The sequence below is a fragment of the Myotis myotis genome, unplaced genomic scaffold (assembly GCF_014108235.1).
Source record: "Myotis myotis isolate mMyoMyo1 unplaced genomic scaffold, mMyoMyo1.p scaffold_m19_p_2, whole genome shotgun sequence".
NCBI lineage: Eukaryota > Metazoa > Chordata > Mammalia > Chiroptera > Vespertilionidae > Myotis > Myotis myotis.
In genome coordinates this window covers 206130266-206202354 of record NW_023416324.1, presented here as the reverse complement: position 1 = coordinate 206202354, position 72089 = coordinate 206130266, and the positions used below count along the sequence as shown (strand labels likewise).

The 72089-nt window shown below is 41.2% G+C and overlaps 1 protein-coding gene across 4 annotated transcripts; it reads left to right on the top strand.

The window, feature by feature from the left end:
* Positions 1-16074: 16074 nt before the first annotated feature.
* Positions 16075-66187, top strand: ADAMTS5 (ADAM metallopeptidase with thrombospondin type 1 motif 5). 4 transcript variants are annotated; one of them, XM_036348348.1, is made up of 8 exons: positions 16075-17902; positions 28599-28731; positions 39461-39628; positions 48063-48346; positions 50736-50919; positions 51304-51479; positions 53747-53922; positions 56901-58990. In XM_036348348.1, the coding sequence occupies exons 1-8, from the start codon at positions 16793-16795 to the stop codon at positions 56911-56913; spliced, it is 2244 nt and encodes a 747-aa protein (XP_036204241.1). In that variant the 5' UTR covers positions 16075-16792; the 3' UTR covers positions 56914-58990. The 4 variants fall into 4 exon arrangements, with proteins under 4 accessions (XP_036204241.1, XP_036204242.1, XP_036204240.1 ...); XM_036348349.1 differs by lacking the exon at positions 56901-58990 and adding an exon at positions 54399-54475; XM_036348346.1 differs by lacking the exon at positions 56901-58990 and adding an exon at positions 59432-66187 and having other exon boundaries at positions 16078-17902.
* The last annotated feature ends 5902 nt before the right edge of the window (positions 66188-72089 follow it).

The window sequence follows — 72089 nt, the reverse complement described above, 5'->3', positions numbered from 1 at the left end:
CTAAGTCCTTTAAAAATATTAATCCAATATTTTCTGTTAAAATTTTTGTGTTTTTTTTTTTTTTTTTTTTTTTTTTTGCTGACAAAGTTTACTAAATCTGGGTTTGCCCCACTCTGGTGATCATTAAGATAAACTAATATCCTTCATGTTAGAAAGGTTCAGCCTGATTAGTCTAAATAGAAATTATTTAGAGTAAACTTTTGATCTGATGAAGTCTGAAAACATATCAAATATTTTCTATTCGTTGATTTCTTTACCATTTTTTCTATTCCCTATTTTGTTAGACCTTCCCTGACTAAAGCCCACAACTCTTACCATCTCTTTTATTTTTCTCTCTGTGATGCTTCTATGGTCTGCATGAATGTGTCCTCCCCAAATTCATATGTTGAAGTCCTACTGCCACATGATGATATTAGGAGATGGGGGTCTTTGGCAAGTGATTAGGTCATGAGGATGGAGCCCTAATAAATGGGATGTGCCCTAGTAGAGGATACCCCACAGAGCTCCCTAGCCCCTTCTAGCTTATGAGGACACAATAAAAAGTCAGTGACTCAGAAGAGGGTCTTATTCACCTATGCTGGCATGCTGATCTTGGGTCAGCAGATCTGTGAGAAATAAGTGTTTGGTGTTTATAAGCCACCCAGTTCATGGTATCCTATCTAATAAAAGAGAAACATGGTAATTCGCGTACAACCGCTACCCTTCCCATTGGCTAATCAGGGAGATATGCAAATTAACTGCCAGCCAAGATGGCGGCCGGCAGCCAGGCAGCTTGAAACTAACATGAGGCTTGCTTGCTTCAGTGACGGAGGACTCCAACATTCCCCGCCTGCCGCTGCAGGCCTCTGAGCTGCAACCCTAAGCAACTATGTAACAAATATAGAAGCTAAACAAAACCCCAGAAACCTGCTTTAGTCCCCGGCTTCAGCCAGCAGGATCCCAACATTGTAAGCAAAGGCCAGAAACCTACTTTCAGCAGCGGAGGCCTAAGAGCTAGAGCCAAGCCTGAAAGCTAAAGCTGGCCCAGAATAAAAAAAGAAAAAAGAAAAAAAGGAGCGGTTGGGAGCTTCAGTCACTCCCAGCCTGAAAACAGCCCTCAGCCCCTCATTCAGACTGGCCGGGAACCCCAGTGGGGACCCCCACCCTGAAGGGTGTGTGACCAGCTACAAACAGCCATCATCCCCTCACCCAGGCTGGCCAGGCACCACAGTGGGGACCCCCACCCTGATCCAGGACACCCTTCAGGGCAAACCAGCTGGCCCCCACCCGTGCACCAGGCCTCTACCCTATATAGTAAAAGGGTAATATGCCTCCCAGCACCGGGATCAGCGTGACAGGGGGTAGCGCCCAAACCCCCTGATCGCCCTGCGGCTCTGTGTGTGACAGGGGGTGGGGCCACAACCTCCCTATCGGCCCTGCTCTGTTCGTGACAGGGGAAGGCGCCCCAACCCCCTGATCAGCCCTGCTCTGTGCCTGATAGGGGGGAGCTCCCCAACCCCCTGATCGCCCTGCGGCTCTGTATGTGACAGGGTGCGGCTCCCCTACCCCCTGATCGGCCCTGCTTTGTGGGTGATAGAGGGTGGCACCCCAACCCCCCTGAGGGGCCCTGCTCTGTGAGTGACAGGGGGCAGTGCCCCAACCCTCTGATTGGCCCTGCTCTGTGCGTGACATGGGGTGGCACCGCAACCTCCCCATCGACCCTGCCTTGAGTGTGACAGGGGGCAGCGCCCCAACTCCCCAATTGGCCCTGCTCTGAGCCCGACCAGAGGCTGCACCTAGGGATTGGGCCTGCCCTCTGCCACCCGGGAGCAAGCCTAAGCCAGCAGGTCGTTATCTCCCGAGGGGTCCCAGACTGCGAGAGGGCACAGGCTGGGCTGAGGGACCCCTCTCCCCCCTGAGTGCACAAATTTTTGTGCACCGGGCCTCTAGTCTATAATAATAAAAGGGTAATATGCTAATTAGACTGGACGTCTTCCGGACATCATTCTGGACATCCTTCCTGACGAAGCCCGGGCTGGAGGGAAGCCAGCCCAGGTCCCGGGTGCCTGCAGGTGGCCCAAGGGAAGCCAGCCTGAGTCCCGGCTGCCTGCAGGAAACCTGAGGGAAGCAGCCCGGGTCCTGGGTGCCAGAGGGAAGTCGGTGCCAGCAGCTAGGGGAAGGAAGGCCTATTCTTGCACAAATTTTCATGCATCAGGCCTCTAGTTCTGTTATAATAGCCCAAATGAACTAAGACAGATGCTCTCTATATAAATTCTTCAATACTTTCTTCCAAGTTACAATCTCCAACTGTACGCAGTTTATTGGATGTATTGCCTATATTTTTCATTTACTGTATATTATGATGTTTTGACACCTTTAAAAACCTTTCCGGTTGGGGAAAAACTGCTCCTTCCAGGGCTAGCCAATTCTTAGAGGTATAAAGAGATTCAGTTGGGGAACATGCCTTTGACATGCAAACATGCAACCCAAAGCCATACCGCCTCTGTCCGGCCTGTGCACCACAGATGACAATATGCCTCTCCCTTACTCATTCCAGGGCTGGGTGCGAGGCAACTAGGAACCACATCTACATCCCTAAGTCCACCACAATTATTCCAACTAGACAATCCTAGACTATTTACCCCACACTGCCTCGCCTCTTTCCTGTAAACAGCCCAATAAAAGCCAGGGCCTACGCACTCCCCAGCTTGTGCTCTGCCTTCCTGACTGGAACCTATGTCCCTCTGTGGTCCGACGATGCTAGCTGTGTCTGGCATTTCTAGGGGACTTGTGAGTGAATCAAACATTTTTGTTCAATGGCAGTGACCTTTCTGTGACATCACTTAGTCCCCTTCATTAATTAAGACCTCAGCCTAGAACAATGGAATTAATTAAAATAGTTTATATTTTAAAAATAGTTTTATTTTCATGATTTCTAATTTCTCAGTAACATATTGCCTACATTAGCATGTAAAAGGTTATTATTACTAAATAAATAAATATTTATTTTTTGAGTTCTATTTTCTATTAGGGTAGCTATCAATATATATGGTCACGGATTGAGGACCGCACATAAACCAGAGTTTTTTGGCATCCTCAATAATTTTTAAAGGCATAAACGAACCGCAACATATTTGAGATCCACTTCTGTCTAGAGGACGCAAGTTTATTTTTCCTGTTTCAGCAGAAACATGAAGAAAAAGTATAAAGTGTTCTACCCTCTATAGATGTCAAGAAAACATTGACAACCCACACATTTTAAAATATCATCTTAGCACAAAGTATTTGTGAACATTTTCTAAAGAAAAAATAAAAGAATTGGCCATGCCTCATATTCTTTTTAATGGAATGTCAATAAACATTAAAGGAGTTCTCATTCAAGTTCCTTAATGTTCGGAAATGACAGAACAGAAAAACAAGTGAGTCTTAATCCCAAAATGTGCTACCCTGCCACAAAAGTGGATGAGTCAGTTTATCCTTGGCCTCCTTGAATCCTCATGTTTGCTTACCCATCTCATGGATGAATGAATATTTTGGAAGGCATTTTCATTTATTGAACATGTTATTTCCCCTCTATATAAACTTCATTTCTTCAAGAGAACGCTTCTGGAGCAATGATCCAAAGAACGCATTTGTTGACTTCCCTTGTGTCAAAAAATAAAATGCTTCTGGATGTTCCAAACCAGCATTTGCTCCAGGCACGCTCAGTCCAACTGCCTCTTCTTGCCTTCAGTGCCTATAGCTTGGTAGGAATGTTTGCACTCTTGACTTTCTCTTCAACCTAATTTCCATGGAAATTCACAGTTGGTGCTTTTTGTGTGTTAACGGCACATTTCATTATCTTGCAACTTTTCCAAATGTTTATCTCTTTGGTGAGCAAGCTCTGCATTGCATGAACAACTTGGAGTCGCCATCCCTTTTACCTCCTTTTCTTATACAGTGGGACCTTGACTTACGAGTTTAATTCGTTCAGAGACCGAGCTCGTTAAAGAGCTCGTTACGGAGCTCATTAACTCAAATTACTCTATCAACTCAATGCAAAAAATCAGCGGAGAGATAGCTGGTATCTCAAAAAACTCGTTAGTCGGGACACTCGTGAGTCAAGGCCCCACTGTACCTCTGGGCAGCATAAGTAAAATGGTTCGCATGGTAGATCTGAGCCATACTGAGTTCCCTTTTGAAATATATTCAATTTCTGTTCTGCCTTAAAATACAAGTGTCATACACTTGCACTTCTACACCAACAAAATACTTACCTCCTCTGAAGAAATGTCCCTTTTAAAGAAGAAGAAGAAAAAAACTTTAGCTTCATGGGGTTTTATTTTATGGCTCAAAACCACAGAAATTTATTCTCTCATATCTTGGAGGCCAAAAGCAACGTGTCACTAAGGTTGCACTCCCTCTGAGGACCCCAGGGAAGAAGTCTTTCTTGTCTCTTCTAGCTTCTGGTGGCTGTCAGCAATCCTTGGCCTTCCTTGGTTTACAGCTGCTGTATCGTTCAGAACTCCATCTTCACATGTCCATCTTCTGTGTGTGTGTGTGTGTGTGTGTGTGTGTGTGTGTGTGTGTGTGTCTGTCTGTCTGTCTGTCTTATAAGGACACCAGTCATTGAATTTAGGGCCCACCCTAATCCTGGATGACCTCATCTTAACTAATCACATCTGCAACAACTCTATTTTCAAATAAGGTCATATTCTGTGGTTTGGGTTGGTCCCTTTTAAAGAAACAAAGAATTCTGATTTTAGGTTTTGCTTAATTCTTTACCTTAGCTGTTTGTTATGTGACAATGGGTATTCAAAACAAAACAAAGCAAAGCAAAGCAAATAAAACCCAGAACCAGAAATGCCAGGCAACTGCACAGGCAGACACATTTTAAATTACACATTGCTATATATCTACTAGTAAGTTTTTCAGGAGCCACCCAGCGACTAGAAATGGGAATTGGACCATATCCACTAATCCTAAGGGTTGAATATCTTACATCATGTGGATAGAAAGATAAGAGTTACTGAGTCTACAAGTGCCAAAAGCCAGTATCTTATCACCACCTGAATTCTCTTCTTGACATGGGCCTCTAGAATGCACAAGTTTCTATCCAACAGTTACAGATAGTTATGATTACTGTCATAAGCCAGAATTCTTTCTCTTTTTCTTCAATTCAGACCAAGATCATAAAAAATAAACAGAAATTGAATAGTTTTTGTTTTGTCTCTCCTCACCCAAAACTTCTGAGATTAGAGGAAATTGATTTAATTAGAATTAAGCAAAGTTTTGTTGCGAGGCAGTGCCCTTTGTGGTCCCGGATCTGTCTCCTGCTTTAACAGTGTTTGGATGGAACAGACCCAGGGACGCCCCTTCTCCCAGCCTCCGGCCTCCCTCCTGCATCTCATCCAGTCACCACCTTCAGAACCACCTCCAGGACCAGCCAACACACCGGTTTCTTTTCTACCTTAACTCCTTATTGCCAAACAACCACCAACCACGAGCTCCCAAATTCGTCAGAATAATTCCACCGAATCGGAAGCTGCTGCCCACCACCCTCCCCCCTGCCTCTGCGGGCCTCCCACACCTACCTCTCTCGGGGCTTCTATTGCGACCATGAAGATGTGGCTGTGGAGGGCATGGGCCACTTCTTCCGTGAGCTGGCGGAGAAGAAGCCGAGGGTGCTGAGCTTCTCTTAAAGTTGCAAAACCAGCATGATGGCTGCATTCCCTTCCAGGACGTGCTGAAGCCTCCCAAGGTGAGTGGGCAAAACTCAGGGCCCATGGAAGCCACCCTGGCCTTGGAGAGGAACCTGACCCAGGCCCTTTGGAGCTGCAGGCCCTGGGTTCTATCCCAGACCCTCAGCTCTATGACTTCCTGGAGAACTACTTCCGGGGTGAGGAGGTGAAACTCATCAAAAAGATGGGCGACACCTGACTCACCTCCGCAGGCTGCGGCCCCCCCAGGCTGGGCTGGGCGAGTCTCCCTTTGAAAGGCTCAGCCTCAAGCACAACTAGGAGCCTTTGGAGCCCAGAGGCCTTTGAGGGGCCCCTCTGCACCCCCTGGTGTCTGGCTTTTACCTGAGCCTCTCCCCCAAACTACTAGCCATTCTTTTAACCACCCTGAAGCCCTCTCCCATGCATTGGACTAAATGAAACAATAAAGCTTTTTGCAGAAAAAAATTTTTTGTTGTTGCAAGACCATAAGATCTGATGTGCTAGATGCTGGAGGCCTGTGTAGAAGCGGGTAGCAGTTCTCACACTCTGCAATGGCAGGAGGGAGAGAAAGACAAGCACATAAATGACTTTACTTCTACCCAAAGTTTAAGCACCAGAGGACATGACTGGGACAAATAAAATGGTTTTGAACACTCCTCTTTACCGTTCACATAGACATCAGAGATGATGAGCATTAGAAGGTGCATCTCTCTAAAACCTTTTGAATATCTACTTTGCATCAAGCTTTTCTCCAACTTTCGCACCAGGAATGTCTCAAATATCTTTATTCTTCACAGCCGGAGTGATTCTCTTTCTAAACCTCCTATCAGAACGAAGTCTGAGATACATTCTTTCAGCCAAGATATAAACGGACATGAAAGAGTTAAAACGAAGTCCTCAGCTGCTAACATGGAATCATCATCATCATCATCACCATCATCATCGTAATAACACATTCGTTATTTCTTTGCTATGAACCAAGTACTTCATACATATTTAAACTCTTAATCTTAATAAAAACCCTACTGGGTATGAGAGGCCAACCCTACTAACCTGACCAGTAAGGTAGGTGTTAACAATTGTCACACTTTGCAGATGAGGAATCAGGTGCACAAAGGGTCTACATAACTTCCCCAGGATCACAGACAGTACTAGGTGGTATATAAACTTGGGCATTTTGACTTGTTGCCATGGGTGTTCTTGGATGGGTGTGCCCAACCACATAGGAAATTAGCACAATGTACATCTTTTGCTACTTCCATGCCTTACTGTTTGGTGGTGGTGCGGGGGGGGGGGGGGGGGGTTGTTATAATGTTCTGCTCTGGCTTTCTGCTTTAGCTACTAAGAGCTATGTGATCAGTGCCTTTGTGCCCCCACTGGGTTAGGCACAGAGAAGAGGCAGGTGAGCTACTTTCCTCTTCTGCACCCTGGAAAGTTGTTATGTTCCAGAATTTCACATATTTGCAGTATTTAATAAGATTAAACAAACTCAGAATAACAGAAATACAATGAAAATCTCCATTTTAACTAATCATAATTATAAAAATTCTGTAATTAGTATATCAACCCAGATAAAATGTGTTGGCAATTTTGATATAAACCAACATGAGACATGCACAGCTGAGGAGCACAGAACAAAATAACAGGATATGCAATAATATAATATTTGGTGTGCATTTATTAATTACTTGAGACGACAACTTTTAGGAACAATGTATGAGATAAGCTTGATAGCTAACATATTAACAATGAGTATTTATTTTTATAATCTTTGATTCAAAAAAATTATTTAGCCTGGCCAGCGTGGCTTAGTTGGTTGAGCATTGTCCCATGCATCAGGAGGTTGCTGGTTCAATTCTGGGTCAGGACACATGCCCAAGTTATGGACTCTATCCCCAGTGGGGACCATGCAGGTGGCAGCTCATTGATGTTTCTCTCTCAAAGATGTTTCTCTCTCTGACCCTTCCTCTCTCTGAAATCAACATTTAAAAAAAATTGTTTAGACTGTCTACCATATGCAAAGCATTGGGCTTGAGACTAGACAATATGGCAAGCATAACAGGAAGGTGCTCATCCAAATCCTATCCGTTTTTGCTGACAAAACTAATTAAACCAGCATAAACAAAAATGAGTATTTTATTGACATTGCTGACTCAAGGGTTTTAATGGTGTTCTCTCTCTTTATTTGTTCTTTTTTTTTTCTTTCTCCCTCTTCCTTACTTTCTCCCTCTTGTTCTCTTTCTCACCACTGCTTGGCTTTACTCTTAGTCTTGTTTCTATTTGGTGACATCCCTAAGGTAAATAAATGGTAATCAGCAGAGACTAATGAGGTGGGTTTTTTTTTTAATCCCCCTTTCTTCTTGTGCTAACGTCTGTTCTATATTCCCCAGGTGCCTTCCTACACCTTGCATCTTGGTGGGGCCATTTGGCTAGTTTAGCCAATGGACTGCAAACAGAAATGAAGTATGCCACTTGTAGAATGAGGCAAGTAAGAGAAGGTGACTTGTCGACTTTCCCTTTCTAAGTCTGCCTTCGAGGAAACAGGTAGGGGATGGAGTAGGATCACAGAATGAAACAAGCTTGAATTCCTAAATGATTGCATAGACTGCTATCACCCCACAAAGAACTGTACTATGAGAAAAGAATAAAATTTGATTATGTAAAACCACTGAGAATTTCATGGTGTTTATTACAGCAATTAACAAAACTTCGGTTGTGTGAGATCATTGAGGATTTATGGGTGTTTATTATAGCAGTCAGATTTCTGTTGTAATGCATGGTCTTATATCTGCCGATCATGGAGAAAGAGTACATTTGGCTACTGACTTGGGGAAATGTCCCAAGTGGGACTCCAGTGGGCAGAGCTTTTCCTGGAAACAACAGCCATGGCCAAATCTATGGGACACTCAGAGTTGCCAGATTTGGTATCAAGTGCCCAGACCTATGGGAAGGGGGCAGGAATGGGATCAGCTTTATTCAAATATGTGGATTGGATTTCCCTGAAGAGGTATGACTGTATTATTAGAGAAAGAGTGGTTAAGAGTGATAGACAAATATCAACAAACCTTTAAAAAATAATTAACCTAAATGTTTTACCTTCTATTTGCCAATTACTGAGCTGGAAACTGGAGCTACAATGGTGACAAAGGCAAGCATTGTTGCTGTTCTCCTGGGGCATGCATTCTGGTGGGAAGAACAGATACAAAAGGAAGGGAGAGGGAGGAGAATAAAAAAAGAGTGTGGAAAGAAGGAAGAGAGGAAGGCCAAGAATAATTCTGAAACATTATTTTGAGCATGCAAAACGTTTACCTGTGTGGGAGGAACCCAACCATTGGACTAGTCAATTACCAAAACAAAAACAAGGTCTATGATGAAGAGAGAAGAGGGAACACAAAAACACCTCATCATCCCAAGACATTGTTTTGCATTTGGGGGATGGTAAATTGTTTGACTGGAAGCTAGTAAAGAGGCCAATTGGGATAGTCTTCCCTTTCATCCTCTGACTATCAATATTCTTTAAAAAGTTCTGTAGAGTTAGCTGTGTGATACACGTGAGAGTATCCCTGACAGTTTCCCTCTGTTAATGCCCCCACCTTCTTTAGTGTCAATCTGCACCTCATTTGATTTTTCTAAAAGAAAGGCATCTCTTCAGCAAACAGATGAATAAAATAATGACCTGTTTGATTAACGCTATGGCAGAAATGAGTTGGGATCTGAGATGCTTAAAAACAGGCTAAAGATGATCTAGTTCATTATGTTTAGTAATTCACAACTAGCTATAGGCAATTAACTCTAAAGTCACGAGTTAAAAGAATTCTTCCAGATCTCATTCAACATTTACCTAAAACATCTGGGCCCTAACTGACATGGGCCGGCAAGGGCCTGATCACCTTTGTGGGCAGATGCAGTGAGGGAGGGCTCCTTCTGCGATAGAACCACATCCTCATGCTTTCCTACCCCCCTCTGTTCTTGAAAGAATTTGTAGCCCCCTATCGCATGCCTGAAGGACCAGGGGAAATCTTGTTTCATTGCTAACATAGACTGGAAAGGGTGTTGCTGAGTTGGAAGAGTTTCCCAAAATGAGAAAGAGAGGTGCAAAATCGAGAGTCTGGCTTCTGAGCAGAATAGAGGAAACTGGACCAAGGTTAGTACCTTGAACTGTACAAGTCCCACATCCTACTGGCTTCCTGCTGCCTGACGCTCATCTTCCCCTATCTTCAAGGGTCAGAGGTGGCAACCTCGTTGGGACTTGGAGGCACTTCAGCTGGTGGTGAAAGGGGAGTTCATGATGATTGCCCCACAAGGGGTTCCTTTCTGGGATTTAGAATCAAATCTTCCTTCATTCCACCTGCAATGGTGGCCTTGTCCCTTCCTGTTTCCAATATGATTCAGGGGTTGGGAGGAGGATGATAGGAGGAGTGACACCACCTAAATAAAAGAAAAAAAAACAAAAACTGCAATGCCTTTCCCTGAACCCCCATCCTCATGTAGGAACATAACCTGGATGACTGGTTTTCCACCTGCTAGTACCTGATCAGGGAGGTGTGTATTCGAGAGATATAATAGTCTACGGGCAGTCATGGGAAAAGAATACTGTGTATCTTTTTCTTGAACCATGTAAGCAACTTGCAGTGACCCCAGCGTCATGGGTGGGAGGCAGCCTTATTGATTAGGCCGATACTGTTTTCATTTTCTTACCTGCAGGGGTAAATGAGGTAGTCGCCAATGAGGTTACTTTACTATCAGAATAAGGGAAATGCAGTTCATAGGGAAAGATTGGATAGTTTCGAGGAAGACTGTGACACTCCTGAGTTAAGCACCTAATTGCAGGGCTGCGAACCAAGAGTTCTTACCTGCTACAATTATAACTACGACTACTACTCATTCAGCAATCTGAAATCTTTGCTTGAATTTGCCATCATGTAGGAAAAAATAAAAACCTCAAACGTTTCGAATGACTCTAGGCTGGAAATTCCTGATTTTCCATGTGTTTCCAGTAAGGTTTGATTTTGAGATGATTTCCGGAAAATAAATGGAAAAAGCAGAACTGGGGGAACTCATAAAAGCAAGTAATATGCACATAATTGCGTGAGAAAAGCTAAAACAACATTTCACAGCTGGTCAGCATAAAACTGACTTGTCGGTTTGGCTTTACCAAGAGCACCTGTATGTCTTAAATAATACACATGTACATTATTCATTCGAAGACTTTTAGACAGTATAAAATTCCTGTGTATAAGAAAAATGAAAATGTAGCTTTTCCAAAATTTTCTTTTCTTTTATTAGGTAAAACTGATTCCGAAGCATATGTTATCCATCACCACAGAGGGCCTGCTTCTAAGCAGATAGCAGGTAAAATGTTGTGAGTTTTATCAGGAATGCAGGAACGGTCCCTGGAAAAATAAAATGTCCACACTGCAGGTCCCAAGGAAGTTTTGTTTGCAAGGGGCAAGGTAGAGTTGGTAGAACCCCCTTTCCTTTTATCTCAGCTTTGATCAGGACTTTCTACTCACCGTCCGTGCAGCCTAGAGGGGAAACTGAGTTTAGATGAGTGTGTGTGAGCACACCCATACTGACATGCCTGGTGTGTCTAATGTGTGGGAGATTGTGGGCGTGTACCAGTGTGTCAAGATCAAGATGCACGTTAGGCCCAGCCAGTGTGGCTTAGTGGTTGAGCATTGATCTATGAACCAGGGGGCAATGGTCTGATTCCCAGTCAGGGCACATGCCCCGTTTGTGGGCTCAGTCCCCAGTGTGGGGCATGCAGGAGGCAGCCAATTAATGATTCTCTCTCATCATTGATGTTTCTATCTCGCTCTCCCTCTCCCTTCCTCTCTGAAATCAATATATATTAAAGATGCATGTTGGACCACTGAGGAACATTAGAGGAGATACAGATGGAGGTAAAAGGCTGGAAAAGAAGAGAAGGACTGTTCAGATATAGTTTCACCTTTTACAACATCAGGATTCCTATCAAAGCTAGCATAGTTCATCCATTTCCTTTTCTTATTCCCAAAGTGTTATGTTCCGTTTGGTTTGGTTTTGTAGTAAGAACCAAACACAAAATCTACTCTTAGGAGTGTTTGAAGTGTACAATATAGTGCTGTTAACTGCAGGCGCGATGTTGTACAGATCTTGACAACTTATTCTTCTGGCAAGACTCAAACTTTATACTCATTGAGTAACAACTCCCCACTTCCCCTGCCCTGGCCCCTGGCAACCATCATTCTACTCTCTGCCTCTGTGAGTTTGACTATTTTGTGTGTGATGACATGGTGGCCCTGCAAGATATTATAAGTGAAAAATAAGCCAGTCACAGAACAAACACTGCTTGATTGCATTTATATGAGGTTCCTAAAATAACCTGTGGTTTTGAGGAAAGTCTTATGAAAACTAGAATTGGCAAAGCTAAGTGACACTGGAGGAAAAGGCTGGCCCAAGGTCTCTCGGGCGGCTTGCATGGCCTCAAGTCCTGGTGGAGTGCTCGGCTCCCAGCTTCTACCATCCTCCCACTGAGGAAGATGATGGTCACGGAGCTGAAAATACTGCAAGGTCTAGGGAAGAGAAAAAAAAAAACGGGTAGGGATCTTGAGAGACTGCAACTCTCCTACATGGGAGGTAAGGAGCAGGTGTTGTTTGGAGGGGAATGTTTTATTGTCTGTTACTTCCTCACTCTTCCCGTTAAAATTATAGATGCAAGAGAGGAAGGAAATGATACTTTGGCAAATGGAAATTTGAGAAAATACAACCTACAAGGATGCACAAATCCTGTGGAGTGAAGCTGTACTGGAGACACAAATCTTGGAGGACCTGCAGGAGCCATTCTCTTGCTTTCTTCCCTCTATACTTGTAGCTTCCGGCTCATATACCAAGTCTCTCTTGGGAAGTTGGCTCCATTTCTGAACCATGAGCTGCTCTGAACATTAATCATGGCTTATTCATCTTTATACGCCTTCAGAGACCCTCACGGAGCACTTTGCAACGGTCCCTCGAAGGATATTTGTTGAACCGGATAAGTTTTAAGAGGTGTTGTAGACTGAGCACCAATCAAGGGGGGAAGAGATTTAGGTTCGGAGGAGCTGGCCACTTGTGGGCTCTTTAAGCACTTCGGTCTCTACTCTTAGTTTCTCACTGGTAAGTGGAGGCAGTTGCCTTAAATAACCTCCAAGATAACTTGCCACTGTAACAGTCGGCAGCAAAAGTCTCTCTTCCTTTTGGAAAATGTAAACTTATGTCTCAGGTTTGATCAGACACTCTGTAAACCCAGTGGGAATTCCTCATTAAATATGCACAAGTAAAACTGCTACCCGGAATAATGAAATAATAACCTAGCCATTAGTCCACTTGAACGTGATTGCTAATAGATTTTGTCGTTCTACTGTCAAATAAATAAATAAATAAATAAATAAATAAATAAATAAATGCAAGCTACTTTCATTCAGTGCAAATTACTTCCTTGGACTGAAAGGCATGAATTCTTTTTGGAACATAGCAGTTCATCCTAACCCACTAGGGTTATATTTTAAAAGTATCGCCAAATGTACTTCATAAAGTATCCAAATTACTTTTACAAAAAATAAAGTTAAATCCAAGTAGAAATTATCTGAATATGTAAGAATTTCTCATTATATTTATAAACTGGAAGAATTCCTTACCTTGTGGATATATGGTTCTATAAATATTTAGTTCTTGATGTTCACATTTGGAGCTCTATCTGCTTCTATCATTTTCTTTGATGTATTTCTAAACATTTAAATAATCTGTATGAGTACAAATGCATTATTAAATTAAATTTAGAGTTAGGCATAAAATTCAGAGACATGATTCATGTGAGAAATGTAGTGTTTTAGAAAGAACAGAAAAACGTTCACTAAGAAGACAATTCAGTTAGAATTTCTTCACATGCTAACTAATCTCTTATATAATAAAAGCCTAATATGCTAAGTGTCCCATCATCTGGGCCTCTGTTCAACCAATCAAAGCGTAAAATGCTAATGATATGCTAAGGCCGCTCAACCACTCGCTATGACATGCACTGACCACCAGGGGGCAGATGCTCCGACTGGTAGGTTAGCTTGCTGCTGGGGTCTGGCCAATCGGGACTGAGCGGGATGGGCTGGACATGCCCTGGAGCCCTCCTGCAGTCCCTACCTGGCTGGCCCTCCCTGGCCCTGATAGTGCACTGGTGGGGTCCCTTGGCCTGGCCTATGCCCTCTCGCAATCTGGGCTGAGGGACACCCCCCCCCGCCCCCGAGTGCACAAATTTTGTGCACTGGGCCTCTAGTTGTAATTAATAAATGTAAACCACTGTCATTTAAGCTGCCTATCAAAGTGCTCCTTTGAGTAACAATGATGAAATTGTTAAAATGACTAAAATTGTTTTAGAGATGGTGTTTAGTGTCAAATATTGGACTACTTTTCACTGGCATTGGCAGGAGAGACATTGCTTTCTCTAGGCACAAACCCACAACACTTGAAGGCTATTGGCGGCACAGAGATGCCTGCAGAAACCTAGGTTCTCCTTTCTATACTTATCCTGAATGTCTGTTTCCTCAAAATATTCAACTGGTAGTATTGGCCATGGGCAACTCGCTGACTGAGGAGACACTGAGGGGTTGGTTGATTAAAAGACAATGGCCTTCAGCAACAGCAACTTCCTTCCAGTTCTAGAGGTATTTCAGAATCCACTGGGGGGTTGTTGGGTAAACCCCCACCTCAGTGATCACTTCAATTATAAACGTGAACTAAACTCAGGACATGTTTCACTCCCATGCCACCCAGATGCTCCAGAGGGTGCACCAGGCACAGGCCATGGGAACCATTGCTGGGCACTTCCAGGATTCCATCCTGGGGTTCATTCCCACTCGGAGGACCTCACATCAGCCCAGGACTCCTGATCCTCTCCGTGAAAAGCGATCAGCTCGCTTACCAAGGATCGAGGAATACCACCAGCAGGTTGGGGTCCACTGAGACCTCCACATCCCTGTAAGTTAAACACACAAGGAAAGACAGAAGTGTGCTAATAATACCGGATCCATTTTTCACCCATTTATTCATTTATTTGTGTGAGGAATAATGGCGGGAGGAGGATGTTCCTGCCCCTGCAGTAGGCCCTCTGACAGTTACCAGGTAATGGTTACAAAGTCATTGGATATTTTTTTCTTCCTATTAGAGTGGACAATCAGAAGCAACAAAGAAGGGACAACCAAGGCACAGTGACAATACCACTGAGGTACTAAGAAGCACTAATCTGCATCACCCTACAGCCCACCCCAACCAAGTCTTCTTTTTCTCCTGAAAGGAATTTCTGAGAATGATAGCAAGTCAGAGCCTAGGGCGATAACTAGTTGTTTTAGGAGAGATAAATGCCAATAGCAGTAGTGATCATTTTATTATCACTTAGGCTGAAAGAAGAAAAGTGTGGGTACACATGTTTAAAAAATGAGCAAAATTCCCTTGAAGAGTTAGCTCCTTCTGGCCCAGCCTTCTTAAAGCCAAGCAAAAGAAGCTCCAGACGTCCGGGATCAGGTGACAGATTGTGGGCACTGATGCAAAGCACGCCTGAGAAAGGGGGGAGCCCAGGGCTCGCACACAAAGGCGTGGAGCTCCCAGGCCGAGGGCGGCCCAGCTGGGGGCACCGAAGCGCTCTGGGCGCAGCGACGCGCCAGGAAGCGCCTGCGGCACTCGGGCGGCCCGGCCCCTCTGCTGGTGGCTGGGAGAAGTTAGTCACCCGGAGCCCTAACCCGGAGACTGGCGACTGTCGGGAGCCTCAGACCCGGGAATGGGGGTGGGAGGTGGGGGGTGGGAGAGGGGGGAGAAATTCGGTCCCGGGACGGCTGGGAGGAGGCGAGTGGCGCGCGGGACCTGGGGGCGCACGGGAAGCTGGACGCGGGGGGCGCATGGGAAGCCGAAAGCCCTTTGCCGGTGGATGGAGTGGCAACGTTTAAGAGGCCGGAGCGCGCGGGTGTGCAAAGGGGAAAAACTTTCGGCAGGAATTTCCTACCCGAGGAAAGAAAAGCTGGAGAGAAGGAGGCAGGGAGAGACTTGAAATGTCTCAGTAACTTTCAAAACACACCAAACACCCCTTCAGGAGATGAGGTAAGCCGAGGTTAGCCAACCCCAATTCGTTGTGAAATATCAGACGAATCCGGAGCTGCTGTGGCTTTAAATGAGGCCAAGGAAATCTTCTGTTTTTCTTACCCAAATACTTGCTCTCCCCCCGCCCCCCACCCCCCGTCCTTGCTCCCTCCTTCCACCTCGCCGGGTTCCTTCCTCCTTCCTGGTCTCCCTTTCCTCGATCACCCCCCTCGCCCGCCCGCCCTCCCCCATCTGATTAGGCGCGGACCGGGAAGGGTGGGAGTGGTGGGGGAAGCTCTCCCTTTAAGAGGCAGCTTGCAGTGACGAATTGTTGAAATTGCCATTGCAGGATGGCATGCCGCTATAAATTCATTGTTCCACCTCCTCGCATCTTCACAGCGCTCGCGCTGCTCTCGGCGCTCGCAGCGGCCGACTGGGGATGACCGCGGCCAGGAGGACACCGCATCCGAGGGGACACGGACGCGCCGCTTCGCTGGCTCGCTGCAGGCCGCCCCCGGCGTTTTTGTTTTAATTTTTTATGGCCTTTTTCTCTTTCTTGCTTCCTTTCCTCTTGGTTTCCTTCGAGTCGAAGAAAGCCACCCAATAAGCAAGAAAGTGAGCTCGGGAGCGTGGAGCCCCCGCTGCCCACGGGTCCCGGGGGCGGGAGGCGGCGCACGTCACCTTCCTTACTTTTCGTGGCTGCATTTGGGGAGGATTTGGGTCCCCCTCCTTCCTCCTTTTTCTCATATTTGCTGAATCTCCACCATCCGGCTTTTCTCCTTTTTATTATTTTCCCCCCCTCTTTCCGGAGCACGAATCCAAACATTTTCCAAACCAACAAAGAAAAGTTCGCACGCTGGCACGGCAGCCCGGACGGACGGGCCGGCGCTGCTGCTGGGTCCCCCTCCCAGGACACTTGACTCAACTTGCAAGCGAGTGTGTGCCCCCCCAACCCCTCCCGCCCCGGCACCTTCCAGAGCGAATAACAAATACCCATAAAGTCCCCGCGCGCAGCCCCTCCCCGCGGGCAGCGCACTATGCTGCTCAGGTGGGCGTCCCTGCTGCTGTGCGCGCTCCGCCTGCCCCTGCTCGCCGCCGGCCCCGCCGCCGCACCTGCCCAGGATAAAGCCGGGCAGCCTCGGGCTGCGGCAGCGGCTGCGGCCGCCCAGCCCCGCCGGCGGCAGGGGGAGGAGGCGCGGGAGCGGGCCGAGCCTCCCGGCCACCCGCACCCCCTGGCGCCGCAGCGCAGGAGCCGCGGGCTGGTGCAGAACATCGACCAGATCTACTCCGGCGGCGGCAAGGTGGGCTACCTCGTCTACGCGGGCGGCCGGAGGTTCCTCCTGGACCTGGAGCGGGATGGATCGGTGGGCGCCGCTGGCTTGGTGCCCTCGGGAGGCGGGCCGAGCGCCACCGCGCGCCACCGGGGCCACTGCTTCTACCGGGGCACGGTGGACGGCAGCCCCCGGTCCCTGGCCGTCTTTGACCTCTGCGGCGGCCTGGACGGCTTCTTCGCCGTCAAGCACGCGCGCTACACCCTGAAGCCCCTGCTGCGCGGGCCCCGGGCCGAGGCGGAGGTCGGGCGCGTGTACGGAGACGGGTCCACGCGGGTCCTGCACGCCTACACCCGCGAGGGCTTCAGCTTCGAGGCCCTGCCGCCGCGCGCGAGCTGCGAGACCCCCGCGTCCCCGACGGGACCCCTCGAGCGCCCCTCGCGGCGCAGCAGCCCGGACCGACGCTGGACGCTGGCGCCGCAGCTCCTGGACCGGTCGGCTCCGCCGTCGGACGGGGACCAGGGACCACAGACCTGGTGGCGGCGACGGCGCCGCTCCATCTCCCGGGCCCGCCAGGTGGAGCTGCTGCTGGTGGCCGACGCGTCCATGGCGCGGCTGTACGGCCGGGGCCTGCAGCATTACTTGCTGACCTTGGCCTCCATCGCCAACCGGCTGTACAGCCACGCCAGCATCGAGAACCACATCCGCCTGGCCGTGGTGAAGGTGGTGGTGCTGGGCGACAAGGACAAGAGCCTGGAGGTGAGCAAGAACGCGGCCACCACGCTCAAGAACTTCTGCAAGTGGCAGCACCAGCACAACCAGCTGGGGGACGACCACGAGGAGCACTACGATGCCGCCATCCTCTTCACTCGCCAGGTAGGTCCAGCCGGGTGGACGGAGGTCGGGGCGTGGGACAGCCATACTGGTTGCTGGCGTCTTTCATAAACCACCTGCCCCTCTGGATATGCTGACCTGCTTCTTGCAGGACACCCACTCTGCTCCTGTATTCAGGGTAACCCCAGCAGCCGCCCCAGCCTTAAAGAACCAGAGCTGCTTAGACAATCAATCAATCAATCAGGCAGTCAGGCAGGCAGGATGTCTCTAGTCCAAGATATGGTGTCATGGATGCATCAATAGGATAAGAAGGGACTAGATGCTGGGGGAAATGAAGATAGCTAAGTGGGGAAGGGGAAAAGCAAGTGTGTCTTGGAAATCAGGGAAAATAGAACTTTGTCCAACTCCATGGAATGGGCTTGATGGGCCATCCATTGTAGTCATTTTTATCCATCACCTTCCTTTGTGATGTTTATACATTCGTACTTAAGCCTCTTCCACATTCAGTTGAGGGAAGAGCTTCCGAAGCAAGGACTCTTTAGTCAGTCTGGCTTCCGGATGAGGTTCTTGCATGTCCACCCTGTTGGAATCTCATTCCTGGGAAGGAAGGAATGCAGGAGGATGAGGAGGATGTAGAAACCCAATTTTGTGAGGTTCCTTGGTTAGAAACCCAATCTTGTGAGGTTTCTTGGTAACGCCTTTGGCTTGGATGCCCAGTGCACCGCCAGCATTGCCTGCTCAGTGAAAGGTCACACTCAGCTTACATTTTTTGTGTTTGGGATGAATGTTTCTGAAGCTCCAGTGTGGAAAGATCTGGGCAGAGTTAAGACATGGGGCAGAATGTTTTCTCATGTTTTCCTCCTTTAAGGAAGACGGTTACAGAAAGGGAAAGACATTGATCTTTATAGGCCCAGAGGTTCTATTTGCACAATCTCTATTTGCACAATCATCAGACACCATGTGAATGTGACATGCAGACACCAAAGTCTGGGCTGGTTCTGAGCCTGGCTTGCTCAGCTCTGAGCCTCAATTTGCACAACTCTTCTCTAACTGGTAGTTTTAAGTTGTGCCTCTCAGACACCTGGTTAGAAGCGACTTTTAAAGCTCATTCTTTAAGTGTTTGAGATCCACCCAGTGTAGATGAAGGATTAGAAACTTTGAAAGAGTATGCAAAACCTTGGGACGAAATGGAGCAACTAGAGCTAGGATAGGAAATTCAGTGGTGGCTTGCAGGAGGTTTTAGAATCACAGAGCTCCACTACCAAATTCCCCCCCTCCCCCCCCTTTTTTTTTTCACTAAGGTACCCTTGGCATGAAGAAAACGTGTTGATAAATTTGGAGTGGAGAAAAACTTGTGGTTTCTGGGGTAGACATAAATGTAAACCACAAGTAAACAAAGACAGCAGAGGGCAGCAGCTTAGGGAGAACCCAGCCGGACACAGTGCTATACGCACCATGGAAAATCTGTCTCCTCATGAACTGATCTCCTGGAAACATCCTTTCATTTCTCTGCACAACATTCACCTTTGAAACGGAAGAACATTTGTTTTGCATCCTTCAGTGTGAAGTTCTGTAAAACTATTTCTTTCTTCTTTGGTTTCCAAGTTCTTTCTTTTCTTTCTTTTTTTTTTTTTTTTTTTTTTTTTTTTTTTTTTTTTTTTTTTGAGCAACTTTCCATGTCTGGATTTCTTGCTTTGCTACATCACAAGAGGCTGCCAAGAAGGAGGCTCCAGAGAGTTTATGGAAGGAAGTTCTGTAAAGACAAAGGGAAAAATACTTTTGTAGGCAAACTGCTCCAAAGAGTAGGTCATTTTAATGCTTCACTTTCCTTTTTAAATGCAAATGCACATTCCATACTTTTTAAAAAATTAATAGAAGACTGTTACTTCTTACCTCCTGCCCCACAGTGTTCCTAATTGCTTCCCTGGAAAAGGGAAAACTAGTCAGTGATTCTAAATGATGTCTGTTGCTTTTTCTGGATTTGTTTTAGTTTGGGTAGCTAACATTTCCTATTTTCCAAGCTCTGAAACCTACCAGTATATATTTTAAATAGATGAATGCAAGGGAGAAATAAATGAACAGTCTATCTTATTGCTCATAAGTATCATAATAACACTTATTTCTTATTTGGTCCACACATGGAAAGCATTTTGCATGGGCCCTCTCTGGCCTCCTCACCAAGCAGAATCACACTTTTAGTGAAACAGTTGCCATTTAGTTTGGGGCTGGCCTTCTGGTATATACATCAAACTGGATGAGAACCAAATATCTGAAAAGCATGTGTGTTATGCATACATGCACCTAATTTAAAAGAGTGCTATTAAGGAACTGAGAAAAATACTCTGAGACCCTTATGCAGCATGCACTTGAGCGTACTTCAAAAATGCAAAGTTAATCTCCACCTAATGCTTCAGAATGTGGAAAACACATTCTGGGCCAGAGGAGAAATGACCTGAGCTCTCCTATCCCAGGGAAATCAGATCTCTTAAGACCTAGAGAAATGTGTTCGCAGCTATTTCTTTTCAATGGGAACTACCCAGAGTTGGCACCAGGATCCTACTTTTACAACTCTGTTTTGATGTCATAAATCCGTTGCTTAGCAGCCAGACGCCAAGCCATGAAATCCATGTTTTGATGGGCTCTGAGCTCTGTTCAAATTTTGTGTCCAGCGGTCTTCTGCTAAATTACTTGTTTTTCGGGCATGAAGCAACTGTGTGAGGATGTGTTTTCCACCCCTGTTTACTAGCCGAGGCCATCTTGAGCGTTGTGTCCGGGAGTCAGCAGAATAGCGCTAGTAATTCATTTATCAAACTGACACGCTTCATTGTCAGGACTGTCCCCCAGCACTCAGTACTGTACTAATTAGAGAAACTTTAGCACCAGTCAGTTTTCTGGCCCAAGAGTCGTTTTTCATTCTGGAATGGCACTTATGCTGGAATTCACACCACTTGTGCCATCAAGCAGCCGAAATCCAATCTCCCCAGGATTTAATTGTACTTTCCAGAGTTCTTTCCTTATTCCTAGCTTCTTCTTTTATTTGAAAGTAGTTTCTTTAAAGATAAACTCTTAAGCCCATTTTGGAGACCATGCACTCTTCTTTAGAAGCAAAACCCCTACCTGCTTGATGAGAAAATTGGCAGGTGTTTAACATCCCCCAACTGGGACAACACCAATGAAAGCTTCACTCATTCGTGGATGGAAAGCATTGGATTGTCATTGAACCAGCTACGAGACTATGCAATATAAAAGGTTCATTCACTTTCATTATTAATTATCAGTGTGGCAGTCAACAGGCAGTTGCCTCTCAGCTAACACCTCTTTATGTTGTGTGTTATAATGCTGTGGTGGGGACTCCACTGATAGCGTTTCTTCTTTTCCATCTGGCTTCTTGTTAGGTTCAGACAATAGGGAGCCCTACAAGGAGGCCAGACGCTTGGAAGAGGCAGAAGGATGTGCTTTTTCTTATTTGCTTGCTGACTAGACTGGCAAAATCAATCTCATATTTGAGTTCAAATCCCACTTAAAACCAAAATGAACCCTTAGCAAGGATTTATAGCCTATAATTGGGTCAACCCCAATTAATTAAAGGCAAAATAACTCAGAAATGGGAAGATTGGGGCAGATTGAGCAGCTCTAGTTGACATTTGAAAAATGATTGATGAATTGGAAGTTGCTAAGAGAGTAGATCTTAAAAATTTTCATCACAAGAAAAAAACTGTCATCGTGTGGAAATGGATGTTAACTAGACTTACCGTGGTAATAATTTCACCATAAGTACATTTGTCGAATCATTATGTTGTATACTTGAAACTAATATAACATTATAAGTCAATTATATAACAATTAAAAATAAAGACATTGTGAAGAATATTCTGAAAAATCTAAAATCTATTAGGGACAATGTAGCACGATACACAGAACCTATTTCATTATTTGTCTTTCTTATAGAGTACATGCCAATACTGCAGATTGAAAATACCGGTTCCTTCCCACCAGGTCTTATAACCAGGGGAGATGAAGCAGATAAATGTATAAGTCACTCTAATGTTAGGAAACTCTAATCAATGCTACAACTGAGCTAAAAACAAAGTCTGCAAAAGGAGAGGAGAGGGAACAATCAATTTTATCTATGGATCTTTATACAGGCTTCATTGCACATGTACAATTGAATTGACCATTGAAGGATGGTTAGATATTTTTTGGAACCACCCAGCTTTCAATGAGCATTTTTTACATACTATCCATAATCATTAACAGTTTTACAATGAATCTTTCAGCAATCTGCAACCTGGTATCATTGTTGTGATTTGACAGAGAAGGACACTTATACAAAGAGAAATAGAGATCATCTTTTAAGAGCTACAGATGACAAATGACAGAGAAGATTGTCTGGTCTATATCTATTTTTATATCTAAAAATGTTATAATTAAAATATGCAGATATTCAATATGTTCTTAATAGGCAGAGAGGGATTCAGAGGCTTAAAAAGTGGCCACTTTCCTAAGAATCCTTTAAGGAAAGAGACAAGGAAATGGGTCATTGCTGTGCAGCATGATAACTTTTATGATAGATGAGGTCATTAGATATCATGCAAGTACATAAGGAGGTTGACGGACCCATTTGGTTCAATTTGGAAGAAAGAGTAGGAGTTAACCAGACTCATAAGGAGGAGACAGGCATTGCAGACACACCAAACGATCATGGCCCAGAGGTAATATGGTGATTTTGTGAAATGGAGGCGGTGATATGTGATAGGACAGACAATATCAGAGTGGATAGGTGATAGGTTAATCTAGAGAAGACAATAACAATCAAATTATAGAGGGAGAATGAGAAGGAGAACTATAGTATCTCTTCCTTTAGGACACTAATCCTAATGGATCAGGGCCCCACCCTTATGTTCTCATTTATTCTTAATTCTTAATTACCTCCTTATGGGCCCTATCTCCAAATACAGTCACACTGGAGATTTAAGGATTCAACATACAAATTTGGGGCTGGGGGCAACCCAAGTCAGTTTATAGCATTGTGCTAAAGAGTTCAAATTGTAAACTAAATTCAAAGAATATCTATGGAAGGAAACAACAGTGACCAGAGGTGTGTTCTGGAAAAAATCTTCTGGCCTATATGGTTGTGTGGATCCAGTAATCTTCAAGAGGGGACTTGGGGTGGTCCAAATGAAAGCAATGGCACCAGGAAATAGAGAAGCAGAGATCAAGTTAAGAAGTGTAAATTAAGGTGGATGTGAGTTAATTCATCCTTTTTGGCAGAAGGAATATTGAGGTTAAGATTTGGGACCAAAATTGATGAGTTATGCAAGAAATAATGGATCATGAAAGTGCAGCTGAGGCTGACAGGAAGCTTGGGTTGCATTGTGCATGGATGAATGGAGGCTAAGATTGTGTCTTTTAAATTTTGGAGGAATGGAGGAATCTTATAAGATCCGGGGTCTATTGTATATATGTACCACAACCTTTTTATACACTCCTCTGCTGATGGCCACTGGGATTGCTTTCATATCTTGGCTATTGTAAATAGCGCTGCAATGAACATAGGGGTGCATATATTCTTTTGAATTAGTGTTTTGGAAATATCAGAGAACACTTAGTTAAGTATGTGATTGTCTAACCACTATGGTGTATGTACATATGAAACTAGTACAAAAGAATATTGAATGTAAATTGTAATTGAAAAATAAAATATATTAAAAAAAGATCTGGGGTCTAAACATATAGGTAGGGAAGTTACAAGAGGCAATGGGACCAGCCTTGGATGATAGTCTAGTCAGGAAGGAATAATAGAATGAATGAGAAAGAGAGGACAGTTACAGGAGACTTTTGGTAGATGGAGTCAGTGACTTACAGTGACCTATCAGATATGGCAGGTGAGAGAGAGAGGAACGTTAATGATGTCACTGCTTTCTTATCCCACACTTCTATATTCTTTCCTGGAACAACTTTGTGCACTTTGTATATTTAGTATGCCTCTAAATTGTTGAATTATACCAAACAGAACATAGAGATAAAGACTATGCTGTATTATCTGTTGCAAAAAAGGAATTTGCTTGACCAAGCACAATTTATGAATGTAAAAAATAAGAGTAATGTCAAGAATAACATATATGGTGATCTAACAGTACCATGGCAAAATAGGTTCAGGAATTGGAGTCTGTAGACATAGGTTGAATGTCAGCTTCACTAGTCTCAAGCTTCCCACTTTGAACACTTATTGCCCCTGAGCTTTAATTTCTCCATCTATAAATTGAATGTTTTCATTGAATACTAACACATGTCTAGTTGGAAAGCCATAGAGATCACCTGGTCCAAATTCCTTATGTTAATGATGAAGGAACTTTGTCTGAAAGCATATAAATGACTTACATAATGATTCTTAATAATAGAGTTAGAATTAAAAAGCAGTGACCTTCCATTTGTTATCTCTAATTAGCTTTCATTCTGTTCTCCAAAATGACTCCTCCAAGCATCTACTCCCTCAGTCCCCAACTTGCTCCATTCCTTCTCCCCCCTCTTCTTACTACACATTTATCAGGGAAAATTTCCTAACGTGGAACTCTGGGTGGGCCCAGACTATTTTTCCAGCTTCCCCAAGTCCCCTGAATCTAACAAATCCTGTCTACTCCGTCCCCAACAAACTTCCTGTCATTTCCAAAACAGACCCTGCCATTCACCATCTCCTGATGGATTCACCAATCTTTCCTTGTTAGAGTGCCCTTCCTCTGAGACTGTCAGCCGTCTGTTTATCCCTTAAGATCCAATTACCTTCTTCCAGATACCTTTATTGATTCCCCCAAATCCTCTTCTGCACTCCCTCAACAATCTATTCATAACAGCATGTCACAATCTGCTCCTCTCATAGTGTATCTGTTTTGCCACCAGATCCTCATGTTTCTTAAGGGTCAGGATCAGCCCTTATTTTATTGTGTACCACAGTGTCAGCACCTAGCACAGTGTCTGGCAGATTGTGGGCACACCATAATTGTTTGAGGAATAAATGCGCTTGGATCTCTTGGCTTCTAATCCAGCTGGGCTCTGTGTGTGTGTGCGTGTGTGTGTGTGTGTGTGTGTGTGTGGTGGGGGTGGGGTATTACTTAGTTGCATCAGAAGCATGGATAGGGATTGTATAAACATGGGTTATTGTAATGGGTGGACCAACAGACACAATTAATGTAGTCTCTACCGAGATCCAAATCAAGGCCTTTATAATTGGGATAGCCAGAAAGCCAAATGACACATCAAGAATTGGATTCACAGGTATGGGGGATTGTGGTGTGTAAATGTATGTTTGTGTAATACTATGGCTAAAATATGTTCCACATCAGACTAATCTTCTATCAATCCCTCTTCATAGGAATTGGGTAGACAGATAGATAGACATCTGAGGCTAGTTGAACTTTTCTTTATGCCCTCCCCTTGAGCTCCACACTTGCCCTTCCCAGGTGGTGATTTACATAGAAACAGAAGCTGCTGTTATTTTTCTCTTCTACAAGGTATTCTTCCTTCATCCTGGCTGCTGTTACTGCAGTTGTGATGATTTGTGCTCTTATCAGCATGTGTTTCCTTTTAGCTCCTTTTCTTAGCAGCACAAAGAGACCTCTCTCCTGAGCAAGGCAAGAAATCCTACATCTCCTGTTATTTGTTTCACTTTGAATGTTCACACACCGGCTTGGTTCATTTTTCTCACCCAGTCCTGACCACCACGATTCCCCAAGTTGTACTGTCTTCTCGGCATCTGCTTGTTAAGGTTTTATACTTTGCTGGCTCCCAGTCCCCAACTCCAACTGCAGGAATAGGTCTGGGGAACAAGTAGTTCTTCTAAATTCCATAAGTCACAGATATTGCCATATTCATAATGGCCAAACCATTGAATGGTCGCCATGCCAATGACCTCCCTGTCAAGTCTTCATCAGTCTTGCTGACTATTTCAGCTCTATTTTTGAGTTATATACAATGTCCCGGTCTTATCTCCTGGCCAATGCCACACCACAGGCCCACTTGTTAAATCTCTGCATACTCTTGCAACCCTCACTTTTTAGTTTTTACTAAATCTCCCATTGCATTACTGTCTGTTTACACCATGGTGATAAAATATTGATCCTGTATGAAAAGAACCCCTTTAACATAACAAAGATGTAATTTACCTTCATATCTACACTAATCAATCAGAAAAACTCTTGTCAGCACTTTTAATTCATTTATCTCTTGTGTGAATACTGTATGTGACTCACATTTCTTCATTATCCCCTCCCCAAATCCAGATAATGGATAGATAAATGCTATTGCCCCAACAGTATTCTTACTTCTGTGAATAATAACACACATTCCTATAAATTTCAAATAAGATTCTCACCTATAAATATTGCTATAAATCACCACAAAAATAGACGTGAGTGTGATGTGCTATACTCTTACTAATTTGATGCACAAGTTGAATTTTAATACATTGGAATGAACCTTGGATCACAAAGAAACACATGCATTTACTGTGAATCTTGAGGATGAAATCATAACGGGGCTGCCAGTGTTTGAAACTGTGTGAATTAAATGGAAAGACTGCCAGTTTACATAATTATAGTTACAGAAATATAGTGTGACTATGTCATCAAGGGGTTTAATCAGTGTGTTTAAAAAAAAAATAGCTGCTTCTGTTCATAATTTTGTCACATGCACACATTTCCATGGCAAAGGGCCAAATGCTTTTAATGCAATTCAAGAATGACAAGGAGGACTGATGGCCTCTAATGAGCAATTGATTACCAGCACACATATAGAAATTAAAAATCCAGATTAAAATTTGTTCAGAACAGGAGGACCATTTCCATTTGCTGTGGCTCTTCAAACTTGTTAATGAAGTACGGGGCAAGAAGGGGAAACAATATTGAATTTTAACATTCTACTTGAAGATAAGGAATCTCAGTTGTGGAGATAAACATAAGTCTTGGTTTTAAAAAGTATGTGTGTGCAGAAATAAACTTAACCTGGGTTTTTGGTCTTAAAGCTACTAAAAGGATTGAGGGGGGGTGGATTAAAAAATGTATTGTACTATATTATTAAATCTAAGACTTATTATTATGCAAAAGTGTGTTCCAATTTCAATTTTAAAAACTACTAATTTGTTTTCAACAGCTGTAATTTGAGATCCCACAGGATGACATATAAGGATACACAGGAAACTTTGGTAGGCTACTGTTGGTTTGGTGATTTGATTCAACAAGCCTCCCTGGCCGAGATTTCCACTGTCTGGAACTATAATAAGATGGCAGCCACAGTGTAATTCATCACAGTTGGGATTTCATAATGCATGGAACACAGTAAAAAATGAAAATGTACTAGAAAGTGTACTAGAGAGATCATAGGCTATATCATTTAAATATTTTTCACGGTGGTTGGATTTTTATGCAGCAAAATAGAGAAGAGTTAGAAGAATGTTGACAATGAGGAGGTGGCATTAGTTATGTAATAATAACATCTTGTGCTGGCTTCCAGAAGTCCATTGAGGTCTTACTAGCTTAGCTAGCGTATAGCTTGTTAAAGGTGTGTGAGGTCTACATTGCATCTGACTGTACATCATAATTCACCTCAATTAAGCAAATGTTTGTTGAGCTCCTATCATAAGCCAGACACTGTGGTAGTGGGGATACTAAGATGATAGCTGTACTAGACACCGTGCATGTTATTTCAACTAGTACATTGTCATCTTTCATAGTAATTAATAATTTTATAAAAAATCTTTTCTCCAGTTATTTACCTATGGCTTACTAGGATACTATCTTGCTTTTTTGGATATAAATGTGCACACTGTCAATTAATTTTTATTGAAAACCATAGGCAAGCACAAGAAATTCTAATGTATATTAATACTCAAATAGCATTTAAGGGAAAGTTTATCATGATACATCTATCAGGCAAAAAAAATTGGCTTCTATTTTCTCTTTACACTTCTCCATTTTCAATTGTCTGTTGATGTCTCTTTTATCTAAATCTATAACTTGTAACCATTAGTGGGGGATGATCATGTTCCCCTTTAAGAATCTCTTAATATACAACTTCTCACCAGAAAAATGCATATGCTCACTTATATAAACACAATATATAACATGTATTTTCTGAGTACAGATCTGGTTGAGAAATGCTTCATTAAATGCATACATTTCTGAAGACATGACCTGTGAAATTACAACTCAATTTGAAAGTTAAGAGTTGCTCTTTCAAGGAATCATGCTTTTAGATTAAAATTTAGTATCCTATCCAAATTACTGATATATTGATATTCTGCCACAAATATGTGGTTGCAATTTGCCCCATGTGATGGAAAATACATTATTAGGCGGGGCTTCTGATAAAGTTAGCATGCATTTAGGTCAGACTATTAAGGCTTTCCTAAGCATGACCATATGTGAAAATGGTCCATGACATATGTGTCTGCATACATGGGCTCCAGCTCTGTGAAGGCTCCAGCTGTTACTATAATGGACATTCTACCATCCTCCGATATCTTTTTAAATGTAATTGAGTCCCCTCATCCTTCTGTGCCTCTGGGGCTCAGAGAAGCTTAGAAGAGTTGATGCCATTGGTTTGTCTTTGGCACATTCCCAGAGCCGAACAGGTGATACCATAAACATACCCCCGTGCTGCCTTTTGCAGTGAGCAAGTGGTTCTCCAAGGTGGACCCTTCTGGCTGGTAATTGATTTTAATGATTTCTTTCTTTCTCCTGGGAAGGATTTATGTGGGCATCATTCATGTGACACCCTGGGAATGGCAGACGTTGGGACCATATGTTCTCCGGAGCGCAGCTGTGCTGTGATTGAAGACGATGGCCTCCACGCAGCTTTCACTGTGGCTCACGAAATTGGTATGCAGCGCCCTTTCTCTTCCCTCGCCAAATCAAACACTTGTAACAGCTGCAGCAGGAACTGAAATACTTGGCAATGAATTCCAGATTTCTCCTGGTTCAGATGCGGCCTTAGGGATTAAATTTGTTTATATTTGCACTTTCGGGGTTAACTAATAAGGGAGACGGAAGGCAAAGTCAGGCACACGGTAGATGTTTCCTGTCTGACACTTGTCATTTAAAAGCATAAGAGAAATTTGCTACTGCCACTGTCTTTTAAGCATCCTTAAGTGACTCACAGAGGAGATTTGTCACAGTTGGCTAGGAATGCAGAGATGTTCCTCTTAGGAGTTATTCAAGACTCTACTGACTCATCCAGGGCTAAGCGGTTTGCACACAAATTTATCATGTTTTCTTCCACTGTGGCTGATAAACCTTGGTCCTGTCAAAGGTAATCAATAGCTTATGGTAAACATGCCTGTCTTGTTTTTAATAGCAAAGCCAAACTCAGTGGTCAACAGAGTTTGTTTTAAAATGTCACTTAGCTGGTGTGTTTGTCATACGAAACACACCTAAATCCTAAAACTAGAAGTTTAGGGCTGAGTTAGTTGTTGAAAAATATCCCAGCAGTTAGGAATATGTGTTTTCTAACATTGATATAGGCTACTAGGTAGGTAAATGAGAGGTTAGTTAAGTACTTAGGATTAGATGTTAGAATTAGACACGTCTGGGCTCACTTCTTGCTAAAGTACTTTCTATCTCTGTCACATTGGTCTTACTATTTAAACTTTCTAAGCTTCAGTTTTTATATCTGAAGTATAGGAACAACATTGCCTATTTCATGGAGTTATTTTCAGGACCAAATTGGGTAAATTATAGATATCAGCTGTTATCGTTATCCACATAATCATCTGTTTTGCTTTTTAATTAAATAGTTCATTTCCATTTTTAAATGCATGTATCACCTTTTAGCATCATTTTTTTTTTTTTGGAAGGGCAGAGTATGATCTGATAATTGTTATTTTTTGCTGTATCTTATTAAATAGATTTCATTTTTTAAGCTGAAATCCTAATTTTAAATAGAAATTAAAAAATTTTTTCACATCCCCAGTAGGGAAAGAATATTCCACAAGGTGTTGATTTCTTGCTTCTATGTGTTCTTTAAATACTTCAAATCAAAGGTGTAATTAATTGCATGCATCAGTGTATCGCAGCAGTAAAATAGAGATCTGTAGTCAAATTTCAATTCTTATGTGTTAATCATGACTTTAATTTTCTTAACTGACACTCTTCTTATCATCTAAACAAAAAAAGGAACAAACATAAAGTATTTGTTGCCTAAATAACCACTCAGAGGCACTGCTGATAATAATTCAATATAACATCTCATGAATTGAGCATCTTTAGCTTAAGGAACCCATGATCTGAGATGAAATCCCAGTTCTGTCTTAGTATTCTGTGTTTTACGTCAGGTGCGTCATTTAGACACTCTCAGAATCCATGGCTTTCTGTTGTGCTGGGCTAGAAGAGTTGAAAGTATTTTTAAGATCCATATGCCATTTGAGCTTCAGGGATGGGATTATGTCTTCACCTGTCTCTCACTCATGCATATTAAAGTAATTAAAACTACAGCCTCGTCTTGACTGGGTGACTTGGTTGGTTGGAGTGTTGTCCTATGCACCAAAAGTTTGCAGGTTCAAGCCCCAGTAGGGTCGGGTAATGAGGCAATCTCTCTCTCTCTCTCTGTCTCTCTCTCTCTCTCTCTCTCTCTCTCTCTCTCTCTCTTTCTTTCTCTTCCCCTTACTCTCTCTCTCTCCTTCCCTCCCTATCTCCCTCTCTCTCTTCTTCTTTCTCTCTCTCTAAAATCAATGAAAACATATCCTTGGGTGAGGATTAAAAAAAGAAAAACAAAACTATAACCTCATATAGATCCTAACTCAATATTTATTACATGTCTCTGTGTCCGTGAGTGAGTAAGAGGCAGAAACATGAAAGCTGCCCAAGAATTGGCAACCTTCCAATTCTGCATCAGAACCTAAGAGAGATTAGTCCAAATACTCAAGAGGATTGTAATTAAACAGAAGATTTAAAAAGCAACACCAGTAATTAATCACCATTATTCAGAGTGAGAGAAGCCCCATAAGATTCTAAATCCCTGGGAAGGAGGGGGTGGTTCTTCTCTGTCTGGGTAGAGGGATGATGAGGAATAAGGAACAGAGCTGAATTTTGGCATCACCCATCTATAAGACTATGAGCCAAATCCTGATCTTCCAAAGAAGAGATTAGAAACTTCTTGAAGGAAGGGCTATTACTTCCTTCCATCCTGTACTGATCCCTTTTCACACTTGGACAGCATCTGGGAGACTTCCCTGGAAGAGCACCCTGCAACAGTAAGTGCATCTTCTTTGGGGCTGCATTGACTCTCAAGCCAACTGGGCTGGGATGAAAAGGCTCCCAGCATCACCTTTCCCAGCCCTCCTGAATCCTAAACCAAGGGTCTGGGGTCACACAGACAGATGCAACCGTCTGAAAGGGAGCAGCCAGATACCAATGAGAACAGATGTTTTATTAAAACTAAATGTGTACAATAAAAACGTTTCTTAAAGGGACAAGAATATTGAACATCGTTTTACAAGACAACGATGTAGGAGAAATGTGGGTTTCTATGTGAAAAATCAAACCTAATTGTTGACATATGACTACACCTGTCCGTCCCCCCTTTCATTTCTTGGTTGAATCACCTCTATTTACTTCTTTAAACTTCTCTATAATTCATTCTCCAATCAAACTCTGCCTACTTAATTTTCCTTTTTGCACGACATATGGCCCCATCTGAGACATATAAGATCTGGGCATAGAGGAATATGGATTTAATTCCCATTTCATAAAGAGATCTGGCTTTCATTCATTTTCTAATTGCTTTATTATTCTTTAATTTCACTTTTTGCCTAAAAAATTGTGAACATGTGTTATAAAGTCTGAGCCTTACAAAACTTAGAGAAGATAACCTTACAAAATATTTCCTAATCATCTGTATGTGATTACAGTCGCCCCTCCGCAGCCAGTGTGTTTTGGGTCTGTTTCCAGTGCTTTATTTTTAGGTTGTTGCATGAGGCCATGTAACGAGCTATTCATGCTCTGGATTCTAATTCTACTCCATCCTTCTCATGTAATTTCCTCCCTTCCCTTTTATTAGACATATACTACCTCCCAGATTTGGAGGTTAACGATACGGGCTATGTCTGGTGATGAAAAACCTTGTGAATCCCCGGGTTCTCTAGAGTGTTTTGAATTTCCTTGAGCCCATTTCAGAATGTGCAGTTTGCTTCATGTACACAGACTGTGAATATGTTACTAGCTTAAAACATAAGCTGTGGAGAAAATGTCCAGGCTGTTTCCATATGTTTTCTTTTTTATTTCTTCTATAAGCTCTAAAGCAGTGGTTCTCAACCTTCTGGCCCTTTAAATACAGTTCCTCATGTTGTGGTGACCCCCAACCATAAAATTATTTTCGTTGCTACTACATAACTGTAATGTTGCTACTGTTATGAATCGTAATGTAAATATCTGATATGCAGGATGGTCTTAGGCGACCCCTGTGAAAGGGTTGTTCAACCGTCAAAGGGGTCGCGACCCACAGGTTGAGAACCACTGCTCTAAAGGATATATTTGGTTCAGAATAACACTTTCATGAACCGACTTAAATTTTCTCATGGAGTGCCCCACTGCATCCTCTTTTATACATAGTGGTTTAAAACACAAAGCCATTGTACTTGAATCAGAATTTTCTCTGTTCTTTTCCCTCCTCCATCTGAAACATGTTTGTATTGAGAATTAACAGGAAAGATAAAGAGGCCAGCCTGAAGTGCCTTCTGGCACCTGTTCTATCCATGGTGTTAAAGTCAGAAAGAAGTGGGTTAAGTGAACAATTGGGAAAGTGACTCTTTTCATGCCCCGCATGTTAACTGGAATACTTTTCTTTCCCTGCTAATTCTTTCTAAGAAAGAGCTAGATGTTGGAGGTACCTATCAACTGGTGCCCATACAGGCTTCTGGAAAGTAAATTTTGATGACCTTAGACTCTCCATAGGCAACAAGTCTTTGCCTTCCTCCTGTCGATGTTATGTGCATGTAAACACTGACTAAATTTTGAGAACATTTATGAAAGTTGCTTTAAACCATCAAGAACCCAGTCCCCATCTCTGTTCCTTGAGTGGAGGCAGGAATGTGGTTACAGACATTTTACAATCCAAATGTGAACTGGAGAACGTTCCAAGTGAATGTAAGTTTATATTTTGAGTTTATATTTTTAACTTGTCAAACTTTTATTATCGGCTTGTAATAATAAAGATTTCACCTGCTGCACACATGCTTGCTCAAAATAATAATTTTATTGATGTTGGGCCAGCTTCTAATACAGCATGGGGGACAATCTGACTTTATTTAGACTGATGAAACCCATGATTTGCAAACTTGCCGAAGCTTTGCTTTATGGTAGTTAATTATAAAATGTGCTAAGTGACTCTCTTCACCATGAAAGATTCCAAAATGCTTCCTCAGCTGAAAGCAGGCAACTGAAAAAGCTGAAGCCAAATGTTTGGCTGGAGACCTAGGAAGTGGTTGAGACACAACAGCATAGCTGCCCGCGTTTTGCTGTGGTTAGAGTGCGTTCTCTGGTTGTGCTGATCTGCGTGGGACTGTGCTCCCATGGATGATTAGATTAAACAAGGCCGTGTTTTGAAAAGCTGCAGAGACCCTGGAAACACCATAGACCAACGCCAAGTGCACAGAATCAGATGTCAGGACTGGCTGTGAGATGTGAAATGAAAGGAAGCTAGGATTAAACTTGGTATTTCCCCCCAAAACCATAGCTTTAATCAACACAAACTGAGCATTTTTTCAATCCAGTTTGGGCCAGTGCCACACTGTGTCTTTCTTGGCCCCCAGATGAAAGGTGGGAATAGGACTTTGTTGTAGGTCTGGCAGCATTGAGAGATTTAGTGTTTAGCATCAGTTGTTTGTTTTATAAATCAAATCCCAATTAATATTTCTTTAAGGGAGGCCTATAGATTGTCTGCCATATGTGGAAACCCAACCAGTTGAAGGTGGCCTAAGAAGTAAATATCTCACACACTTAATGCATCATTTTTTTTCTCCTTATGATAAGAAATGTCCTTTTCTCTCCCAAATCAAGAGTGTCTAGAAATGTCAAAATTCATCAAAATGACTGAATATTGGAATACTCATAAGTAAAAGTATAATAAGCCCAGGATGTCAATGAGAACAACAAAATAGCTAACAATTACTGGGCAATAGATATTTGTCAGGCCTGTATATTGAGCACTTTGCATCTTTTATATCATTGAGTCCTCACAAAACACCATGAAGTAAGCACTTTTAATGAGTCACCCAAGAGACAGGAAACTGACATACAGAGAAATTTCTAAACTTGTCTAAGATCAACAACTAGTAAACTGGTAAAATTCTAACCCATTTCATCTGACCACAGACCCCAAGATTTTGATACTATCCTCTAATGGTTTGTTGGTGCTCATTTTGAAGGCGATAATCTTGAATTTGATTCAGAAGGATATTGACACAGCTAGTTATAAGGTAAAAAAAAAAAATTAAGTTTTGTTCCTTCCAATTGATGCAGTATTTGCCATTTATGTTTACTGTTTTGAAATGGGAGTTCTAGAGTTTTATTATTTTTACATAAAACTTCATTTGAATGCATATGAGCTCTCCTGCTATTGGAGCTCCTAGATGTCTTCCTCAAGGATTCTAGATTCTGATCCCATTTGAGCTATTGACTCACTTTTCAGCCCCTTGGCGTGACCTTCTTGCACCTCAATAATCCAAGCTGGAAAATTAGGTAAAATAAAAACATGATTTCATGAAGAGACAGATGCTTCATTTGACCAGTGCTTTCTTAAGTAAACACATTACAGAGTTTTGTGACACATTTTAGGAGCTTGCTGTGTCCCCTTGTCCATTGGTCACTCTGGGGTCAAGAGCCTGAAATTCTGTTTAACTTGCAGACCAAAGTTTAGAAAAACAACCAATTTCCTTCCTGAGGTTAATGTTATAAGTCAGCCCTGGTTGTACAGTAATACCTGAGCTGAATAAGAAGCTGAACTAACATTTTCCTTTAAAGTAGCATGTCTTTACCCAGGTGAACATTGTCTCAGGTTTTCTAACAGCAGATTCACTTGTGAATTTAGAAAGGCAAGGTGGTTTAAAAATCTATATTTTGAACATTAGAGATGAAATTTATTTAATACAATCACATCCACTTGCCAATTTTAAAAGACGGTTATCATACTAGAAAAAGTATCATGTGACTAATTGTTTGCTATCTGAACTAACAGTATAACTCAAACTCTTAACCCATAGTCTTTGCTTTGACATAATCTACCATGAAATGCATTCCCTTAGCATAATTGAAATAAACTCCTTCTTGATGGGTGATGGGCACTTCATAGCATGACTTTTGTATTTATGATGTGCTTTAGTGTCTATTAGGAATAGATCAGTATTTTCTCCAAAAGCACTTACAAATTACACCTTGATTTTAAACAGCAAGATACAGTACTGGTGGCTGCCTCATTTGAGCAAATACCGGACCAGACAGTTACATGATTCTCTAAATTTTACTCTGACCTCTCTAATACCTTTTCTTCCTTATTTAGTGTATAAATGCAAATACCATTAGCAAGTGCATCCACTACGCAAGTGTATTTGGTCCTTAATTGCCTCAGGATTTTAGGTGAGAAGTTTGCAATTACATCAATTGAGAATTAGAGATTCACTAATAAAAATAGTAATGTAAACAAGATTGCTTAACTTAGTTCAAGCAAATGAACTTCTTCAATCTTTTACAATCTACTAATTATAAATGGTTGCGAATACAAATACTAATTTTTCCATAAATCAAGACTCCGGAACCTCTACTCGAAACCCTAATAGTGAATTGTTGCCCTAAATCCACTAGGAGTTTTCACTTCCTGTTTTACTGAGGGAACTTGGTTAAACTTTCTCTAATATCTTCTTTTACCCTCCAAAATTGCTTTGAGACCTCTTTATCTTTCTTTTCCTATACTTTGACTTGAGAAAGATGTATCTCTCTCTCTTTCCCAGGGTAACAATGGCTTTTCTGTGACTTTCTGGAATCCATCCCCCTGCCCCCTCCAAGACTTCACCCCTCAAATAACTTCGCTCTGTTCTAAAAACTCATCATAAAATACATATTTGATGAAAACAACAATGAATCACTTTAAAGAGTTGTAAACAATTTCTCCAACATTTTCTTACATTGGCTGTTTTACTCTCTGGGGCACATGGATGAATATCAGCCATGCTAAGCCTGCTGGAGGCAGCTCGTCGGAGAAATGCTTAATCTCCCATCCACATCTGTAATTTAAAAAATCTCTGTGAGTGATTTATGAGCAAACTCTCACTGGAAAAGGCAATGTCCTAGGCAGTCAATGACATCATGATATATTCTGATTCCCCTTCACATCATGTACTTGAAATATATTGTTTTCAGCTGGGACATTGCTTTTTAAATTTCCTAGATTCTGGATTTTACTCTTTGAGTCAGCTTTTAGTATTCTTGTGTGTTGTCTTTACTGAGAATGTCCTTTTAAAATAGGTAATGCTGCCCTGGCAGGTTTTGTTCAATGGTTAGGCTAGAGCATCAGCCCACGACTGACGGGTCTGGGTTTGATTCTGGTAAAGGGCACGTACCTCAGGTGCAGGCTCAATCCTGGTAGGAATGTGTGCAGGAGGCAACCGATCAATGTGTCTCTCTCACATCGATGTTTCTCTCTCTCTCTTTCTTTCCCCCTCCCTTTCACTCTGTCTGAAAAAAAAAAAAATCTATGGAAAAAATATCCTCAGCTGAGGATGAACAACAACAAAATTTAAAATAGCTTATGCTTTTATGTGTACCTTGCCATTTTAGGGCTCAAAGGTATTGGCAAATATCATGCCTGGCATTGGATGTCTTAGCATAATGATTGGAGGGTCCCATTTGCAAATCGCCACTTTTCCTGCTCACAGCCTTTGCTATGTGTGTCACGTCTTTCCTGACGGGGATCCAACATCCCTCACATTGATCTTCCATTTTCATTCCTGTCCAGCTCCTGCGGGGAAGTCACATGGGTTTCTCTCACTGTGCCCTGGCTCCAGCTACTGTGGAACTGGCTGCCCGTTTCTCTGGGCGCTTAAAAGGTCTTCAGATTGCCCATGACTCTCATTGCCCTTGAGAGAGCGTGCCTGTCCCAGCCAGCTGACATACTTTTTCATGGAGGAGGGACCATTCCTCTGCCCTCCGAAGAGTCCACCTCTCTTTCAATGGATGCTCAAGCAAGTCCGCTCCTGACTGACTCTTGAGGATCTTACAAAATTCCCATCTCCTTTTAGCTCTCGCTGAAGTGGGACTCAGATTCGTTCATGCTCAGAATGGCAATGTTCTCTGAGGGCCAAATAAGAATTTCTTATCTGTATCTTCAGCAGAAATGAAGTTGCAGTGCTAAATTAGTAAATGTAAAGAGTGCACAAGTCACAATAGTATGCCAAGTAGCATGCCAAAATACTCATAAAATTATACCAAAGAATTTTAAAATCAACTGCTTTGCTTATATAACTGAAATCTTTAAAATGATATGCCTTACCACTATATGAAAGAAAAAAAATTGAGGTACTCTCCCAGGCCCCTCAAAGTTAAATTGGTATTTGCCACATGGCCTGCATTTTAAATCCGAAACCTAATACCTACCCTCCATATGAAGTGACAATCCCTTAATAAAAATGCACATGGCAAGTGCTATTTATGTATGTAGATTTGGAGGGGGAAAAGGGCTCTTAGTCCTTTAAATAAATATGACTATGAAATAGAATGCAAAAGGTACATGCTTTTTTTAAATATAAAATAAATATTATGTTGCAGAGGTCACTTTAAGCCATTTCCCCTCTCATTTATGCCAGGGGGAAAACCTCAAGTGTGAAATTTCCCTACAAATCCCAGTGTTAGCTGAGAAACATTGTGCCTTGGAAAAATTCAGGCAGCACAGAGTGTATTCTCAACCCGTGTTTGATGTACTAAGTAACTTTAAGCCACGTTCAATAGGGCATGAATGACAGATTCTGTTTTTCTGTGAGCTGAGCTGTGGGTTCCCTGGAAAACTCAACATACCCCCCCCCAAAACTGGAAGAACCCCTCCAATCTCCTGTTGCATGTGATTTGGGGTGCACTTTGCAGACCGTGATGGGCTTTCATGTTCCTTACCAAATAAAACGTGACTGCTGATGGGAGGTTTTCCCTAAGAAAACTTGCTAGCCTAGTAAATGCTATTGAAGTAAATAACTGCTTAAATAGCATGAACATGTTGAGCCTCGGAAGGTCACCAAGTCCTAGCTACTTCATTTCAGCCACAACAGCAACCAGCTGCTCAGTGGACAACTTTGTTATGAGGTGTTGGTGATTTAACAAGTTGGCCAAAAGTAGTTGGAATGCGTGAAAGACTTCATCTCTGTTGGGTTTTACTGGTACACACTGGACTCTTTTGGTGGAATGATCCAAGTTCTTGCCTTTGGCATTCAGAAACCCACAGAAAAAGCAGTCATCATTTTTCTATAGGATGTCCTGCATTCCTGTGTAGTGGTTTGCGTATGATTCTATAAACTTTTGCAAAAATGCTACCAGGAGTATCTATTTCCTACTTTTCAGAGTTTCTTCAGTGCTGCCCCGAATTTATTTTTGCAGAACATTTTAGATTTATTGGACAATGACTCTTTATCTGTAGACTATGTAAAAATTAATCTTATGTGATAAATAATTCAGTGGGATTACAAGACCATGGTTATGAACTCTGTGATGTAATATCTGTCTTGTAGAATGGAGATGGCAGTGACTGGGAGCCAGGGAAACATGGCTGAGAGGAATAAGTACAAACATCACCTAGCTGAGTGGTTTTAGACAATCACTTACCTTCCCAATATTTTTCTTTTCTCTTCAAGCTCTAACATTCCATGATGAACATCTTGGTATTTTGGGCTTTTCTTAAATATAAATGAAACTGTGCCATTTATGTGTGAGATTAGTAAACATTGATAACTCACTAAATAACGAAGAGAAATGAAAGGGTGAGGCAAGCTTACATTTGCATGCAAGCAGAAAGTTACTCATTTCACTTCTCTTTCTTTCCCACTCCACCCCCACTCATCTCATGTAGCTACTTGGCTAAGGAAATAGAAGCCATCTACTAAGTGTTTACAACTTGCAGAACATTGAGTTAAATACGGAGGATTCAACAGTCAATGGAGGGAAATGTTCTCTGATCTCATGGGGATTTTGATTGACCAGAGAAGATGGAAAATTAGACAAATAATCACAATAATATGTAGTGAGGGCTATGACATAATCCCACAGTTGTCTTGCAAATTCTTGATTCTAAATAAGGCTTCATTTCTGCATATCATTGAGCATGTGTGATCCAGATGCATTATGGGAACATCTACTCCTTAGTGTCATTTTCATATTTCCCCTAAATGTTTACCCAAAGTGACTGCTTCTAACTATAATCTTTGATTTCCCCGGGGGTCCGGTCTCTGTGTGAGAAAGGCAGTTACAATGAACTCATGTACAAATGTTGTGGGGGGAGGAAATCAAGTGCTAGTGTAATTGACACAGAAAAGTAGAGTCGCAAAATCACTCTGATCCGCACTTCCTGTAATCTCTCCTGTAGGACATCTCCTTGGCCTCTCCCATGACGATTCCAAATTCTGTGAAGAGAACTTCGGCTCCACAGAAGATAAGCGCTTAATGTCTTCCATCCTAACCAGCATCGATGCATCCAAGCCCTGGTCCAAATGTGCCTCAGCCACCATCACAGAATTCCTGGACGATGGCCACGGTAGGTATTGTCCAGGGCAACAGAGGCTCAGAAACAAAACTTAGGATTATTACGAGTTTTCCTTCATGATATCCTCATGACATTCACCTTGCCCTCTAAGACAATGGATGTTTAGATAGTGTGAAGAAAAAAAGAAGCAAGAGAACTGACTGTCTATTGGGCTCTAATGCCAACATCCTTGGTGGCATTATAGCAATGATATTTTTGCTTTTGAATTGAAAAGTTCAAAAGAGAAGCAATGTGGGAGACCACACAGAAGGCCCTAGCTCGTGGCCTGAAAGCCTGGCTTTTATTCCTTCTTTCACCACTGGCTTCCTGTGAGAATGCTGGCAGACATCTTATATCCCTGCTATTAATACGACTCGCAGGATTACTTGTTACATGCCTATTATAGGGGTGTGGTTCAGGTGTAGGTGACAATTCTGTCAGATTCTCTTTATGGCAACAGAAAGCCAGGAAAGGTTTACATTCACTGGAAGAATTTGATTTCATCGTAATGGCAGATTCTCCTGAAAGTGGAGTAAAAACTGAAGAACAGAAATAGAAAATCCATCTGAATGGTGGGAAAATACTTCAAGAACTTCAAACGAAAATCTTTGGCTTTCTCATTCAGACACAGTTCAAGAGCACAGCATGCTTTATTAAATTGTGTAAACCTAGGATTAGTGAATTTTATGAAAACACTAAGGAAGTAACAGTTTTTAGAAATAAGTTCTGACCCATAAGTAATCTGAAACAAGAAGTTGCAAATTTCCTAGCATTCCTTATTATTTTAAAATACTAGAAACACTGGAGAATAAGTTCATTAGAGTTGAAAGAGAACTTCAGAGACCACTTAGTTCAAGTTTCTCATATTACAGAAAAGGACATATTCTCATTTCTTGTGGCTTTTTTTTCTCTTAAAATTTGTCTCTTTGTAAAACTCATGGTTGAATTGAATATGACAGAAATTGTTGAGCATAATGATTGTCCATAAATTTAACTTATAATGATTGCTTCAAAGTTGGATAAAGAGAATCTGTAATAACTGCTTTTTCCTAGTTCCACAAAGTTAGGGTTTAATATTTTTGTAATTTCTTAGTGAGATCACCATCTTCAACATTGACTCCATAATGTCAAAACAATTAAAAATTTAATTTTTTTTCAGACAAAAATAAAATCTGTTCCATGTCCTTTGGTGGCTTATAGGCAAAATCTGTTCATTAACTCATTTTTCTTGCTCTGTTAGTGGAAATGCTTTATCCACTTGGGAATTTTAAAATTTCCTATTTCTGAATATAGTCCATGCCCAACTTGGTTTAAAATTTTCCTCAATACAAAATACACATTCTTTGTTCATTGAAAGGACATCTCAATATCTCAAGATTTGAGATAATACTGAGAATCAAAGAACTAGGCTTTTCCTTTAGATTAATAATAAAGTGGTAATTTTCTGTTTAGCTCAGTTTACAATGTTGATTAAATATTGATAAACTCCCAAAATTAATGTTTATTTAATTATCTGCCTGTCTACATGGATCAAGTGAATGTCTAGTAAAGTCCCCCTTGGGTGGAATCATATTCTCCTTTCTTTCTTTCTTCTTTCTTTCTTTCTTTCTTTCTTTCTTTCTTTCTTTCTTTCTTTCTTTCTTTCTTTTTTTCTTTCTTTCTTTCTTTCAAATGCCTTTTTTTTTTAAAAAAATATAACATAGATATATTATTGATTTCAGAGAGGAAGGGAGAGGAAGAGAGAGATAGAAATATCAATGATGAAAGAGAATCATTGATTGGCTGCCTCCTGCACGCCCCACACTGGGGTTAGAGCCTGCAACCCAGGCATGTGCCCTGACTGGGAATCGAACTGTGTGACCTCTTGGTTCATAGCTCGACACTCAACCTCTGAGCCACGCCAGCCAAGCATGTATTCTCTACTCTTACTATTACTTTTGCTGGGATTTTTTTTCTCAGGCTTTCTGAAAATGAAATCACATTAATATTTTATTTCAGCATCACACGTTACACATTCCAAAATGTTGAGTTAAACTTTGAATCACTAAATGGGTGGATTTAGTTGCTAAGGCAGCAAATACTTATGGCTAAAAAGGGACCAAATTTTTTTCCCTGTGCAAGTATTAGGTCAGTTAATTACAATGCTGTGCAGAATTTTATTTCTTATTACCATAATTTTGGAATGATTCATTTATTTCACATTTGTGGAATCCATGATCTTACTTTCTGTGCAGTAAATATGCTTTTAGTATTATCTTCATATTTTAATATTACTTCTGTATTTGAAAGAGTCCAGATTTGTTAAATTTTTGCAACTAATTTACATGTTTTATATATCTCTATGTCTATTCCAAAGGATCTCATGGGATATAACAACCAAGAACATATTTTTAGTGGAAACAGACCTACTTCACTTGCAATGATAAAGTCTTATCTGAATTTCTCATTTATATGTTAAATAACTAAATTCATTTTCCTAAATTGAATTTTGATAGCAAATTCTCTTAGTTGATTTATTCATTTCATGAAACTTAGACTCTCACTTTAAAATATATTGGTTAGGCAGTCTTGAGTTTTAACAACAAAGCCTTTTTCAGTAGCCTATAATGAATCAAGTAATTTCAGAATAAGGAGAGAGAAAAAAGAAAGAAAGGCCCTATGATACAATGGCAAAGCTTTCAACTATGTGCATTTCAAAATAGCATGCAGAGCAGTGCTCTCTGTAAATGTGAATTCAAATAATATAATAACTTTTAAATTGCAACCTGGAAAACTGACTTAAGTGGAAGTGTGGCAGTCGGAACTAGTAAATGCAATTTCCAGATGAATGAGATTCTGACATTTCCACTTCAGAGCTCAGGAGAGAACCAAGAAGAAGGTTGAAGTCCAAGACAATGGAAAAACAAACAAATAAACAAACACATCTTTGTCAGAAGGCTGAACTGATATAATGAAATCATATCATAAAATCCTTTCACTTTACTTATAGAGAGCTACTCAGGCTTCCCATCAGAGCCCACTTATTCATATTTAGTAGAAATAATTATTTTTTCTCTTTTTCTTTTTTAAAAAATATATGGTTTTTATTGATTTTAGAGAGGAAGGGAGAAAGACAGAGATAGAAACATCAATGATGAGAGGGAATCATTGATCACCTGCCTCCTGCACACTACCCACCAGGGATCAAGGCACAACCCAGGCATGTGCCTGGACCAGGAATCAAACCATGACCACCTCATTCATAGGTCGACACTCAACCCCTGAGCCATGCTGGCCAAGCTACTAATTTTTGTTCTAATTTTCTTGCCCACCAAATATTTTAAGCAATAATATAATCATGGCGGGGGTGGGGTGCACTTCAGACAGGTAAACTGAAAGCAAGAAATGATGTCATCCTATATAATAAAAGCTTAGTGACTGAAACAGCGGAATGACCAGAACGACCAGAGACCAGAATGACCACGGCCCCTTGCCCCAGCTGGCCCCACCCCACAGGGAGCAGTTAGGGGCAATCAGGCAGGCAGGCAGGTGAGCAATTAGGAGCCAGTGTTCCCAGATTGTGAGAGGGATGTCCGACCACCCCCCCCCCATGCACAAATTTCGTGCACTGAGCCTTTAGTTTGACAATAAGGGAGAAACCAGAAAAGCTGTAAGATGTGGCCCGAAAACATTTAAAGCTTAAAGATCTGGCACCATTTTGCCAAAAGTAAAAAAACCCTATCCTACCAGCAAGATCCGTGAAGGTACCTCTGTATTTCAGCATGATACAAAAATTGATACTCCTTTATTTTAAGAAGATTAAATTTTAACACCAATATAAAGGCAGTAAAGCAACTGCTGTTTTAAATAGATATTCTCACAAAATTTATACAATTTTTAGATGGTGCCTAAGGAATTTATTATCTGGAAAAATCTATTTATGGGTAAAAAAAAAAATAGCTCACCTGTCTCCCTCCAGCAATGCTGGAGAAATGAGGTCTTAGAGTGTGATTACACGCAAATCATTTGCTTTATTTTTAAAATTATTAGCCATAAGCAGCCAGACATTTATAGCACTCAACCACTGCCAAATTAAAATTCATTAATACTGAGTGTTTCCTGATTTAGTTCCAACAAGAACTATGTAGCAATTCGGTTATGATTGAAAGTCAGTATGCACACTTGAAAATAACTGTGCCTGCACATTTGTGATTCAGAAAAGGAGAAGCCATATCTCATGGGGATCCCCAGCCCCCACCAACCTGGCCGAGATACTTGAAGACATTCTGCCGTGTTTATACAAGTTAGCTCCAGGCAAGCTGGCTAGGGTGTGATCCTCAAAAATAAAGGGAAGCACTGGCAGAGAAATTGTGCAGTGAAAGCAGGTTATTGAATTTCCTTGCTTAAATGCTCTGTAACCTTGAAGCCAGAAACAATAGCTCAACCCCCACTGTATCCCTAAGTCTCAGTGCCAGGTGATGAGAAAGGCTGCCACCTAGTACTAGTAGCCACAGCTCAAGTATACACCCATGACACAGGCTGCCCAGGAAAACCGAGAGACAGCTTTGAAACATTAACCTGGAGCATATTCGAAGGTCTCATTTACAGTCACTTACTGAACCACAGACTTTTGGAGATAAAATAGTATTAGAAAATCAATTGCAGAAATCCCTTGTAAATATAGACGATAAAGCTAGTAATATGCCTTTTAGAAACCATCATTTATATGCACCAAATGTTAAAACAAAAGAAAGGTGCCGAACCGGTTTGGCTCAGTGGATAGAGCGTCGGCCTGCGGACTCAAGGGTCCTAGGTTCGATTCCGGTCAAGGGCATGTATGTTCGTTGCGGGCACATCCCCACTGGGGGGCGTGCAGGAGGCAGCTGATCGATCTCTCTCATCGATGTTTCTAATTCTCTATTCCTCTCCCTTCTTCTCTGTAAAAAATCAATAAAATATATTTTAAAAAAAAGCAAAAGAAAGGAAGAAAAGAGGGAGGGAGAAAAAGGAGGGAGAAAGGAAAAAGCAACTTGGCAGTTTGTGGAACACAGCAAACAGACCAATGTGGGCGGCCAAGCCCAGATAGGATTTCAGACAAAGGTAAATTAAAAAGTGCATTAAGTAAATGTAACAAAGTGGCTGAGAATAAAAGTAAAAATGAGCAAGAAAAGTCAACCGTAGACTGAATACCTTTAGAGGTTAACATGAATGATACTAAAAGTTTGATCAATTCCTCTTTCATCCCTCCCCCAAAACATACACAATTTTTAAGATGGAAAATCTATATCCAATCCACTATTACTGAGATTTTAAATATTTTATCCTGTGAGATTCAGAATAAGGCTTTTTATTTTGTATTGTTCTGTGGCACAGTCTGCCATTTGGTAGAGATGCCTGTACCTATTTTATAGCTAAAGGATGTAATTCAACAAATAGATGAAATCGACAGACTGTACATTTCAGAGTAAAAAGAAAGGAATGCAGCATCAAATCCTAGAGTAATACATTAATGGCAATTCTGAAATAAGTCACTTTAAGCAAGTAAAGTCATCCCCCGGTGACCTCTACCTGAAAACCATGCAGCAGAGATACCAACTTTTTCATAGCAAAACAAATGTGTTATTCATTTTCAAAATTCATCCTTTGGTATTAAGCGTTATAAAGAGATGTCACCTCTTGAACTTGCCTTTGTGTAAGCTGATTTCAAACTGTTTGCATTATACATTTCTTTTCACTCATCATCTACCAGTAAGGTAGAGAGGATGTCGGTGACTGCATGTCCACAGAGAGGTGGGGAGTTATTTTGGCTGGAGCCATACCAGGTAGACCATTGCCACATGCAGCCACACATGTAAAGACTTCCCAGCTAATATTTAGTTACCCAGTCTTATGGTCTGTGCTTTTTAGTAAAATTAAAATGTTTTTTTTAAAGCAGTACTTTTGAAGAATTGGAAAGCATTCTTGCTGTCTCAGAGATCCGTGGACAGTCTCCTAACATCAGCAATCTGTTGAGCTTTCCCTGGTTTACACAATGCTCTTTCTATGTAGCAATGAAGATAGGCTTTCCAGGGGGTTCCAAAGGGCCCAATCTTCCTCCGTCTCCTAAACAAAGCTTCGTGGGGTTTTACTATCATTCTTTCCTATTGACTTGATGTTGATGTTTTTCTTTTAACTTGATGTTTTTCTCCCCAAGTTCTCTTTGGCTGGGTACTTCTTTTTTAATGCTTTTTCTGGCTTGCCTTAAGAAGTTTTACCTCTTCAAACATTCTGGCCCAGAACTTAAATAGGAACTTTGCTCTTTATTCATTTTCATATAATGCCTCCGTCACAGATCGACACATTCTAAGGTATTCACTTTGAAGAAATGTGAGTGTGGTAGTTGTAAAAACATTTGCTGTATATTTAAAATGTGCTGAGTATTTAATTTCTCGGTGGAAAGTAGGATTTAAATATCTTTATTTTGTTGAAGAAAAAGAATAACTCGAATATATCTAAATGGTTGTTATAGATGCTGGACATAATAGCAACTACCATTGTTTTGTATTTTTCTAGTGGCCTCTTATATCTCTTTTAGTTAATTTTACCCTTACGGTGTCACAGTGAAAAGAGAAACATTTCACAGAGCTTGAAAAATAAATTAGGGAGAGGTTAACTAAGTTGGCCAAGAACACTCAGCCCTTAGTGTTTTGCCAGAGTTAGACTTTAGACCTGGTGTTTCTACCAGGAGGCACAATACCCACCATTTAAAGGATCCCTACCTGTGCTTTCCCTTCAGCAATAAAATCAGAAAAATCTATCCACGTGCAAAGCAGAAGTAAGTTGGTCAATGATGAGACAATAGAGTCTGCTTGGCAGAGTTCTCATGAGGATTAAGTAAACTAATACATTTAAGTAGCTGAGAATAGTGTAAATGTGTAAGAAATCTTTGTTATTTTTAGTGCTCTTAATCATCAGCAAGTAAATTCTAAAATCAAGTAAATAAAAAAAAAATACAGAAAATGGTGGGCAATGTGCATGCACCCAAATCATGGGAGATGATCAATGATATTACTCCCTGAGGAGGGATTCTTAGAGAAGCGTGTTGCAGGTAGGCTTTCGCTTCTGAGATTGCATCATTCACGTGGAGTGGTGGCTTCTGTTGGCCCCCAGCTCACTACATACTCCCCATATTACTCTGTAATAAGGGCACCAACTTGTTGGGGGGCAGACACACTCCAAGCAACAAATACGAATTACATGAAAAACTGACACAAAGGGGGAAAAATGGAGAAGAGTAAAAGTTGGGTCTCGGCCCAAATCATCTAAGATTATTTCTTGATTTTTCCCACTCCTCCTTTATTCTGTGACTCTTGAAAGCCCTTTATTCCAAGTCTTATCAGTCTGGGAGAAATACGTTATTTAGTCTATTTCTTTCACTTTATTGGGAGGCCTTGAAGGCTGGATCTGGGTTATTTTTCTGTTTTCCCAATTCTAGTATGTTTACTAGGACATTGTAGGTGCTAACCAAATACGTTGGGCATCATACCCATTATCATTGTTTTCAGTGAGTGCAAGAATGAAAGAGGGATCCACTTGTTTATTATTTATGGAGTTAATGAGAAGGGGACAAGGGAAGGCACATGAGGAAGAGAGAAGTTGAAAGTGGACAATGGGGTATAAATAGAGTGCCAAGGGCACATTATTTCTTACTGATGTAAATGTTTATATATTGTTGTTGCTGTTATGTCCATTATTTTATTTCCTCTAGATCTGTCCCAGTTTCTTTTTAAAAATATGTATATATTTTTATTGATTTCAGAGAGGAAGGGAGAGAGAGAGAGAGAGAGAGAGAAACATCAATGGTGAGAGAAAATCATTGATTGGCTGCCTCGTGCACACCCCACACTGGGGATCGAGCCCACAATCCAACCTCCTGGTTCATAGGTTGACGCTCAACCACTGAGCCATGCCAGCCAGCCAGGCAATCCATTTCTTTTAGTCTCTTAGCACAATGGCTATTTTCACAACAAATTATTACAAACTGCATTTATTCAATCATGCCACTGCCATCATTATAGATACCCTAGAGTCAATACATTACATGGAGGAACCCAGCCTCACCCCACAGAGTCCCTTCCCGAGGGCAGATCTGTGGGCGCATCATGTTTCAGCATCAGCTGGAGCACTTCATCTTTTAAATCTATTTTTATTGATTTCAGAGGAGAAGGGACAGGGAAAGAGAGATAGAAATATCAATGATGAGAGAGAATCGGCTGCCTCCTGCACACCCCCCCAAATGGAGAATGAGCCCGCAACCAGGGCATGTGCCCTTGACCGGAATCGAACCTAGGACCCCTCAGTCTGCAGGCTGAGGTTCTATCCATTGAGCCAAACCTGCTAGGGCTGGAGCACTGCATCTTTAGATCCGTGACTTTAGTGGTTTAAAACCTACACACGGAGCAGTGGCCAATCTTGGTTATTCTTTCAGGTAACTGTTTGCTAGACCTGCCTCGCAAGCAGATCCTGGGCCCCGAAGAGCTCCCAGGACAGACCTACGATGCCACCCAGCAGTGCAACCTGACCTTCGGGCCCGAGTACTCGGTGTGCCCTGGCATGGACGTCTGCGCCCGCCTCTGGTGCGCCGTGGTGCGCCAGGGCCAGATGGTGTGTCTGACCAAGAAGCTGCCCGCCGTGGAAGGGACCCCGTGTGGGAAAGGGAGGATCTGCCTGCAGGGCAAGTGTGTGGACAAAACCAAGAAAAAATATTATTCGGTAAGTGGTTTTCCTGCCACGCGATGCCTGGAGACCAAGACCTGGTGCACGTTCCCCTGACATGTGTGGGGCTGTCAGCAGGAGGCTTCATTTCCTAGTTAAACTGTGTTTTCCTGAGAGAGCTATTTCCTGCTTCCTCCTTTAACCACAGCAGCCAGGTCCAGCCATGGAAAAACTGGAGGCAATGCAGGCTACAGGTGCTCTGCCCAGGTTATGTCCGGTGACAAATAAGGGTGCAGCCCAGATTCTACCTGCCTGAGACCCAGTAGGGCCCACTCTGGGGAAGTTTACTTTCAGGCTTCTCTTAGCCATGTTATGAGACTGCATTTTTTGAATTCATTAAGGAAATAGCAATAGACCTGACACATGGTCCTCACACATACTCGGGGAGAGCCCAAATCGTCCTACTTCCCCTGCTTAGCAAGTTCATCTATCTTTAGCAGCTAAAGCCGCCCACACCTGCTCCAGGGACACACTCCTCCTTGCCTCCCGCCCCCCAATAGTCCACCTTTATGTCAGCAACTGCCACCTTCATTTTTTTAAAGAGGAAACTCTCTTGTTGCCTTCCCCTTTTATTTATTTGTTTATATTTTTTATTGATTTCAGAGAAAAAGGGATAGGGAGAGAGAGATAGAAACATCAATGATGAGAGAATCATTGATCAGCTGCCTCCTGCATGCCCCAGACTGGGGATTGAGCCCGCAGCCCGAGCATGTGCCCTGACTGGGAATTGAACCGTGACCTCCTGGTTCATAGGTCGATGCTCAACCACTGAGCCATGCCAGCCAGGCTGCCACCTTCATTTTTAAGGCCCAAAGTTTCTGTTGACACTCACCCACAGTCCCTAGAAAAGCGGTTTTCAACATTTTTCATCTCCCGGCACATATACACTAATTACTAAACTTCTGTGGCACAACATATTTTTTTCTCTATCTGACCAAAAAAAAAAAAAAAAAAGTATAATTTTTTTCCTGTTCTTAAATTTTATTTATTTTTCACTGTTGACACTATTACAGATGTCCTCCATCCCCCCCCCAACTTTGTCCACCTCTACTCAGCCCCTGCTCCCCTTATCTGGCCTTCACCACACTGTTGTCTGTGTCCATGGACTATGCATATATGTTCTTTGGTTAATCCCTTCACCTTCTTCCATCCAGTCCCTCCCAACATCCTCCCCTCTGACAACTGTCAGCCTGTTCCCTGTATCCATGTCTCATACCAGACGGCTATTATTGTGTTGGCTGTTGCCATGTTTTATTTGACAAGCTAAGGGAAAAGAGGCCACCTCTGACTAAATAGGCAGGTGTTGCATGTTTTAAAACCTTACAGCATACCAGTTGCAGATGGCTGCCCTAGAAGAATGATGCCATATGCATGTGGCCTGTATCTTCAAAGGCTAACACCTTCTCAGATCCCCTGACACAGGCAGCCCACCAATGTTCTTCACAAGTCCCCTCCACAAAGGAGTTTGTAATATTCTTCCTTTAAGAGTCACAGCTTCCGTGCTGCAATGTTTCCAGCATAATAGGCCTGGGGTGTCATGACAGGGCTCTTCGTTTCCCGTGGTGTGTGTGCATGTGGTGTGTGTGCACCTCAATATCCGCCACATTTCCTCTCTAAGCCCTGAGACGCTAATCTAGTTAGGAATTCAGCCACCCCCAGGTCAAGTACATGGATGCATGTGGCAGAGGGTCTGTCACAGACAGGATGTGTAATGCCAGAGGCACTGCAGAACTTTCGTTCGAAAGAGGGAGAACAGGTACACAAGCATGAGGAACTCACACCTGGTGCCATGCAAAATCTTTAGCATCATACCTTTTGTTAAAGGTACGAGATCAGAGTGGATACAACATCAAGCGGGGTTCAGTGGGGATTGACAGAAATGTGCAGTGTCGGGATGCGTCAATTAAAATGGTCAGAGAAACCAGGCGGTCATTCTTGCAGTGCGCTAAGTGCTTAGGGTGAAGCACTCAGAACCTCTAGTGCAGCGGTTCTCAACCTGTGGGTCGCGACCCCTTTGGCGGTCAAACAACCCTTTCACAGGGTCGCCTAAGACCATCCTGCATATCCAATATTTACATTACAATTCATAACAGTAGCAACATTACAGTTATGAAGTAGCAACGAAAATAGTTTTATGGTTGGGTCACAACATGAGGAACTGTATTTAAAGGGCCAGAAGGTTGAGAACCACTCCCTAATGCCAGAGAGAGGGGAAGCAGAGAAGATGAATTGCTTAGAATCAGAAACACGTTGTAATTCCAGAACATTCACTGACAATTTAACTCTAAATGAAGTGTCCATTGTCATATATGCAAGTGATGTCCAAATGTACATTTGAATGTTTTCTTCCCTTCTGAGTTAACATGTCGTCTATTTTCTATTTCAGACATCAAGCCATGGCAACTGGGGGTCCTGGGGGTCCTGGGGCCAGTGTTCCCGCTCATGTGGGGGAGGAGTACAATTTGCCTATCGCCACTGCAATAACCCAGCACCCAGAAACAGTGGCCGCTACTGCACAGGAAAGAGGGCCATCTACCGATCCTGCAGTGTTACGCCCTGCCCCGCGAATGGTATGCTGCTCCCAGGTGTCAGCAACCGCCATGCGTCACCTGCAAATCCTATTCTAGCAGTCATGGACAGGGCTAGAATAGCCTATTCTAGCTATTCTGGTGACATAGCCTGTTCATCTTGAACTTCATCATTCTACCAGTGTGCAAATCAATATCAACTACATGAGTAATTTTTAAAATTATTATTATAAACATTTCAGTATCCAGGAAGTTGAAAGAAAATAATTGCTATTTTCAACTCCATGTATAAATAAAAGTCGTTCAACACTGGTATGTAAAGAGGCTCTGAAAGAAAACAGCCTCTTCTGAAAATTATTTAAATGCACAAGAATGAATGTAAGTTTCGGAACAGTAGAGTAATAATGTGACATGTTTGTTTTTTAGGTAAATCTTTTCGTCATGAGCAGTGTGAGGCCAAAAATGGATATCAGTCTGATACGAAAGGAGTCAAAACGTTTGTGGAATGGGTTCCCAAGTATGCCGGCGTCCTGCCGGGGGACGTGTGCAAGCTGACCTGCAGGGCCAAGGGCACCGGTTACTATGTGGTGTTTTCTCCAAAGGTAAGTAACTGTCCAGACATAATAGGCATCGTTGGTGGAAATCATTTGGTAGAAGGAAGCCTACAGACACCAACTGTAAACACTCATTATTTTGGGGGGGGAGGGGTGTCTAGATTTAGAAGGACTTTATTTTCATCTCTATAATTTCTATCTTCAAACTTTATACGATGAATACAAAATTTTTATAAGCAGAACCAGTACATGTTTTAAAAGCTGCTTTTGAAAAGGGTAACTCATCAAATCAGGTCAGATGCTACCTTAAGTTCAAAATAGCCTTGAAAACAGCTGGTATTTCCAAGGCACGTTTGTAAAGGGGACTATATAGCAAGAAAGCTTTTCTATCCCTTTATCATTTACTTAAGAATTTTGGTAGTGATTCATGAAGATAGTTCTCAAGATTATTGTCTCTGAACTAGACTTTTAAATGCCTTGCACTCTTAGTATGAGTCAATGTCCCTCTACTTGTACACATAATATATGAGTGTAGAATTATCCCTTATTTTTCACTGAAGAACATTTTCTAAATTACTGCAGCTTTACTTCTCACAATCAATATTATGCAGCAATTTATCTAATACTGTTTATCTAATTTGCAAACAGGCGCTACATTCATTATTTTTTAACTTTTTTCAGTAACAGTTACATTAATATTATTTTGTATTAGTTGCAGGTATACAGCATAGTGGTTAGATAATCACATACTTTACAAAGTGTTTCCCCTGATATTTCTAGTACCCAGCTGGCACTATACATAATTATTGACTGTATTCCTTATGCCATATATTATATCCCCATGATTATTTTGAAACTACCAATCTGTACTTCTTCATCCCTTCACAGCAGGTGCTACATTTAAATCCACCTCTGTACCTGACCTTCAGATATTTCTGACACATTATTGAAAAATAAGTTCATGTCTAACTAATGTAATTTAAAACTATATTTTTTATTTCAAAAAAATATATTTTCATTTTTAAAAATAGTACAGGGAAATAAAAACAAAAACATCACCTGGAAATATAGCCAACTAGACAGCAGTTAACCTGCTGAAGTATACCCTACTTCAGCATATACACACTCACATACACACACATGTATGAAGACTTTTGTATATTCACAAATACAAAATCTCTCTCTCTCTCTCTCTCTCTCTCTATATATATATATATATATATATACATATATATATATATATATATATACGACATGTTATTTATCTACACTCACATGCACAAACCACAAGTAGTCCATGCACATTCTATTTTATAACTAGCTTTATGAATATACAAGAGACCTGGTGCACGAATTCTGCATGGGTGGGGGCCGGCTGGACCACCCCTATGGGGGCCCATTGGGCTGTGCCAGTGGGAGGGAGGGGCCACAGGTGATTGGCTGGCTGGCCCTGCCCTGATCGAGGTGTTGGGGGCTGGTCAGGGGCAGGGTCAGCTGGGGGGAGGGGCTGCAGTTGGTTGGCCAGCCAGCCCCACCCCAGATCGGGGTGTTGGGGGCCGATTGGGGGCCAGGCCAGGTGGGGGGGGAGTTGCGATCAGGTCCCAGATCAGGCTGGTTGGCTGCTGCAGTGTGTGTCATAACCACTGGTTGTTCTGGTCATTCTGATTGTTCTGGTCATTCTGCCATTGTTCCAGTTGCTGGGCTTTTATATATATAGTTAAGTCATTTTCTTCTAGTAAGTAGTTCTCAGTGACTTCCCCAGATCCCTTTTCCTACACTAATTTGTTTGTCTCGATTTCAGCATCTTTCAGTTTGACACACCAGGGACTGTTTTCCAACCATTACATGGTTTTAAAGGAGGCCAGGTTTAGGTTTTCAGATTTACTGCTATGTTAATAATTATGCGACAAAGAAAGATCTCCTGCTCATATTCTGCTCTTGAAACAAGTGACAGTCCCACAGGCTGAGTGGAAAGATCGCTTCTCTCAGGGTAATAAGAAGAGGCTGTACAATGGGAACGTGATATGCATAGAGAAATGGAGATGAGTACCTTGGGTGTCTCAACACATTTGGAGTTAAGCTCAAGAGAGAAAGTGTATAACTGAGACTTACCTCAGATCTTCTGCCAACATGTAAATGATTCTTCAGTTAGATGCTCCTGAAAACTATAGTTTTTTGGTTCTTTGTTTATTTCTCAATGTACTATCTATTCCAATCAAACTCAAAACTCAGCAATTAGAATGTGGCCCTTTACCAAAGAAACCTAATACGTGGGCACAAGTTCTGCCCACTGCTAACGTGTTTCTCCCACGCAGGTGACTGATGGAACGGAATGTAGGCCGTACAGTAATTCCGTCTGCGTCCGGGGGAAATGTGTGCGGACTGGCTGTGATGGCATCATTGGCTCAAAGCTGCAGTATGACAAGTGTGGAGTGTGTGGAGGAGACAACTCCAGTTGCACGAAGATTATTGGAACCTTCAACAAAAAAAGGTAATGTGATGGAACAATTGCCCGTATGTGAATTGAATGAAGCTTTAGACTCTTGCAAAATTGATAAAGGAGGACTCATGTGACACAATAAACTATCTGCGACAGGAGGGCTAGCAGGGCTCTAACACATTACGAATATGAGAAGGGAAAAAGAGGAGATGAAAAAATTTCTCCCCAGTGGAAACTCATGGCACCTCTGGAAGCAGGTGAGTTGCGGTGGCCATGAGGTCAAGGTCTTGCAGTATGAAAACTTAAAGAAAGGCAGTGACATTGCACTTGTGCCATATCCTGCAGGTCTGTCATTCCTGAACCATAATGTAGGGAAGGGTGGCTGGTTTCCATCTCACCTGCTCTTCTTTCCCTTTTACAAGCCCATTCTCATTGGGCTCTATTTTTCCTGAGAAAACATTTCTTACTGAAAAATGTTAATTGCTGTGGTATAGACAACAGTCCAATTTTAACTTTCCTGGTTTCAGCTGACTCGATAAAGAATAATGTCTGCTTCCTGATTCTTCTCATGGTCCTTGATTACACTCTTGCTTTAAACATGTAAGTTTTTAAAGTACCAATTTCTGGCATAAAATATTATGCTATCAGCTAGGATGGCTGAGTCAGCTAAAGGGTCTGCTGGATGCAGGACTGTTTTTCTTCTTCACAAGAACACTCTTATCCTGAGTGCAATTGGGAAAGCATGCCTATTGTCTTCAGGTATGTGCTGTGTTGTCTTTAACTGGAGAGTGATAGGCAAACAAACAAACAATAAGGTTTTATTAAAGCAAGTGTGTGCCATATTGTTGTAAAAAATTATCTTTGATATGATAAAAGTTTGTATGGCTGAAGAATTTATTCTGAACTAATATATGCATTGCTATTCCTATTTTCTGGTGATATAATTATTCCTCTAATTGTGTTGGGCCATCTAGGTTGAAAAACCTGCAAGTCTAATTATATCCTACATTTTGGTACATTTCAAAGGTGCAAGACACCTTAAAAATGATCAAGTCTAGCCCTAGCTGGTTTGGGTCATGGAGAGAGCATCAGCCTGCAGACTAAAAGGTCCCAGGTTCGAATCTGGCCAAGGGCACATGCCCAGGTTGCGGGCTCAGTCCACAGTAGGGGGCGTGCAGGAGGCAATCAATCAATGATTCTCTCTCATCATTGATGTTTCTGTCTGTCTCTCCTCTCTCTTCCTCTCTGAAATCAATAAATTAAAAATAAAAATTAAAAAAAAGATTAAAAAAATGGTCAAGTCTGACCCTTTTTTTTCTTTACAAATGAGGGAACTGGGACTCTGAAAATGTAGGATTTACCTAATTTTACATGGTTGGTGAATGCCAGAGTAAGACTATAACTTAGCTCATGGGATGCACAGGCCATCTGTTCAAATGGAAATAAGAAGGAAGGAAAGGCCGAAACTGGTTTGGCTCAGTGGATAGAGCGTCGGCCTGCGGACTGAAAGGTCCCAGGTTCGATTCTGGTCAAGGGCATGTACCTTGGTTGCGGGCACATCTCCAGTGGGAGGTGTGCAGGAGGCAGCTGATCGATGTTTCTCTCTCATCGATGTTTCTAGCTCTCTATCTCTCTCCCTTCCTCTCTGTAAAAAATCAATAAAATATATTTTAAAAAAAAGAAGGAAGGAAAGAAGGAGGGAATAAAGGGAGGGAGGGAGGGAGGGAGGGAGGAAGGAAGGAAGGAAGGAAGGAAGGAAGGAAGGAAGGAAGGAAGGAAGGAAGGAAGGAAAGGAGAGAGGGAAAGAAATTCAGGAACCAAATGAGAAATAACATTTTTTTAAATATACCTTATGTCCTATATATTATATATTCTTCCTACATAAACTTATAAACTACTTTTTGAATGCTAAATTTAGTGTTTTAAATTTTTTGTAATGACAATCAATGTCTGCATATTTGACATAACACAAAAAGATGAAGAGTTTCATGATGCCAACAGGTGGATGCAACATGACCAATCACAGATTGCTTTGCCCAAGATGATATTATGTGATACCAATGGCCTGTTTAAGTCTCCCAAATACATCATCTTGGCCTGGTGTGATTTATTAAATAAACATTGATCTTGGAGCTGGGATATTTGCACTCAAGCTCTGGCTCAGTGACTCACTAGCCATGTGACCCTAGAAGAGACACTAAATTTCTTTACTATAGAACTCCTGACAGTAGAATGGAAATGATACTAATTATCTTGCAAATTATTATTGCTTTGAGGATCAAGGGAGGCGATGCATATTAAAATATTTCATCAAGTTCAAACCTCTTCAGGAATATGACCCTACTCCTAATTCTACCCTCTTTCAGTTCTCCTCACATCAGCAAATGCCAACTCAGTCCTTCTCCAGCTTAGGTGCAAAAGCTTGAAGTCATCCTTTACTCTGCATTTTCTCTCTCATCCCACATTCATCCATCAGCATGTCCTGTCAGTTCCACTTCCAACATATATATAGCATTTGGTTGCCCCTTACCACCACCAAGATCACTACCACCCCAATCCAGTGATCATTGCCTCTTGCCTGGACCAATCCAACAGTATTCCCACAGGTCTCCAGTCCCCTTGCCCTTCTAGCCTCTTCTTCACAGAGCAGGGAGAGCCTTCATTTGTTACATGTCAGACCATGACATTCCTTGCCTCAACACCCTCCCATGGATTCTATTTCACTGTTTTGTAACGTATAAGGTCCTAAAAGTTTTGGCTCTGCCCCGTTTTGCATCTCTTCTATCCCTTCCCTTCTCTGGCTCTGCTCCACCCTCACTGGACTTCCCGAAGCTTCTCAAACATGGCAAGCGGGTGAGTGTGCACTGTGTCCTCTGCCTGGAACCCATTTCCCCAATTAATGAGCCATGCTTCTCCTAAGAAGCCCTGTAGGTGTCTGTCAGATGTCACCTCCCCAGGTAGTGTCTGTCTTAAATGAAAACTTCCATCCCCATTGTTACCTTCTTACCCTTCTCTGTGTTTCTTCACAGCTCTTATCAGTAGATACTGTCACATACTTTGTTTGTGGGGAGGAGCCGGGGATCTGACTGCCCCTCACTGGAACGTCACTGCCATGACAGCATGCCTAGTATGGAGGATGAATCTGTTCCCTTATAACAGGCACTGTTCTGAGTACTGTGGACCTAGCCCTGCACCAAACAAGAGTCCCTTGTCCTGCCTGCCATACTTCCCAACAGTTAAATGAAAACAACTGCATTCATTCATGGTAGCCAGAGGAGATGCTTGATGTCCGAAGTTAAATAATGTCCAGCACGGTGTAAAGAAAATGGAAGAGTACAAAGAGAATTATTTTTTACCAAGGCACCAAGAAATCACGGCACTAATTCATGTACTTGTCTTGTGAGCTTAGTTTGGAAGCCTGTTGCAATGCTGACAGTCCCCAGTGATTCTCATGAATATGACACAGACTGTAAAGAATGGGATTAAAAACAAACAAAATCTCCTACCTGATTCCCTTACCTTTCCCTCTTAATCTCCTTTATACCATGTCTGGTATCTGAATATAACAAGAACTTATTTTCATTTTATTGTTATAAAATAAAATGGCAGAGGTAAGGGTTATATGCATGGGGAGATGATGAAAGGAGCACAGATTCAGGGTCAGGAGGCCTGGATTTTAAACGCAGCACTACCATGAAATCAGTGCTGGAGCGAAATTGTTCAAATGCTATAATCTATGCCCACTTGCTATGCGTTTTACACAAGACGAGATATCTCCAGTAGCCCTCCTAGCTTTGTTTGTGAAGCTACTATAGGTTTACACATCATCTCTACAAAAAAGTCCTGTAATGAAGTATAATCCAAAGTGTATTACAAAAATAAAAATAATGGCTCAAGTTGAATGGATAAGCAGCATCATCAGCATTGCATCTTCTGTCTTCAACACAGAAGTCTGACACCTATTTGCCAGTCACTATAGACCAGATGCCCAGGAGATGGGAGCTTCCCAGGGGAGGAGCCTCCTTTCCAATTCAGAAAAAAAAATTCAGGGGGAAACACAAGGTGGAGTTTTAGTGTATGAATCAGTTGCCCCAACAATCTGTGCCAGGGTCCAACCCCAGCAGGTCCAGGGGTCCCCAAAGGTGTGAATGGAGTCGGCACCGGCTTCCGGCAAATCTGAACTTGAGTAAGAATTTGAAAGTAAATAATTAAATTTTACACCCATTAGTCAAACTGCATAAGCAATTTACTTATCTCTATTCAAATAACTAGGAAAGTAGAACAAAGGGACACCTTGCTATGAAATTACTTATAGAGGCAAAGATTTGGACAATAGATGACTCCCTCTCTCTGGGGTAGCTCCTTGTTGCTTAATTAGCATTCCTTTCTTAGCCTCTGCCACTAGCTTATGGGGATTAGCACCATTTATGCCTTTGCCCATTTCTCTGGACCGATAATGGATCTTTGGCAACCTATCTTTCTTGCCACCCACCATAAAGCCTCGCTCACTCTATCAGGATGCTTCATGGACACTAAGCATTTGGGAAAATTTGCTCAGGCATTAAAGATTCATTTTTTTTTCTTTTGATGATACTCGTAAGCAGTGGTTACCCAGTGAATCCAGAGTTCTAGTAGAAAGGGCAGCAGAGCCTCCACCCTGTCTCTAGTCTGTGAAACTCATTCCCCAACTAATCTGCACATTTGGAACAACGTGAGGAGCTCCAGGTTACCGCTGCCTCTGTCCTGTCCTGAAGGGCAGAGATTGAACTGGTCTGGGGCCTGGGGATTGACATTTTTAAAAGATCCCCAAGTGATTCTGATATGTAAACAAGTTAATTTAAAGATTTCTAGGAGATTGAGGGCAGGTTTTTGTTAGTTTGTGTTTACATTTATCCCAGGTTGTTCCGGAAGAGTACCCAGGAGTTTTGTAAAGATGACAGGATTTAATAAGGATGTGTTATGTTTTGTAAATTTTTAAGTGAAGTGAGTATACATTTTTAAAACAAAGGCAGGTTGCTAACATTACCCTAATTTTGAACATCTAATAAAAAATGTATATAATTGTCTAACCGCAATTCTATTTTTTTTTCAAGAAAATTAAATTTTATTTATTTTTTAGTTAATCTTCATCAGAGGGTATTTTTTCCATTGATTTTTAGAGAGAGTGGAAGGGAGGGGGAGAGAAAGAGAGAAACATTGATGTGAGAGAGACACATCGATTGGTTGCCTCCTGTTCACACGCCAGCTGGGGCTGGGGATTGAACCTGCCACCCAGGTGCATGCCCTTGACCAGAATCCACCCCGAGGCACTTCAGTGCACCGTCTGATGCTCTAACCACTGAGAAACACCAGCCAGGGCAAAAAAAATAATAATTTTTGAAACCAATTTTAAAGTACACTCTTAAATACATTGAAACTTTGTGTTACCCTAAAGTAAGATTTTTTTTTTAAGGTAAGACTTTTAGAGAATCTCTTTTGGTTTATCCATTTATTAAGTGTTTGCTTCTTTTTCTCTCTCCCTCTCTCTTTCCGTCTCCCCTGTGGACATTCCTGCTTCCAGTAAGGGTTACACTGACGTTGTGAGGATCCCCGAAGGGGCAACGCACATAAAAGTCCGACAGTTCAAAGCCAAAGACCAGACCAGATTCACTGCCTACTTAGCCCTGAAGAAGAAGAACGGTGAGTACCTCATCAACGGAAAGTACATGATCTCCACTTCGGAAACAATCGTTGACCTCAACGGAACGGTCATGAACTACAGCGGCTGGAGCCACCGCGATGACTTCTTGCACGGGATGGGCTACGCCGCCACCAAGGAAATTCTCATCGTGCAGATTCTTGCGACAGACCCAACGAAAGCACTGGATGTCCGCTACAGCTTCTTTGTTCCCAAGAAGTCCACGCTGAAAGGAAACTCTGTGACTAGCCACGGCAGCAATAAGGTGGGCTCGCACGCCCCGCAGCTGCAGTGGGTGACGGGCCCGTGGCTCGCCTGCTCCCGGTCCTGCGACACGGGCTGGCACACCCGGACGGTGCAGTGCCAGGATGGGAACCGCAAATTAGCGAAGGGATGTCTTCTCTCCCAGAGGCCTTCCGCGTTTAAGCAGTGTCTGCTCAAGAAATGCTAGCCCGCGGGCCTGCTCTGATGCAGAGCTAACTGGATGAGTCATCGCCGATCCGTCGTGGTGGACACGAGGTCCGCCTCGGGCGCAGAAGGTCACGCTTCAGAGTCATTGTCAACAGGGGTCCGATTATGGGCAGAATCTGCTCTCTGCGACAAACGAAGGTGTGCACCATTTCGTGGGACTGTGGCGACCCCGGAAGACAGGAAAAACTCGGGAGTTGGCCAACATCCCCTGGGCCTATGAGAATGAACAAACATGATGAATGTAGAATCAGGCGACATTTGAAGAAGGCAGAACAAGAGTCTCCCCCTTGTCACCTACCTCTTACAGAATGTCTTCAAAGGCACTGTAGTCATTTTCACCCACAATACACAGTAGCTTCTTTTTACTGTTTGTAAATACATTCTCCCTTGGTATGTCACTTTATATCACTTGGTTCTATTAAAAAATATATATGTACATATATATACATATATATATATATTTCTATAAAAAAAAAGTGCTTGACCAAAGTAGGTCTGCAGCTATTTCAACTCCTTCCAGTTTCTGGAAAGAGCTGTGGATGTTTTACTGGAAATTTAAGAACTTGCTGCTGTTTTAATAAGACTTAGTAAACTTTCAGACAACGGAGATCACATTTTAGTCAAAAATCATTTTGACGGCAAGCATCTTCTAGAAATTCCGAAAAGGAAAAGGATCTCAGTGTATCTAGTCATTTAAATACATACACGGGTCCATCTGCTTAAACATTTGATGGCCTGTATTTTTTCAGGCAGACAGCCAAATTATTGCATAATTAGGTTGTAGAAATAGTGTTTGCGTGTGTGTATGTTATTGGTATTCATGAGCCTAAAAATTAGTTCACTCCTGTTAGAATTTAAAAGGGGCAAAAAAATCACAGTCCACCATATTTTCCATGTATATTTTCACAATTGCTTTCCCTTTCCGTGGCTCTCATCTGGTATCTCACAATGTGTAATATATATGAAATACACCCCGCAAAGAGTTTTCTAATCACATTCAACACTCTCACTACTGGTATGCCTCTTACCAGCAAGCCTTTAAAAATGTGTTTGTTTTTGCGTATTTGTTTTGTTCAAAGGTTGGGTAAGATCTTCAAGGTTTTCTACTTCTTGTTGACTTAGTTTAATAGGAATATTAAAGATCACTTGGTAGTTAGCTACATCTAGAAGTGATTACCATTAATGTGGCTAGTGCAAGAAAAAAGTGGTTATTAATAAGACTGTTTCCACACCATATAGGCAATAATTTCTTGCATTTTTAAAAAAAATCCAAGTATACTGATACTGCGCTTAAGATTTTTCCCAATTGGAAAGCATTTGGTTGTACAAGTACGTGTTTAAGTGATGAAATATGATGATTTTTGAGAAGTGTGTTGCTTTTATTTTCATAGCCTGTCTAGACAGGTTGTAAGTTTTAATAGTTAGACATGGAAAATTTTTGCAATCAGATGCCAGAAATCTCTTTTTAGATAGTAAACTGTATCCCTTCACCCCATAGCTCAGAAAATCTAAAGTGTTTCATTTCATTTGGATTTTGTTTTCTTTGTGAAATATCACAAAGCCAATTGTTTTTATAAAATTGTATAATAATAATACCAAATGTGCCTATTGTGAAGATTTGCATATAAGGATATTAGGGGACCATTGTTTGAGTTCCCTTAAGCTCATGAGAGTTTATTTTTATTAGAAGATATTTTTAATATAAAGTAATTATGTAATTCATCTTGCTACATCACACTCATTTCAGTGGGTCTCACTGTTTTAAGTATTTTCTTAAGAAATTATTTGGTAGAACAAATAATTATTTTACAAAAATGATCACCATCATTTGGATTTTTATAAACTGACTTTGCTTTAGATGTGGTAATATTTTCTTAATAAATTATCAGTTGGAGAAATGAGGCCTATACAAGCCAGGTAACCTACATTTGATGGAGATCAACCAGATATCAGGGACAGGGAACAAAACAGAGTAGTCAGGAAAAAAATTAAAATCATACTGACCATTTGACTATGCAGAGAGAATTATTAGAGAGGCCAACATTATTTTTTACAAATTTCAAAATAATTATAATCAAGTAATTCAATTTTGACAAAGTTTGATTTTATCTTTTGTGGGTATATTGACAGCAACATTAAAAGATAATTGAAGAGCAAACATGATTGTCTCCTACTCTGCTTCTCTATACTGGATTCATAGATTTTTAATATGATTTATCAATGATTCATTTTCCCCCAAATAATGAACTTTTACACTTTTGATTTGAACAATCCTAGAAAGCTTAGAATGAATAAACCACTATTCCATGATTTTAAGGAAGTTTCTTTATTTTATTTTTTTGGTGTTTATTTTTTGTTGTTTTGTTTTGTTTTTACATGAGTATCAATAGATTGACTAAGGAATGTATGTCTAAACTCCTGATATAAGTGATATAGGATATAGACTGGAAACTGAAGTCAGATAAATTGAGTATTTGGTGGATATAAGGAATGATAAGCAAAGGGAAAATCCTCTATAACACAACCTAGTTCAGTCCAGTTTGACTTAGGACTATTCCTTTCACTTATGGTAGTTGCAAATTGAATAAACAATCTGGGATTCATGATGCTAGAGGCTGCTTCCTAAAAAAGTTTGTCTGAAAATACTCAGGTTAGTAAGAATCTAACCTCACTCATAAACTAAACAGTCCAGATTAAGTTTTATTAAATAAAAGGTAGCCCAGAAAAAAAATAGCATTTATTTCTTTAAAGGTCAAATTAAGCCCTGCCTTGTTTTTTAGGGACTTAAGGGCATTGGTTGAATTTATTCAATGAATTCAATTTACTTTGCCTTCCTGTGGAAACAGTTTTATCACATTAAACTAAGAATTAAGGGATTAATCACAAACAAACAAAGTTGCAGCACTGAAAAAAAGTAATTTATTGTTTTTGCAACTGGTATGTGAATTTGTGTGATAAAATTATTTATTCTTATTTAACAAAAATATGTGCAAATTCTATATTTAAAATGTTTTGCTGTTGTCCTCTTTTTTAATTTATGCTTCATGTTTGTGTATGAAGTACACTTTGTGAGTTTACATAATATACAGCACTGTTTGCTTTTGTATTTTTTTTTACAGAGAGCTTTCTGTGTGAAACAGGTGTATATGTATATATTCCTCATGCATCTTTATTCTGATACTATAGCTTTCCTTTCTAAGACATTAATTTAATATTTCATGACCAGTAGTGTTCATTAGTTGTAGTTATATTAACAAGTCTTTTGGGTTCCATAAATACTGATTTTTCCAAGTCACAAATAAAAACAAACACTTATTTAAGTAACTTTGGTCCAAGTTTTAAACTTGGGTACATAGATAACCTGGAAGCTTCCCACTGAAGCTGAGACACAGTTGAGAATCACGTCTATCATTTCACTGATAAACTTGGACAAAGAGTTGTTGATGAGTTATATGAAAGTTGTATACACACAACCTCCAAGTGATATCAATGGTAATAAAACCAAATATTGCCTTTTGCTGCTTTAAAAATGAATATCACTTAGTCTCTAGTATCTATAGAATTCTGTAGATGAGAGTAAACAAATTGGATTTAATTGATTCCACTGTTAGCAGTCCTAACTGGTTCTACAAATATGGGGTCTAATTTGTTAAAGGGTGACTTTTTACTACTACCAATGTCTCTCATGGAGTGCTAACAGGGCTTGGGACAGGCAAGGACCTCTCAGGTCACATCAGCTTACCCCTGATTATGACTTCACAGTCTGGTCACAGCAATAAGGCAAAGCATCCTTGGACACACAAATGACCAGATCAAACTCTGGCTCTAATGTTTTTCCCATTGACTCCTTCCATATTATCAGGGACATTTGTTGTGGTTGAGATGAGGATAGCAGCCAAATTTAACAAAGCTCAGGACTTGTGCCATGACTTAGAGTTCACTGTTTGTGAAATAAGATTGAATGTGATAATGACCAAATTTTGCTGATAGTTGGTGGCTGAGTGTGAAATCTCATTGGCAGGATTGGTGAATACTACCACCCTATTTATAATTAAACTTGAGACCATAAGAATACCTTATATTTTTAACATTTCAAAGCTACAAAATAAATGAATAGCCATGAGTACAGAAATGAGGATCCAAAGCTGTAATAGACCCAAGTTCTGGGTCAAGGTGACCTATCATTTAGACACGCAGAAAAGGAACTTGGATGTTCTCTCTATTATTTTTTTCATTCACCAACAACCTGTAGTTTTAGATTGTCTAACAAGTAGATCAACTGAACTCACTAGTCTACTGGAAAAAAAGCAATTTTTCTAAGAGCTTCCTGCTAGCAGGAACTACAGAAATGACTTCTCAAGTTATATCATCATGAAACACATCAATCGATAACTCATAATTGTGTTCTGGTCAATTAATGTATGGGAACATAATGAAATAAAACCCATGCATTAGTGAAATAATACAAGGAAATAGACATGGTGTTCAGACCAGAAAAGCATTTAATCTGGGAAATGGCTTTCTGGTGCCATGATACCATAACGATACAGATTTTGTGGGGGGAAAAAAACATATTTTCTTAGAAGATGCTGATTTTACAAGAGAATAAGATTTAAATGTATGTGCTAGCTAACGCAGTTAATTGCACCTTCCTAATATACTAGCACTTTAGCAATAAGTCTGCTGTTTGTGGTCCTTGTGCCATAGCTCCAACTGGTCCATGCAGACAGTCATAGGTGGATGAAAAAGCAATAGTGGCCATCGCCCTATAAGGCACTGTCACATCAGAGTGAACCAAGTCTAACACTGTGAGAAAACTGTGATTTAGAAATAAAACAGGGCATTCTTTTTTTTCCATTTTCCTTTGGCACATCCAATAAACAATGATAATTTCCTATCGAGGTGCTAACATCTTCAGTGATCAACTATCAAATGTGGTATTTCTGAGTTACTATTTTATTCTACGTGATGTTTCTGTTTTCAAGAAAGAACTAAGTTTTGTTTTGGCTTTTCTGTTTTTGTCAAGGCTGGGCATACCTTGATACTCAAAGTTAAGGGAGTTGCATCTAATGGTCATTCTGATAAGCAGGGTACAGTGACACAAGCTGTATATACATCGAAAATATTTCAGGTGACATCAAAACTTGAAGAGTAGCAGGCTGGAGTAGCTGACTTTTAGAGGTCATGTTTCATCCTTTACTAAGACATCAGAATTCTTCTCAAACATTCCTTTTCAACATACTTATTTGGTTCTTTGCACAAACAAATGTCTATGTATATTTCACCTGACTTTGTTTAAGCTTTGCAACATTTTTTGTTTATAGTAAACACATGGCTACTGTATCTCAGTCTTTGCTTTAATAATTCACAATGTATTAGAAACACTCCGCCCCACACCGACAGCATATTGAGACTAGATCACACTCTGTGTACTTTGTGAGACTAGACTTTTGACTAAGAAGTGCCTAGTCCTCTTGATGGTGTGTTTACATTATACATTTAGCATGACATAAATGTCGGAGTCAACAAACACTGCTTACATTTTAGTATCACATATCTGTCAGAGAAAATCATGCACATGCTTTGTAAATAGATTGCCGATAACTAAACAGGTTGTAGAAATATGTTCAATTTGATGTGAGCAGTGGCACAAATATTTGGTTTCTGTATTCAAGTCTGTGAATAAATTCAGGTAATAAATCTACGTAGGTAGAACTGAGTATTTTTAATTCTTGAAAGGTGCTTGCAAGGTAGAATAAAACAGTGAAGATTTACATGTATATAAGCAGTAAAATACAAGCTGCTTATGAGCCCTGTTTTTCCAGAAGTAATGACATCTTTCTGTAAATATAATGCAGTTGAAAAAGCAAAAAATCTTTGAAATCTAAGACAGATCTCATTTAAAATGTCTCTTCAGCTTTGGCAAATTTCAAACCGGAATCGACTATTGAAAGCATTACTATGTCCTATAGCCTGCATTCCACCACAGCTCTGTTATTCGGGTAAAGCACTTGAACTGAGTCATTTGGGACCTATACTGTAATATTTTTCATTGAGGAACAATATCCTATTTTGTAAAGCATTTCCCTATGTGTGACTTCAAACTGTAAAATTAAACATTGGCTTTGTGGTTTCAGTGAGCATAATAAATGTAAAATGTAAACTAGGGTAAAGTATGTACTGCATATAATATGTTTTAGAGCTGGAAACTATTGTCCATTTATTTTAAGTATTCTTATAATAGCAGTAGAACCCAGCTAGGTCTTAAGGAAATTCTAGGCTCTCTGTAATTTCTACCATCCCTCATCCACTTCGGCACAGACAAGTAATACTTTCTCTGTCTTAAGGTTCTATGGAACTATTGCTGCAAGTCTTCTTACCAGGCTGCCATCCCCTAAGTGTGTCTAGTATCAAAATGTTGGTATTTAATTAAAAGAGCAAGCAACATAATCTACTTGGATCACCTACACTTTTTCTAGCTATGCATGCATGGAAATTCAAAAAGAATTGACATTCACTAGCACAACCCTATTTATTACCACAAATGTGTGGTATTAGGTTCCTAAGGACATCATTTCCTTTTAAACCTGAAATCCTAACTATTCAGTATGCATTGCAAACACTCCATTTCTCTCTCATATCAAATAATACTGCAGAATTGTGTAATTTTCTTCTTAGTAAGAGGTCTACTTTTTATTTAAGACACCTATACTTTTAAAAATATCATACATAAAGAACCATCCTAAATGGCTAAGATTTGTTGAACATCTCTTTGGGTCAGGCCCAGAGGTAAATACCTCACCAACTTTCTCCCACATGTTTTTCTTCATGACCATTTTGACCTTAGTCTTAAGAGTCCAATATCATGGATGACTATCCATAATAACTGTTAATGGTCATCTAGCTGTTGCCAAGTGCCAGGCACTGTTATAAGCACTTTAGACATTTATTTTCAATTATTAGCTTTTTTAAGCACGGAGAGTCTTAAATCCTTAGAAACTGTGAGCCTGATGGAAGGATTGTAGGTTGGGTGGAGGACTGTGTTAGTTTAGAGAAATGAGAGGAAGTGTTTAGATGCCCTAATGTGTGGGCCTCCTGTGTAAAACCAAGAGGGGTCCTAAAATTCCAATAAAAATGGCAAGGAAACTCTGGAGAATCAGGCAAAGCAGCAAGACTAGAGGCAAGAGCTTAGCATGTACAAAGGACTGTTGTTTAAGGAGAGAGAATTTGATTTAGAAAACTAGTAAATTTCTCGGAAGGATTAAAACAAAAACTTATGGTATTTAACCTTACAAACTCCTTCACAGCTAATAATGAGCTAGTTCAGACAAGGTCCAAGGCATAAAAATGGCCCTGGGGGTAGATTTTAGATTTGGAGTAGAATGAACAAAGAAGATGGTTAGAAAGAGAACTAGAGATGTTTGGAAAGTCAAAACTGTCTTTAATTTCTAGATTGTGTAGGGGGTGCCTTGATATATTATTGTTTAATCTGTTCAATTAAACTTATGTTTTCCCACAGAATGAAATATGATGGGTCTTAATGTAGACACAAGCGAAGGGGCTTTGCTTTTTCTTAGTTTCGCTGCAGGGCCCTCTCATAGGTTAATAGCATCAAATCCCAGAATGATTAACCCTTTGGGGCAGTTCCCAGGGAAGAAGGAAGATAGGAAACACTCTGAGAACCTCCTAATAACAGGAAGTTATAATATTTGTAATATAGATTTCTCTTTCACTTCTAGACGCCTACATCATTTTGCCTCCCTATTTCAGCTTTCTATGGCGTTTGCCTTGAATTGTAGCTACCCACCTTTTGCTGTTGTTGTTATTTATTATTAAAAACATCTACATATTGGACAGCAGGAAAGTATCTTTTTAAGTTGCTTGTAAGTAGACTCATCACAAAACAGTGGCTGAACTAGTTTTTGGTTAAAAATATCTAGAGTTAGGAATGCTAATTTATTCATCTTCCAAATACTGGTAAGTCTGGCTCCTCCTGGACATTGTAAGGAATGTGTCCACATTTTTTCTTTACTCTCCAGCTCCTCTGCTCTATTTGCCCATTAAAAATGTTTTGTCTTGCTCCTCAGATCTTAGTTGTATTGTTGTGGGCAGTTTTGAGATGGGAGCTCAGATTTGAGAGCGGGAAAGGATCAGGCAGAAAATACAAAAGACATAAGAACCTATATAAGTGAAGAAGGGACTGGAGCCGTGACCCACTGCAGGTATGTCAGACAGAATATTCGTGTACAGGAATAAGCAGTAGCTGTCCCTTCCTTCAAGGTTATGCTGAACAGCCACTTCTTAGCTTCTGCACGGCTGCCACCGTAGTCCAAGCCATCAATCTTTCTACCATGGACAACAGCAAATGCTTCCTAATAGGGCCTCCTGTTTTCTTCAGCAGCAAGACACATTAGGGCCATGTCAGATCATTTAACTCCTTTGCAAAAATGTCTCCCATCCCTTCTTGTCTTAGTCAAAGTGAAAAAGTGTACATTCCATGACCTTAAAGCCCCATGGGACCAGGGTCCCGCCTCCTATCAGACTTCCTCTCCTATTTTCTTCCTCCTGGCCCAGGGCTCCAGTTGCTTTATCTTCTTGCTGTTTACTTACTGTACTAAGCAGGAATCCTGTCCAGAACCATTTGCCTAGAATAGTGGTTCTCAACTTTCTGGCCCTTTAAATACAGTTCCTCATGTTGTGACCCAACCATAAAATTATTTCTGTTGCTACTTCATAACTGTAATGTTGCTACTGTTATGAATCGTAATGTAAATATCTGATATGCAGGATGGTCTTAGGCGACCCCTGTGAAAGGGTCTTTCGACCACCAAAGGGGTCGCGACCCACAGGTTGAGAACCACTGGCCTAGAACATTCTTCCCCAGAGAGAGGCTTGCTTCTTCTCTCCCTTCACACCTGTGCTTAAATGTTATCTCTCAGAGAGGCCATCCCTCACTAGAACCATTCATCCTTCATTGTTCCTCATGATACTTAACACTTGAAATTTCATTATATGCTCATTTTTTATGTTTCATACCACATATATGCATATATGAACACAAATATATATATTTTTGAGGGCTCTGTTTTTGTTTTGTTTTCTGTTTTGTTTTTTTCACTGCCATATTGCCAGCTCCTAAAAGGTACCTGACATATAATAAGTACTTAGTAAGAACTTTTACAATGTATGAATGAGTGAACGAATGAATGAATAGATAGCAATCCAGGCAAATAATCATTATGAAGGGAGTTCAGAAAATGGTCAACAGTGTATTTGCAAGTGGACAAAATGGGATATTGAAAATATTTTAAATGTGTGACACTGACATTTAAGACAAAAAGCAAACCAGGGTTAGGCCAGGAAAGTAGAGAAACCAGAAGAGATGGGTGGTAGCAAGAACTCAGCTCCTTGATTTTTTTAAAATATATTTTATTGACTTTTTACAGAGAGGCAGGGAGAGGGATAAAGAGTTAGAAACATTGATGACAGAGAAACTTTGATCAGCTGCCTCCTGCACACCTCCTACTGGGGATGTGCCCACAACCAAGGTACATGCCCTTGACCGGAATCGAACCTGGAACCCTTCAGTCCACAGGCTAATGCTCTACCCACTGAGCCAAACCGGTTAGGGCTTGATTTTAAGACAGATCTTCAGTTCCTGAGATGATATGTGGTGGAAGGCAGAATTCCAAAGAATTTCCTCCATAATTCTCATCCCTTCATCATTCAATCAAACGCTAGTCCAGATACTACTGTGAAAGTATTTTGCAGAGGGAATCAATGTCACTAAACCAACAAACCTCAAAATGGAAAGTTTTCCTGGATTAACTGGAGAGTGGTGGGGGCAATGTAATCATATGAACTCTTAACAGCAGAAGAGAAGTGCAGAAGGAGAAATCAGAGGCATTCTGAAGCATGAGAAGCATTTTGTACTCCACTGCTGGCTTTGAAGATGGAGAAATGGAGCCACAAGCCAAGAAATGCAGGTGGTGTCTAGAAGCTGAGAATAACCCCCAGCCAACAGCCAGCAAAGCAACAGGGATCTCAGTTCTACAAATGCAAGGAACTAAACTACAACAACAATATGAAGGTGCTTGGAATCAGATTCATCCCCACAGCCTCCAGAAAGGGAGGCAGCCCTGTTGATATCTTGATTCCCACCTGGTAACACCCAGAGCAGAGACCCAGTTGAGCCATGCTGAGCCTAGACATCTGTAGAACTGTGAGAGAATAAATTGGTACTGTTTTAAGCTGCTAAATGTGTAGCAATGTGTTACAGTACTTAACAGAAAATGAAAACCAGGAAAGATTTTAATTTACAGTGGAGTATTAGAAAGGCTATCAAATTAGGTGCGTAAGCAGAACGAACAGGGTAAGACGCCGTTAGTAGGACTGCTTACAGTACAGAGGGAGGGGGGTACAAAAGAAAAACACAGAATCTGAGTTACTAGAACTGGCACAATGTATTGGAATAAGACCATCTAAACTACCTTTGATAGGGAATCTCTTGGGCTGCTAGACATATAAACACTCTGACTCAAGGACAGATTAGTAAAATCAGAATCTGTAGCCGCAGTGATATGAATAAGCAAAAACAAGGTTGAAAACAGGGGCAAAAGGAATGGGAGTTTATGGATGGGGGGGATCGGTTGCCTGGATTAATGTTTTCCAAAATGCAACCAAGAAATCTTTCTTTGGCATTAAATAAGTGAAGAAAGGTTTTGATCAAATCAATTAAAATGGTAACAAAGGTGTTCTGATTATGCATTGCTCTTAACAAATCACCCCAAAATTTAGTAGTTTAAGATGACATTTTATTGATTTCCTGTGTCAAGGCTCGTGTGTCTGCCCTTCACATCGCCTGGGGTCATTTGATGAGATTCATCTGGGAGCTTGCCTGGGCTGAAGGACCCAACACAGGTTCACTCATATGTCTGGTGCCTTGGCCGTGACTGAAAGAAGGTCAGTCTCAGCTATGCCCCTCCCTTTTCACAGAGTCTCAGCCTTTTCCCGTGATCTCTTCAGCAAATTGCAGTCAGTCTTCTCACAAGGTGGCTCAGGGTTCCCAGAGCAGGTGTTTCCAGCCCGGCTGGCTTGGCTCAATGGTTGAGCATCGACTCATGAACCAGGAGGTCAAGGTTTGATTCCCAGACAGGACACATGCCCAGGTTGCGTGTTTGATCCCCAGTGTGAGGTGTGCAGCAGGCAGCTGATCATTGGTGTTTCTATCCCCTTTCCTGTCATCATTGATGTTTTTAATCGCCTCTCCTCTCTGAAATCAATAAAAATATATTAAAAAATATAAGAGCACATGTTTCAAGAGAACCAAGTAGAACATGAAATTCTTATGGCAGAGACTTGGGAGCCCTGGAGTATCCCGTTTTAATACAACTAATTAAAAATGTACCAGTGTGTAAACCAGTGACACTCAAAGATCCTTCCTTGATTTTCCGGAAGTTAAAAGATGCCATTTTTTGCACTTTGGTTATCAGCATTTTAAAGTCTATTTTTCTTTGCAAATGTATTTCAACATTCAAATCAATGGAAGTATTCATTTAAAAACAACAATGTTTAGAAATATAAAAGCATAATAGTTAACAATCAAGTGGAAATTATTACCCTCGATATTCATTTGAGTACAAAACAAGCAAGCCACAGACAGTAAGTCAGACAGTCCTAATTCACGTGGTGCACCAGCGCCGACTCTAGGGAATCTTCTTCCTTGGGTGGGGAAGATGAATTGATTCTCACTGTTATTTTTCTTGTTGTTTTGTTTTCCAAGTTTGCATGCCTTTCCCTGAAAAATCATTCCAACGTGCATGGGTCAGGAGTGTCTGACTTAAGGCGGCCTCCAGTTTAAGACTGCAAAGAAAGCTTTTGGTATCAGTTGTACATGTGGAAATTGACATCTTTATTTTCCAAAATATATTAAGCTGAATGTATACAATAGCATAATAAATTGTTTAGTCATCTGCAGGTCATTTCATAAGAAACTAAAATCCCTCTAATTAGGAGGATGAAAAGTTAGGAAATGTGCCATAGAATAAATGTGTCTACCTCCTTAATTTGG

Excerpts from the sequence above, each read along its gene's own strand:
- ADAMTS5 (XM_036348346.1), top strand. The coding sequence starts at position 16,793 with ATGCTGCTCAGGTGGGCGTCCCTGCTGCTGTGCGCGCTCCGCCTGCCC. Across the intron at positions 39,629-48,062 it reads ATTCCTGGACGATGGCCACG|GTAACTGTTTGCTAGACCTG; the intron begins GTAGGTATTGTC and ends TTATTCTTTCAG. Across the intron at positions 50,920-51,303 it reads TACGCCCTGCCCCGCGAATG|GTAAATCTTTTCGTCATGAG; the intron begins GTATGCTGCTCC and ends TTTGTTTTTTAG.